Source organism: Rhincodon typus, chromosome 29 (assembly GCF_021869965.1).
Source record: "Rhincodon typus isolate 14 chromosome 29, sRhiTyp1.1, whole genome shotgun sequence".
Taxonomy (NCBI): Eukaryota; Metazoa; Chordata; class Chondrichthyes; order Orectolobiformes; family Rhincodontidae; genus Rhincodon; species Rhincodon typus.
In genome coordinates, this window is record NC_063360.1 from 22,601,634 (window position 1) to 22,673,722 (window position 72,089).

At 38.8% G+C, this 72,089-nt stretch overlaps 2 protein-coding genes across 4 annotated transcripts in view; both read left to right on the forward strand.

Moving 5' to 3' along the window:
- Positions 1-3,007: 3,007 nt before the first annotated feature.
- On the forward strand, positions 3,008-35,211 carry LOC109935170 (AN1-type zinc finger protein 5-like). 2 transcript variants are annotated; one of them, XM_020533842.2, is made up of 6 exons: positions 3,008-3,105; positions 16,174-16,352; positions 23,920-24,040; positions 25,047-25,147; positions 26,102-26,218; positions 28,420-35,211. In XM_020533842.2, exons 2-6 carry the CDS (start codon positions 16,202-16,204, stop codon positions 28,566-28,568), a joined length of 639 nt encoding a protein of 212 aa, XP_020389431.1. In that variant the 5' UTR covers positions 3,008-3,105; positions 16,174-16,201; the 3' UTR covers positions 28,569-35,211. The 2 variants fall into 2 exon arrangements, with proteins under 2 accessions (XP_020389431.1, XP_020389430.1); XM_020533841.2 differs by lacking the exon at positions 3,008-3,105 and adding an exon at positions 15,136-15,534.
- Positions 35,212-55,560: 20,349 nt separating this feature from the next.
- Positions 55,561-72,089, forward strand: part of LOC109935169 (alpha/beta hydrolase domain-containing protein 17B-like) — a 68,449-nt gene continuing 51,920 nt past the window's right edge. The window contains exon 1 of one of the 2 annotated variants that reach the window (XM_048614325.1): positions 55,561-56,134. In XM_048614325.1, coding sequence (XP_048470282.1) covers positions 55,863-56,134 — 272 coding nt within the window. In that variant the 5' untranslated portion in view covers positions 55,561-55,862. The remainder of the gene's footprint in view (positions 56,135-72,089) is intronic. The other variant, XM_020533840.2, reaches the window with a different exon arrangement.

Genomic DNA, 72,089 nt, shown 5'->3' on the forward strand with positions numbered 1-72,089 from the left:
GTTTTTTTCATTTTCTGAGTCATTAAGTGCCTTTGGACTGAATTGGCAGAGGAGCTGTCTGTCCAATGCATCTAAGGGCCTGCTTCATTACCAAAGAACACATCCCCATGAAGCAAGCATAGATATGAAAGCTAACTCATTTCTAGATGATATTACCAAGGGTAGAAAATTACTGACAGAAATGCAGAAGCATGTTGATAGAAGAATTTTGTTCTTTGGTTTACAATACATTGACATATACCATGCACTACAGATTATTGTTTACAAAGTATACTACACTTGCTAGAATGTAGCTGGTAGTTACATTTGAAGTGCTGGAATTGGGAATACAGGTCATGATTAATTTCAGACAGTAGTCACTGTTATGACTGGTTAGGGACTATTAATGCTTAAAGAGAAATCCAAGCATTTTGTTTTTTTTTCCAATAGAAGTAACCACAAGGTTGCATTATTTTTGAAAATAAAACACCAAGTCTCTTAAAAACAATAAAAATTAAACAAGGCAAATAGTTAACACTCTAGCTCATACTACACATGCCAGGTCCTCAGGTTTATCTCCTTTCTCCCCTAAGAATTCCCTTCTATCCTGTGATATCTTGAATTTTTTTTAACTTTTGTGGACCAAACACAAGTAGCCTAGAGTCCTCTGGAAACTATATTTAATTCTCCTCAGCTCCAGCTATTCTTAGAGGTAAATTTTCATTCACCTTCTCTTGGCTATGGATAGCTCAGTTGGCTCAGTTTCTTGTTCCAGTTGCTTTTCCAATGCTTCTTGACTATTTTGGCTCATTGCTTACTGTTGCCAAAAGACATTGTGAGGTTCACATTAGATTATTCCACTAGCATCAAACTAGACAAACGTCCACGGTCTGTTCTCTCTCAAAATTCAAGAAGAGTTTAAGCCTCACCCATATTTGGTGTATGATGAATTTTTTTTACATTGCTTACAATGGAGGTCCATCCGTAATTTACATAGGTTCTTTTCTCTCAGAGAGTTGTAAACTAACACATCGGGTCCAAACTATAAATAACTCTAAACAAACTAGAGACCGTCCCAAGCTTCAACTATCTCCATAACGACATAGCCTGCTCTGGGATGTCCTCAAGCCGAACTTTAGGCTATTTATTCCTCATTTTGAATTTATTCTTTGATCAGATGAAATAAATGGATTTCACAATCGTTCAGGGTTCACTAAATGTCTTTGGATTAATTTAGTTCTGCTTTTTAAAAGAAAAATATCTCTCTGAATAGCCATTATTTGCAAGGATTGCAGACATCATGTCTGAGTTCCTTAGCTCAGCAAGCACATTTCCGATTTTACAACTCTATCTGTTTCATTCTGACTTTTGGAATAAAGATGGACGACTATTTTTGGATTGCAATTTTTTAAGGTTTTCAGGCAAACTCTCGAGCCTCGAATTTTAATCATCTGACCCTAATAACTTCAATCGTCCCAGAACTAAATATTATGTTCACCATATTAATAAGAACCATGAATAACTTCACAACACAATGTACAGTTTTGTTGCAACAGTGCATTTTGTTTCTTCCAGCATGTTATCCTCTCGAAGTGGAGGTGGTAAAGATAGTAATTTTCAAACTATAATCTGCAAAGGAAGATGTTGGAAAAAGGGAATGGAAAATGCTAGAAATCCTCCGCAGAGTTTGACAACATTGAAGGAAAGTGAAAGAACAGTTCAACTTCTCAGGTCTTCTTTTTGTCACTCTTTATCAGAACCGGAAACAATTGTATCTGCTCCAAGACTTGTTAAATATTTCCAGCATTCTTTTGTTTTTATTGTAGTCTTGAATTCATGCCTTTTCATAACATCTTTCAACCTTTAGAATTCCCTGCCTAAGTGGGTTTGAACACTCCATCTTTGTTCTTATGACTAAAAGAAAATCCAATATACATTGTTGGAAGAGATCATTGGAAGGGCCAAAGCCTTGGAGAGAGTTGAAAGTCACTGGTGTTTGACTTGAAACCACAGCGTTCTGACTCAGAGGTGAAAATTCTATTGACTGAACCATAGCTGCCTCTGGAGAAGATGGCCTTGTGAAATGATAGAATATTCTTTTTCTTTATTCTTTCATGGCACTAATGCATTGAAAACAAGGCCAGGATTTGCTTTGCATCTATAATTGTCCTTGACCTGAATGACTTGCTGGATCATTGCAGAAAGCAGTTAAGTGTCATCTGCATTGCTATGGGTTTGGAGTCATGTGTAGATAAGGATGATTTCCTTCCCTAAAGGACTTAGTGAATCAAGGAGCAATAGATGAGGGGGGATTGGAGGAGGAGAGAGAGGGAAGTAAAGGAGCAGGGGGCGAGGAGTAGAAGGCAGCAGGTGAGGGATGAGGAGGAGTGGAAAGGAAGTTATGTTTGAGGAAGAAGAAATGGAGTAAAAGGGTGAAGGAGGTGATAAGGAATAGAAGGCAGTAGGTGAGGGAGGAAGAGTAGAGTGGTGGAGGAGGTGATGAGGAATGGAAAGCAGTAGGTGAGGGAGGATGAGGAGATGAGGCATGGAAGGCAGTAGGTGAGGGAGGAGGAGGATGAGAGGGAGTGGAGGGCCTGAGGGATAGAAGGCAGTAGGTGACGGAGGAGGAAGTGAGGGGGTAGAGGGTTGGAGGAGGAGATGAGGAATGGAAGACAGCAGGTGAGAGAGGAGGAGAGGGAGTAGAGAGTTGGAGGAGGGGAATGAGGAATGGAAGGCAGTAGGGGAGGGGGAAGGAGAGGGAGTGGAGGGGATGAGGAATGGAAGGCAGTAGGTGAGGGAGGAGGAGAGGATCAGGAATGGAAGGCAGTAAGTGAAGGAGGAGCTGGAGGAGAGAAAGTGGAGGGGATGAGGAATGGAAGGCAGTAAGTGAGGGAGGAGGGGATGAGGAATGGAAGGCAGTAAGTCAGAGAAGATGAGAAAGGGCTGTAAAATGACATCACCGATGCCACCGTCACAATGGGGCCGTGCGTGTGACGTCAGATACCCCGTGACGTCAGGCGTGCTTTGTGGGAAGTGGGGGAGGGGGGGATTGGAGGAGGCCGGACTCAGAGAACAATCAGTGTCAGCAACTGAGAGAGAGGACAGTTGTGTCCCTGGATCTCAGAGGTAGGTAAACCAGACTTTCTTACTCTACTTGAGGCCTCGTCAAGTAACAATTGAAGCTCAGAGAAGCCGCTGCCCTCCCTGAGGGATGGGGGTGAATATCGCCGGCTCATTCCGGCTGAAGCTGCCCGTCCCGTCGCCATGGCTGCTCCACACGTCATGTGAAAGAGTCCGGCTTATTTCTAATGTCTCGCTCGTCTGGCAGGCCGCCCATCCCCCCCCCATCCCTATCCCACACCACGCTGGAACCTAGGGGACCGAGTTGCCTGGCCGACCCGTCTGCCGTCCTGACTAGGCTTGGGCCTCGAAGCCTGGGGCTGGCAGTTGGCGGCGGGCCCCTGTCTGGAAGGGGCTGGGAGGCGAGACCAGCTCGGACTGGCTGCTTGCGGGGGCCGGATGTTCCGCCCGTCTCGGCTGCGCTGATTGGAGAGCGGCGCTAGGCGCGACGTCTGATTGGCTGAGCGCGCTATCAGTCAGGGTTCTGCTGGTGTCTGGAGCTGAGCGACATTTTCTGGACATACCCCTTAATGGTGTTTCCTCGTTCTTTGTTCCCCACCAGGGTTTAAAGTTGTATTGTCTTTGCTATTTTGTCTGCAGCGCTATAAGTATATCAACGAGGTCGCTCCCAATTATCCTCCTCCTTTTCAGCCTATGTTAGAAATATTGAGACTGTACTGCGCGAACAGTCACCAGAACAGATTATTGCTACCTGGTTTTCTTTGAAGCATTTGATTTAATTATTTGATTCAGAAGCCAGTAGAAGTTTTAATATGTTGAGTGAGAAAAGACAACTTTGTTTTTGCAAATGGGTTCGGAACGGTTTCACAAACATCCGACGATCCTAGATTGAAACTTCACCCTGGCCGTAATACTGGCCTTTTACTGAAGAACCTTTCTGACTTTTTGTGTTTGAAATAATCGCATGTTAAAATGAATGGCATGTGAATTAAGTTGCCTTTCTTTGATATTTAAATGACGGTTGAGTAGTGGTTTCATTAAATTTGTTTGTGCGTTAGACTTCAAAATCTAACACTTGGAGGATTTTGGAACCTGTAAGGATTTTATTTTATTCCCATATAGCACTTAAGGTTTCAGGCATCCTTTTCTGCCCCTCATGAAAAATAAACACAACTGTCAAATTTTTCAATTCCAAATGTCAATTCTAATGGTTACTTAACTGAATAATCCTGGGGTAGAGGTTAATCAAATCCATTAGTTATTTTGTGTCAAAAATACTTGTGTATTCTTTGGTGCACTTCACAAAGTATTTATTTGACTGACTGTAATTGATGTCTTGAACTTTGTCTTAATTCACCTAAAGAAAATAGATGTGGATAATTCTCTACTCTGGCTATTAGTGATATAATCATTACACTGAGAAGTTGATTAAATACTTGAATCCTTGCTGATCCAATAGTGCTGCTATCATCAGAATTATCTCAAATATTAGTAAGGGTCTAATTGAACTAAAGAGGGAAGAAGAGAGAATAGAGAGAAGATTTTTGTAATTGCTACTATTAAAGAGTTTTGTAAATCAGGAAAGGTTGGGTAGGCTAGGGTGGTTTCCTTTAAAACTAAGGAGACTGACTTGAGGTGCATATGATTATGAAGGGGCCTAAATAGAGTAAAAATAATCTATTCCCTCAACCAGTGCAAAGATTTAAAATAATTTGCAGGATTACAGGGGAGTTTGAAATTATTTCAGCCTGAATGTCTTTCACACCTTGACTAGGTGGTACAGCAGAATCCCTTTTTGCATTAAAAATACTCATGCAGTTTAAGTGCTGTAACCTTTAGTACATGTGATAGGAATGTGGGATTAAGTTGGATCTTTTTTATTTGTCACAGGATGGATCGAGTCATCTCCTGTGGTGTAAATTTTCTATGTTTTGATTTTAAAAGCAATGGTATCCTTTGATAGGAGAATCCATCAACATTTGAATGAACAAAATTTGATTGAACAACAACTTGTATTTATATAGTACCTCTTAATGACTCATGCAAAGTGCTTCATTGACCTTTTTATAGGATAAGGTGATGCCATCTATTAAGGAGTTGTTTAGGCAAATAACCAAAGGTTTGGTCCAGGAAGTAGGTTTTTAAGGAGCATCTTAAAGAAGTGAAATGGAGGGGATTAGACAGAAATATGTGGTTTTAGAACTTAGATAGCTACAATACAGCTACAATGAATGATGAAAATTGTTTGGTGGAGGATGGAGTGGGGGGGGTGGTGAAAGAGTGTGGAGTTAATCATGGGACCAGAATGAAAAAGTGCAGATATTTTAGAGGGTTGTGCAGCTGGGGGAGTTCAGAGCTGTGGCAAAACAAGATATGGATGAGGATTTTTAAATAAAAATACTGATTTATCCTGTAAATAGGACACTATACACTACAGCCTATAATATAAACATTTTACATGTCAGCCATTACTCTTTTACTGAAACCCCAGTGATGAAATCACATCATCTTTCCAGCGTTGCGAGGAATCCTAGCCTGTTTGGCAATAAGCAAATTGTGGTTTATTTTAAGTTGGAGCTGATTTGTAAAACCCCATTTAAATTTGAACTGAAAATTGTCTAGAACTGTTTATTTTGGCAAATTCACCAGTCTGTTTTACAGTAACCATTTTAAACATGGCAGGCAAGCAAAATACTTATCAGTCTCTTATAAAAATTAACAAGTTGTATTTTGTTTAAAATAGTAAAACTTTTGAACGGGTTGGAGAATTATTTTTAGTACAGGAATTGTACAATGGAAAGAACTTTTTGACATGGAAACCATAAAATGATAGGTTCCTGGTAGAGCCAGTTTAATAACATGCATACTGATTACAATATTAATACTGACAAAAATAAAGCAATTGCATCTTGTTCCACCTGATGCCAAAGGGGGATAGATTTGATAACATCCAAAGCTTGAATTGGCTTTTGATGATCATAGTTTGCAATTATTTAAAGTTTCTATTCGTACGTAGGAAATTGCTTTGCTAAATGCTGACTCTTGAACAAAATGTTACTTCTGAGCAAGTTTGAAGTACATTCAAATTCAAGCATGGGTTCTCCTTGCTGACTGCATCGAATTCAAATACAAATTCAGCATATAATCTTCTTTGCTGCCTGGCAGTTTCTGTGCTGAAGCTTGGTGGGAACAAGCTGTCATGTTTGTTTTTTTTTCCTCTTTCCCACCTCAATGGTGTGGAAGTGTACTGGTGGGCAATTCTTTGTGTCAGAAATATTGCTATGGCAGGCATACCTTTTTAAAGCTGTATTTAGCATTTCAGTAGAATTACTTGGATAGAGGCCAAGAAGCGAGGAATCCTTTTTTCTCTTAAGGCACTGCTGTACAGACCATGATCAAGTTAGAGGCCTTTATAGTCTGTGTTTATAATATTATTCACTACAGAGGCATCAAGGGAGATATTTTCAGTTTCATTAAAGCCCCCTACAAGTGGCTGTTGCAACGAACAGTATATGGTTATTGCTTGAGTTGACAAATGTGGGCATCCTAACTATCCAGGCACTAAAGATTCAGTACCAGTGTAATGTCTTCATTTGATATCACAAGTTATTAATGGCTAAGGTTTTGCCACTTACAAATAATTTAAGACTAAATAATTTAAGACTAAATTATTTTCCAGACTTTGTTGAATGCTTTTGATATACAAACATCGAATTGAAAATTTTACTTTGCACTTGCTTTTAAAATGTGTTTCTTTGAGAAACAATATTCAAGGATATTTTTCAGTCATTATTGGCTGACCCTCTATCCAAAATTTCTGCTGCAGGTTTTCATGTATTCTTTACTATTTTTCAGTTGTGTTGGTTGTGAAATGCAAATCTCAGATGGGGGAAATAAATGAGCTCAAGTTTAAGTACTTATTAATTGGTATCATTCCCTTAGTACAATACTCCTGCTGATGGGATAGTGAAATCTGTTCTCTTTCATGTCATCCACATGTAAAATTGTTTACGCATGATAGTTTTTTTTTCTCTTTTCAGAATCCCTACGGTGTGGAAACAGGCCATTCAGCCCAACAAGTTCACACCAACTCTCCAAAGAGCATCCCACCCAGTCTTACCCTGCCCCACCCACCCAGCCAATCGCTGCATTTCCCATGGCTAATCCACCTAGCCTGCACACCCCCGAACACTATGGGCAATTTAGCATGGTCAGTCCACCTAACCTGCACACCTTTGGATTGTGGGAGGAAACCCAAACAGTAACGGGGAGAATATGCAAACTTCACACAGACAGTTGCCTGAGGCTGGAGTTGAACCCGGCTCCCTGCTGCTGTGAAGCAGCAGTGCTAACCACTGAGCCATTAGTTGGTTACAAAATTTTCAGAAAGCTGGAAGATCACATTGGTCGGTAATTTGCAGGGTAGGAGTGGTGTTTTTAGTCTCAAGAGAGAAAAGTACAAGTAGGTGTATCGGTTAAAGCTAGAAGAAATATGTAATAGCATTTCTACTAGGGAAAGCTGCTTCTCTTTGTGGGCCCCACTATTTTATTCACCTTCCTGTTTTTGCTGAAGCTGTCACTGTCTAACAGTAAGATGGAACATATTCAACACCACTTTGTGTAATTAATAAGCCAAATAATGGTATGACCTGGGGTGCGTTGCTGAACAGCAAGACCTTGGACTACAGGTTCATAGTTCCTTGAAAGTGGAGTCGCAGGCAGGCAGGGTGGTGAAGGTTATGTTTGGTATGTTTGCGTCTATTGGTCAGTGCATTGAGTATAGGTGCTGGGAAGTCATATTGCTGCTGCACAGGACATTGGTTAGGCCACTATTGGAATGCTGCATGCAGTTCTGGCCTCCCTGCTCTCGGAAGGATGTTGTGGAACTTGTAAGGGTTTAGAAAAGATTTATAAGGATGTTGCCAGGGTTGGAGGGTTTGAGCTATAGGGAGAGGCTGAATAGGCGGGGGCTATTTTCACTGGATTCTCGGAGGCTGAGAGGTGAGCTGAAAGAGGTTTATAAAATCATGAGGGGCATGGATATGATAATTAGGCAAGGTCTTTTCCCTGGAATGGGGGAGTCCAAAACTAGAGGGCATAGGTTTAAGGTGAGAGGGGAAAGATTTAAAAGGACCTTGGGGCAACTTTTTCATGTAGAGAGTGGTGCGTGTGGAATAAAGTGCCAGAGGAAGTGGTAGAGGTTGGTACGATTACAACATTTAAAAGGCATCTGCATGAATCATAGAATCCCTACAGTGTGGAAACAGACCCTTCGGCCCAACAAGTCCACACTGACCCTCAGAGCACCCACCCAAACCCATCCCCCTATAACCATCCTAATGTACAAATCCCTGAACCCTATGGGCAATTTAGCATGACCAATCCATCTAGCCTGCACATCTTTGGACTGCGGGAGGAAACTGAAGCACCTGGAGGAAACCCACGCAGACATGGGGAGAATGTGCAAACTCCACACACAGTCGCCCGAGGGTGGAATTGAACCCGGGTCCCTGGCATTGTGGTAGCAGTGCTAACCATTGTGCCACCGTGCCATCCAACAATTAGGGGTCCCACCGAGATGGGTGAATGAATCGGAAGGGTTTAGAGGGACATGGCCGAATGCTGGCAGATGTGACTAGATTAATTTAGGATATCTGGTTGCCATGGATGAGTTGGACCAAAGGATCTGTTTCTGTGCTGTATATCTCTGACTCTACAAAAAGAGGGTAGTACTTGGTAAGCTTTTTGGGGGGTGGGGGCGCAGTGTTGGAAGGGCTGTCTTCAGCTTCAAGTTGGTTTGTATGTGCTTCACAGATCCCTTTCTTAAGACAGAACTTCTTTCGTTGAAGTTGGGTGTTTTCCAGTTTAATCTGTTCTGTTTATTTTACAGATTGACAGTAACAACTGCACTTAAGAAACTGAATATAACTTTTAAAGCAATTGTGCAGATTTGAATCCCAAGACAATAAACTTGCCTGTTTGGCAAACTTAAGAGGTGAATCTGCTGGATGCAAACTGCAGAAGAGTGACTATAATCAACACATTGCTGCAGTTTGTGCCCTACTCGTGAAAGATTTCCAGGGTCACCCTGTAAAATCTTGGGAATTTATTGGGAATGCTGTAAACTAAATAGGATGTTGGGAAAATGATATTTAAACCCATAAACAATAGCAATGTATCTCAACTAATATCCTATGATTTCTATAATCTCATCTGAATCTTCACTTTTAACTGTAAGAAATTATGTCAAATATGACAGTTCATAGTGAAACATTTTCAAGAGCAATCTTCATTTGCAAAAGTGTATCTGTTGGAATGAATAGACTGAAAGAAATTGTAACATGGAGAAGGATAGAACATGCCCTTCCAGTCAGTTAATCTGTATGTGGAGTACTTGTAGGAGTGTAAGCACATTTAATAAACTCACAACAATTATTCCTGTTGGTGCAACAGCCAAATAATAAAAGATGCTTTTAGTCATCTTTGAATTTTTCTTTATCTGCTGAAGAGCAGTTTTTGGATCAAGTCAAATTTAGTGCTCCAGCTGTGTATAGAATAAAACTGTTTATGTACTGTGAAGAGAGCATTACATTGGAAATTATCTTTCCACTTCGCACACCAACTGATTTCCTCTTTTTTAAATTGGCTTTGAGGGTGTAGTTGTATGTGGAGTGTGGGTGTTGCCCATCTATGCCAGTTAAGAACTCAAAGCTCCCAAAACTCATTTGTGTAGCACTTCGTCTCTCATTCTTCTGAACTCCAAAGGACATAGACCCCATCATTTTAATATTTCCTCACAGGACAAACCCTGCATCTCAGGAATTCGTTTGGACCTCTGACGACCTCCTATGCAAGTACGTCTTTCTTTAGATAGAGACCAAATTGCCCACAATACTCCAGTGTGGTCTCACCAAGCCACTGCATGAGTGTAATGAGACATCTTTACTCCTGTACTCAAATCCTCTGCAATGAAGGTTATCATCCTATTTATCTTCTTAATTACAAGATGTTAATTCATTGACCCATGAGCAAGGACACCCAGTCCCTTTGAAATTCAGCAATTCCAAAAATCTTGTAATTTTAGAAATATTGTAACACTTTTTCTGTCAGTGTGCACATATTATGCCTAATTTGTTTTTATTAATGTTGAGTAAAAAGTACAAATGTTGGGCTGTATTTTGTACTTTGATTAAATGTGCTATTAAATGAGTTAATTAAATTCCATATTTGAAAAGAATTGTCGAATCATCGGCCAGTCTAATGTGACATAGTTTCTAGCCTTCAGACTAATACTGTGTACTGTGTTCCATTTGACAAATTCCAAACTCTGCAAAATAAGCAAATATACTATTTTCCGATTTAGTTTGTTTTTCCAATGAAAGAAAAAGGTCATTTATTTTCATTCTGCAGATCAGGCATTCTTGGAAAGAGAAAGGCAGGGTTAACATTTCACATTCAAGAGTTATAAGACAGGTAGTTCAAACCCTGGCACATACTAAAAATGATCTTTAAAACCACTTTAATGTTTTATTTTGGGTAAACTTTCAGTTATTTGGTGGAAGTAGTCTTCATGTTTAACTTAAACAGAGATGTGCAGGTTATGAATGTAAAGTGGGAAGTGCAGTAATTAACTTATTAGTTACAATTGGCTCCAATGTAGGCAGGCAAATATACTTGTGTACTTTGAGATTATGTACTGGAAAGAGAAATGTACAGTTAGACATTCTCTCCCCTCCCCCTCCCCACCTGCCAAGATAATGCAGCAGGGGTTTTTAAAGTCTGTCTCTTGGCCCAACCAGTGATGGGAATTGTCCAGTGGACTGGTGTCTGTGTTCATGTGTTGCCATATTAGAAAAAACGCTAATTTTTTGTTTCTCGTACGAATTTGTCTAATCAGGGTTCAATTTCCCAATTCAGGAGTTGAGCACACAATAAAATGCAGCGTGCCTTCAGTACTGCACTAGTACAGTTCATGAAAAATATCTCTTGCCATTATTAAAAAATACACCTGTTACAATCACTAGTTATAATTCAATCCGTGTTAGCTTGTGAATTACTGTCATTTGGTATTTGAATTCTGCCATTTGCAAGCTAGCAGCGCTTGCCTACATTTCAAAAATAATTTGTCTGGTTGCCCAAAACATTTCAATCAATGCACAAAGTGCTATGTTAATACAGACTAATATTTTTGGGCTAATGTGGTATTTCGGCCTTCACGCTGAGTCCTGAAATTCTCGCAGGTTTGCAAGTTTTATAAAGATTGGCACGGACTAGTATATCTTTTGAACACAGTAAATTCTTTTCTTTCTTTCTTTCTTTCTTTCTCCCATTTTAAGCCCTTTTCCTGAAATCTAACCTTGAAAAGAAAACAATTGCCTGGTACTTGGTACTTCACAATCAGTTATGTGGGAGAGAGAAATGAACAACTGTGAATTGCATGAGAAATGCTAAAATGTTATTTTTCAGAACTCTAGATAGTGCCCAATTTATACCTTATAGTGACTCGTTTTAGGTTCCTTGACTGAGTATAATTGATATCCCAAAGACTGAAGTTGATTGCTTGTGCCATTTAAGGTCTATGGTGATTCTGTAAGTCACAGACTAAATCTGTCAAGTAAAGTCCTTTGAAAAGTTGCTGAGTTCTAAACTTAGAATATTAATTTAGACTGTACCTCTGCCTTTTGGTGCAAATTTGGCAGTAGTAACAATAAGCAAGTTAGTGTTTGTCAATACAGTGAACTATTTCTAGAGTCTGTACATGCAGTGAAATGTGGAATTACAGAAATTGCTGTCACTGATTCCATGCTTCTGTGTCTCGCTCCTTTTTTTCCCTCTCGTGCACACACCGATCCTGTAGGTGAATTGTGAAGTTAATAGTAAAATTTGTTGTGCTAGAAAATATCATCAGTTCTTTTGATTTTGACTCTACCTTTTTGAGGATGCTGACTTTAGTTAAGAGCTTCTTTGTCTTGGGTACAAGCATTGCTGGCAAATCCCAAGTTGCTGTCAAAAATGGTGGACTGTCTTGGACCACTGATAGCAAACATGAAAAGATGTTGCCTGAATGTTGTTGATTAGGGAGAGGAAACGTTTTCAGAGTCTTCGCAGAAGCTGAATGTGTAAGACAGTTAGTTGCCCCTGAAAGAGTGCAGTAGTTTAGGACTGTTAAGAAAAAGGTTACGTAAGTGTTTTGGTTTTAAATTTTCAAACTAAGAAATGTTTGGTTAAAAGGATTCTATGAAATTGAACGTCTGTCATATGCCAAATCAAGGAAGAGGCTATCAGATTCTCATGACCAAGAACTGAAGCCCAATTCTATGGAATAGAAAAGGGAATTCTGAGTACTGTAATGTGATGCTGTGGGCGTTATTTGGATTGTACTTTTTATTGTCTTATGACATTTTGAAATGTTTTGCGTATAAATAGTTAGATTTATTCTATTTTATCTTAAAATAATTCATTACACCAAACAAATTTATTCTTAAATCTGAATCTGTAGCATTGCATCTTTGTGTTTCACCTCGTTAAAACTAAAACAATAATGAAGCAGGTATCAGTTTGGAATCTGACTTGTCTGGTAATAACATCAGCTAGCATCATAACACTTGCTATGATGGGTGCATTGATTCCTGCCTGGTTTAGGTTGGAGGGCAATGCGTGAGGTGATGTACTCCATGTACCTACAGTGGTGAAAGCTCAGATTTGTGAGATGATATTGAGACTACGTGAGAAAGAAGAGGGGAATATCAGAAAGCGCACAGTCTAGCAGGTGAAGAGCAAACATTATGGATTTGTAGTATGTCCATTGTTTACTGTTAAGAGTATGGTAATTCTTTTTACCTGTTTGATTTTGCCACTGTTGTTAGATAAAGGTGTACAGGGATATGGGCTAAATGCTAGGAGATTGGAGTAAGATGAGTTTAGGATATCTGGTCGACGCAGACGAATTGGACCAAAAGGTCTGTTTCCGTGCTGTGTATCTCTACGACTCTATATGCAAGCCTGCCAGATTCTTTCCCAGCAATGGCTACACAAAGGCCTAGCAACACGTAACATGGACAGAGACCACAGGCAGCTGTGAGCAAGGCTGGCTTGCAGTCACTGCATCACAGAAATGCATGAAAGAGGCTGCTACTGGAAATTAAAATTCCAGTGTAGGCTTAAATTTTTTTAATGTTGTAACATTATTCAGTTTTGAAATGTTTAAATATGCAGTCGTTTTGATGAGAAATGTTTTAATGACTTTATTCGCAAATCTTTTAAGTTCTGGATTTTACTTGAGATTTGTCAAACTTTTAAAGGGTTTTCATGTTTTCAAACATCTCCTAAATGTTTAAATGATTCTTTCCAGTCTGGGCCTCTATGTATTTGAACTGAGAAAAGGTTCCTTACACCTGAAAGTAACAGATATAATGTTTTACTGTATAAATTAGTTGTGAATAGTTTAGGGTAATACTTACTACATGAAGTAGTGAACTCTTGGTATTGTCTGTTCGCCATCACCGTTCAACCTTTTGGTCTCCTGCATGCTGTAGTGCACATCTCAAGTTGTCGGATGGCTTTAACATCTAGTAGCAGCAAACATTTGAATGCTTTCTTTTACTGGCACTGAAATCTGGCACACAATGAATTCTTTCTATGGCTGTTACAGATCTAGTTTTGTGTTTAATTTCCAAATCTGATTGAAGGACTGTAGGAATAACGTTCAAACCACTATAACACATACACTATTGTTTAACGCTGGTTAAACCAACTGAGCAAACAGGCTGCTGCAGTGTTGGCTGGTCGCTGAGTTTGCAGTGCAGTTTCAGCACCTTCTTAGGTTGCCATGAAGGACTGTCCTTCACAACCTCTTCCCCTCCCCTGATGTGTGGTGATACTCCAGTTAGACCACCACCAGTTGTCTGTGTCTGTTATTTATTCTAAGATTTTAGTGTTAAAAAGCAGAATTTTTGTCTGCGACCTTGCTTAAAGCCAGCCATTTGAACATCTTTGCTCTGTTTTTTAGCCTTTGTTTCTGATGTTGTCAATCTAATTAAAAAGGACCAAAGACCAGTGATGTAGTCCAGCAAGCTGTTAGTTCAAAGCAAGTTTTTTTACCAAGAAAATTCATTCTCTATACTTCTGAATATTAATTTTAATTGAACAGTATTGGAGGATGTTTTCATATTATTTCAATTTACCTACCATAATGAAAACATTCTGAATTGAGAGATGAGTTTCTTGTATTTAAACAAAGTTTAGTCACAGGTGAAGGAGACAGATGTGACTGCCAGTGTGAGTATAAGTTCCCCACGAACAGTAAGTGGATAGATAATTACTCTATTTAACCGTGTTGGTTGAGGAATAAACATTGACCAAGAGGTGTAACCTGCACTAGGCTGCTTTGACGGAGTTTTCGGGTGAAGATTCTTAGAATAGAGAATATGGGATTTCTGTTGACTGGTTGCTCATTATCTCCTCTAAGAGGAAAGATAATGGAGATAATCACTATGGAATTGCTCTAGTTTCATTATTAGGGAAATGAAAGTCAGTTGTCAAAATAGGGAGTAATTTGGCCCTTTTGAGGAAGAAGGTTATTAGTGCATTGCTTTGGGGAGGAGTAAATTTTAAACTTTTTGTAAATGCTATATTTATGGAGAATATATTTGTGTTTCAAGGTTTTTGTTTCGATGATTCTGGGATCTGCTCAACATTAGGATGATGGGATTGGGCATAGTTTAAATGGAACAATATTACTTTGATTTTACTTAGAAGTATGAAATTTAGCAGGAGTAAAATAGCACCTGAGATGTTTTGGAAGAATTTTCCAATGTTAAAAACTAATGTTCTGTTGCAGTTGATACGTTTGGCACTGGATTGATGCAAGTCAGTGTGACTCATTTTGGCAGCAACGTAACCGAACACACACTGTCCAGAATGCTAGTGATTATGAATAGATTGCGTATAGCACCACTGTGATGCTGTTGTGATAAGTGCTAATGTTTTGAAAGCACTAACCAGCTGAATGTAAAACTAATGTTAATGCATATATAACATTTTTTTGGCGCTCCATTCTGAAACCTTTAAACTTTTTTTTAAACTGCAAAGCACCTGCTTTGTGTCAGAAGAGACCTTTTCAAAGAATTTCTTATGTTCCTTTGCCCATTTTAGTTTCTCCCTGGGGGTCCCTTCCTTCCTCCCTCCTTTCCCCTTTTGGGTTATCTTTCTGCTTGCCCATGTGTTTTCTTTGTGCTGGTACTGTTTAGCTGTGGAATGATCTCTCCTAACACCACAAATGGGAATCACCAATTGGCAAGTGTGAACAGAAACTTTACACCCTAGTTGCCTCAGCTAAGAGCAGCTGATTTGGTACAAATCAATGGTTAAACCTAGAATTTTGGTCATCTCTATTGCTGACTGCTGTACTGTAGTGGATTTCCCCCAGCGATCAAATGAATGACCGTGGAGCATTTTGGTTTTATCATTTTGGAGGTGAGCAATTTGAGTTGGATTTTGACTGAGGCTTGAATGTTAAATGGAACTCATTGGTGACTGAATTTTGGAACTTGTGCAGCAATTAAGATTTTGTGACTTGACTTGTTAAAGATCTTTTGCTGCAAGAGAGCAGGTTTTATTAACACAATATTTAGCCAGCAGTCTTTAAATAAAAAAAGATTAAGAAAACATTTTTAAGTCCAGTCATAATGAAAGATACTTGTCCTTGAGCTCACCTGAAAAGGATAGGGGAAATAGTGTCAAGTTGAAATTACATGGATGCTGTTTCTTTTACAAAAACGAGATGCATGTCCATAAATTTTGACATTGCAATGATTAAATTCAGCCCAATAATCCCGAATCAGCTTTCCTAATTATTCGAGTGGCACTTGCTGTTTGAGCAAAATGAGAAAGAGATTGTTGTTGTTTTTTTTTTCTTCTTTTAAAAAAACAACAAATTTGTAAACCTACTCATGTAGGTTTCAAAAACTTTCTTGAATAGAATTTCTGTACATTTCTAACGGATTGTTCCACCCCAAGGGAGGTCACCGTATTAGGAATCTGATGATGGATGGTAAAAAATGAAGTGGTGTAATTCTATACTTGTATTGTTTGACCTCTTCTGTCTAATTACAGGTTGTACGTTGGGTATATGTAAACCAGGATGGCTCAGGAGACAAATCAAACACAGGTGCCCATGCTGTGTACCACTGGCTGTGGTTTCTATGGCAACCCTCGAACCAATGGGATGTGTTCAGTTTGCTACAAGGAGTATCTACAGAGACAGCAGAACAGTGGAAGAATGAGCCCACCAGGTGAGTCAGGAAGGTTCAACAATGGAACACCATGAGAAACTTCCCCAAATGGGAGGGGGAAAGTTCTGTTTTTCCAAGTAATTTTCCTTTATGCATCTGTGGTGAGCCAAGGAGAAAAATTATATTGACATAATTTTCTGCCAAATAATGATATTTGTGAAGACTGCAGAAACTCTGGGCAAGAGCACTTGAGGTTGAGGAATTCAGAGATGTTTTCCAAGATCTGTCAGTATGCCATTAGCTCTGTGGAAACAGTATTTTTCTCTGCTGTATCATTGAAATGCATTAAATTGTTGAAATTTCAAGTTTGAAATTTTCCAAGTTGTAGTTATTTCTGTATAATTTAAAATTATTTTTATTCTACATTTCCTTTCTGTTTCCCAACTCTCGTTCCAATGCTTTCTCTCTTCTGTTTGTTTTTTTGGAGGCGATAAACGCACCATTGTTTATCCTCTTTTCATATTCCAGATGCCCTGATTACAATGTCAGCTTACTTTCAGCAACTCTCCACAGTTTTCTAAAAAAAAACTTCACCCTAAATAGGGTGAATCTAACGAAAGTGAGTGCTGGTTGTTCCCCTTACTCTTTTATGATTTAACCTAACAATGCTGACTTCTGGAGGGACGAATGAGCTCATTAATCTGTTATTTTGAAACTAATTTCAAGGCCTGAACCACATGGTGAATATTGAGTGTAATTGGCGTAATACATTGTTTAAAGCAGTACCTATAAGTAGGTTTGCTTTGGGGTATTAAAATTGGTTGTATACAGTTTGACCAAAAATATTTTGCTTTGTATGCTTGTAGGTACAATGATTTTTTTTTTTGTCGTGTTTGGGATGGAGTAAAGACATACATGAATTAAACCCAAGGTTTGCAAATATTGTTCCTGGCAGAAATTTTTTTGTTTGTACCCTTTTTTCAATTTGTTAACATTAAAGTGCCTGAATTAAGAGTAGAAATTTAGCACTCTATCTTTCTGGCTAGAACTCCCTCTGCTTGGTTCCCACTTGCCAGGTCTTGGATCAAAATTACTGGCTGTACTTATCAGCTAGCTGGACTCTGTTCCTGTCTTGTTCCCTGCCATCCAGGTACAGGTTGATTTTGCTATACTTTTGAAGCTGTGTTGGAATTCGGCTGTAGCTGTCTAGCTTTCTCTCTCTGGGGGACCAGGGTGAAAGTTAGCCTGATGAAGCACAGCTAACATAGTGCTCACAGCATTTAATCTGCCATCTTTCTTTTACATGAAATGCAAGAATAAAGGAAAAAGGGAAGCCCACATTGTTTGAGGTAGTATATTGACAGTGAAACGGCTAACAGGCAGGAAATAGCAAGTGGGGTTAACGAGTTCTTTTTCAGGTTGGTGACCTGTGACCAGTGGCGTTCCGTTGGGATCAGTGTTGGGACTTCAACAGTTTACAATGTATATTAATGACTTGGAGGAAGGAAATGACTACATGAGCTAAATTTGTGGATGACACAAAGGCAGAAAAGCAGGTTGCAACAAAGATATAAACAATTTTTAAAGTCATAGATGTACAGTACAGAAATTGTCCATGCCGATCATACCCGAATTTAATCTAGTCAATTTGCCAGCATTTGACCCATATCCCTCTTAAACCCTTGCTATTCATGTACCCGTCCAGATGCCTTTTAAATCTTGTAATTGTACCAGCTTCCACCACTACCTCTGGTAGCTCGTTCCATGTACACACCACCCTCTGATAAAAGTTGCCCTTGTGTCCCTTTTAAATCTTTCCTCCCTCAAACCTATGCCCTCTTGTTTTGGACTCCCCTACCCTGAGGAAAAGACCTTGTCTATTTACCCTATCCATGCCCCTCATGATTTTATAAAACTCTATAAGCATCAACCTCCAACACTCTAGAGTAAATAGCCCCAGCCTATTCAGCTTCTCACTATAGCTGAAACCCTCCAACCCTGGCAACAAACTTCTATAATCCTTTCTGAACCAAGTTTCACGACATCCTTCCTACAGCCAAGACACCAGAATTGAATGCAGCATTCCAGTAGTGACCTAACTAATGTTCTGTAGAGCTGCGTCGTGACCTCCCACCTCCCATACTCAATGAACTGACCAATGAAGGCAAGTGTGCCAAATGCTGCCTTCACTACCCTGTCTACCTGCAATTCCACTTTCAAGGAGCTATGAAGCTGCACCCCAAGCAAAGCTCCCCAAACTTTACGTTAAGTAAATAAGTTCTGCCCTGATTTGCTTAACAAAATGCAGCACCACATGTTTATCTAAATAAAACTCCATCTGTCACTCCTTGGCCAATTTGCTGATCTGATCAAGGTCACGTTTGTACTCTGAGGTAACTTTCTTTGTCCGCTACACCATTAATTTTGGTGTCATCTGCAAAATTACTAACTACACCTCGTATATTCACATCATTTATATAATTTATATAAATGACAAAAAGCAGTGGACCCAGGACCGAACTTTGCAGCGCACCGCTGGTCACAGGCCTCGTCTGAAAAGCAATCCTCCATCACCACCCTCTGTGTCCTACCTTTAAGCCAATTTTGTATCCAAATGGCTAGCTTTCCCTGTATTCCATGTGATTTAACCTTGCTAACCAGTCTACCATGCAGAACTTTTTCTTGAAGTCCATATAGATGAAATCCACTGCTCTGCCTTTGCCTTTGTCAATCGTCTTTGTCACTTCTTCAAACATCTTAATCACATTAGTAAGACATGATTTCCCACGCACAAAACTACGTTGACTGTCCCTCATCAGTCCTTGTCTTTCCAAATGCATGCAAATCCTGTCCCTCAGAATCCCTTCCAACAGCTCACCGGTGTATATTTCCCTGGCTTCTCCTTACCACCTTTTTAAATAATGGCACCACATTAGCTAACCTCCTTTCTTCCGGCACCTCATTCGTGACTATTGTTAATACAAATATTTCAGCAAGGGGCCCAGCAATCACTTCTCTAGCTTCCTGCAGAGTTATAGGGTACACCGGATCAGATTCCGGGGATTTATCCAGCTTTTGTTTTGTATTTTAAGATGCCCAGCACTATCTACTCTGTAATCTGGACATTTTTCAAGATGTCGCTATTTATTTCCCCAAGTTTTGTATCTTCCGTGTACCCCTCCATAGTAAACACTGAAGTGAAATACTCATTTAGTATCTCGCCCATCTTCTGTGGTTCCACATGTAGGCAACCTTGTTGATCTTAAAGGGGCCCTGTTCTCTCTCTCTCGTTACTCTTTTGACCTTTAATGTATTTATAGAATCTCTTTGGATTCTCCTTAACCTTACTTGCCAAAGCAATCTCATGTCCTGCTTTTACTCTCCTGTTTTCCCTCGAGTATACTCTTACTGCCCTTGTACTGTTCTAGGGATTCACTCGATCACAGCTGTCTATACCTGACACACTTTTTTTTTTTTTTCTTGACCAGACCCTCAATTTCCCTAGTCTTCCAGTATTCTCTACTTCTTCCAGCCTTGCCCTTCACATAACGGGAATGTACTGTCTCTGATCTCTCGTTAACTCATCTCATTTTTGAAGGACTCCCACTTTCCACCTGTCTCTTTACCTATGAATAGCAGTCCCCAATCAATTTTTGAAAGTTCTTACCGTCAAAATTGGCTTTCCTCCAATTTAGAACTTTAACTTTTAGATCAGGTTTATCCTTTCCACAACTATTTTACAACTAATAGAATTATGGTCACTAGCCCCAAAGTTCTTCCCTATTGACCCCTCAGTCACTTGCCCTACATTATTTCTTGAGAAGATCAAGTTTAGCTCCTTCTCTAGTAGGTAGATCAAATTCCTCTCTATCCAAGCCCTTAACACTGTGGCAGTCCCAGTCTATATTTGGAAAGGTAAAATCCCCTACCATTACAACCCTATTATTCTTACAGATAACTCGGAGATCTCCTTACAAATTTGCTTTCCAATTGCCTGGGGATCTACAGTAAACCCCAATATGGAGATCATCCTTTTCTTATTTTTTGGTTCCATCCAAATAACTTCACTGGATGTACTACCCGGAATACCCTCTATAGGTACAACTGTAATGTTATCCTTAACCAAAAATGCCACTCCCCTTCTCTCTTGCTTCCCCGTGCTCCCCCCATCCTCCCTATAGTATCTATACCCTGGAACATTAAGCAGCTAGTCCTATCCATCCCTGAGTCACAGTTCTGTATTCCTATGATATACCAGTCCTATGGTCCCAACCATGGTTGACTTTATCTATCTTACTTGCCCAGTCTCTTGCCATTGAAATAAATGCAGTTTTATTTATCAGTCCTACTTCACTCTCTGCCTTGCTCCTGTTTGACTCGCTCCTTTTCTCAACTGTACCAGCCTCAGCCTTTTCTCTTTTTTCACTATCTCTTATTACAGCAGAGCCAGTCTCTGTACCAGAAACCTGGCTGTCGGTGTTACATTCTCCCGAGACTCCATTACCTTCTGCATTTTCCAGAACAGCATAGTTGTTTGAAATGGGGATAGCCACAGAGACTCCTGCACTACCCACCTACTCCTCCTACCTTTCCTGGAAATAATCCATCTACCTGACTGTATCTGCGGTTTTCCAACCTCCCTGAAACTGCCGTCAATCACACCCCTGGCTGCTGTAAGTTCCTTATTGTTTGTAACTGCTACTATACCTGATCCATGTGATCTGATAGATTCACAACCAAATACACTTCCTGCAGACATAATCATTAGGACTGTTGAAATTCTGCCTAATCTCCCACATCTGACAGGAAGAGCACATCAATACTAAAGGCCATCACTGCACCTTAACAATCAACAGACCCATAAAAAGGCACAGTCTTACTGCTGTAGTATAAATTAGGACCTGTTTATATTTTTTAAAAACTTAACCAAGAGACAGAACTCAGTTAAACATATTTTTAAAAACCCTTCCCCTATTCACTATTGTAGATTTACAAAAAAAATTAAGATTTGTTTTATAAGACTTAGCTGGTCTCCCAGCTATGAATAGTTCTGACAATGAGGTCTCTACAAGGTAATTTGTAAAAGGTCAATGCTTGTTTTTTTCTGTTATTGATAGGTTAAGTAAGTGGGCAAAAAGTTGGCAAATGCAGTAAAATGTGGGACAATGTGAAGTTTCTCATTCTGGAAGGGAGAACAAAAGAACAGTATTTAAATAGAGAAAAACTGCAGAAAGATGTGACCCAAAGGGACTTGAGAGTACTTGCGTGCTAGTTTGCGTTTCATGAACGAGTGCAACAGGTAATAAGAAAGGCTAATGGAATATTGGCCCTTATGCTAAAGGGGTTGGAGTATAAGAGTAGGGAAGTCTTGCTGTACAAGGTGCTGGTGAGACCATATCTGGAGTATTGAGAGCAATTTTGGTTTTCTTATTTAAGGAAAAGATATTATTTCATAGGAGATAATTTAGAGAAGGTTCACAAGGATGATCTCTGGGCTGGAGGGAATGTCTTACAAGCAAAAGCTAAACAAGTTGGGACTCTACTTGCTGGAGCTTAGAAGAGTGAGGTGATCTCATTGAAATATGTGAAATTCTTGATTCTTGACAGCAGAAATACTAAGAGATTTTTTCTCCCTCTTGGGAGAATCTAGGACCAGAGGGCTTTGCCTCGGAATTAAAGGGCACCAATTTAAGAATGAGATGAATTTCTTCTGAGGGTAAGTATCTTTGGAAACTCCTTGTCATAGAGCGCTGCGGGAGTGGATTCCTTCTATATACTTAAGGCTGAGATTGATTCTTTATAGTAGAGGAATCAAGGGTATAGGGAAAGGGCAGGAAAGTAGATGTGGGAGTGTCTGATCAGCCATGATCTTATTGAATTGTGCAGGGCTGAATACCCTATTTCTATTCCTTAAGGTCTTAAATTGCCACCTGCAGGTGATTTATATACTTTGAGGGCACTGCAACATATGATACCTGTGGAACACAGTAAGAAAATTTTGAGACTTGTATGATAGCCTCAATGTATTCAAAATTGATAATGTTTTGGCAGTAAGGCTGGTCTGAGAAATGTGGTGGAACTAGTGTTTTCTGTAAACTCTCATATTTTTAAATACATGTTTCCTCCTAAAAATTGTTTTTAAGTAAAACTAAATGGTATTTTGAAAGGCTGTCATCTTCCACCAAAACACAAAACAAAAGACATGCTTACAAAGCTTGTTTTGTTGCACAAAACCTGTGTATTTATCTATTTATATAATTCATCGTTTTATTTATTGAACCTAAATAGTTGTGATGTCCAGATTAATAATAAAAAGATTCTTAGGATTGCATGATTGCAGCAAGCTTATTTCAGTTTATCGTATGAGCAAGAAACTAACTCTGTTTTTGATCGGCCTTGAGATGGTTAAAGAACTATGAAGTTGAGTCCATTTGCACACGTGGTAGAAAGGAGTTAACACTAGCTTTGTAGGCTGCACAACAAAAAGCCATAAAACAGCTTAGGCCCATAAACAGCATCCTGGATATTGCCCCCATCCACTTCTTGAATAACATAGTCCTATTGCAGATTAATATTAAGGTGCACAAGTAATAGACTGGTTAATCAGGAATTTATATCTATCTCTGCAACTTTGGTATATTTTGGCCATATCTTTCTTCCTCATGATTAACTAGATTTTGGTTCTATCTTTGCATTTCCTGATAAGTGGGTTTCAGTGTTGCACTTAAAGGCTGTGACATGCATGTACATTGAGGAACTCTACTTCATAAGACCATTCTCTGTTAATGCATTTTTTTCTTGTCATTTTTCTTTTATTTCTTTCTGAAAATGGTGACACTGGGTAAGATTGTGTTTGTGTTCTGACTGCTTATAAAGGGAAGAAAGATGTGCAAGTATCTTGGCAGTATCAAATCCTGTCTTTGCCCCGATATGCATGCATGTGGCATTTTCAGCAGAGATTGCAAGATATTGACCAGAAATCATCATGGCTACATTTTTTCTCCTCATTTTGTCCAGAGGAACCAATCCCAACTGTCGCATCGTTAATATTACCACTTTTAACTTGGCACCTGTTGTTAGTCAAATTGGGATCATTCTAGCTTGTGCAACTGCTATCTTGCTGGATGAATTCATTACATTGAAAGAAACTGTTTCAAACATTAAACATTAAGATGTAAGAGTTTTTGATAATTTTCACTTATACAGTTAGTATGTTGGCAGAGAAGAGAAAGCTACGTTAAACTGTAGTGTAGGTTTGCCAGGGTGTAATAATAGAAATTCAGAAATTGTTTTTGTATCCCTTCAGTATGTAGAATTGCTTATGCATAAGCAATTGTAAGATACATATGTAAATGTAATGCGTTTTTTTTGACCATTTCATCATGTTTCTTAAATTCTGGTTCAAGTTCTGTTCAAGTTGCACTTTTTAAAAAAAAAAAAAAAAAATTCAAATGAGAATTGACCAAAAAGAAAATTTTGTATAAACTGCAATGTAACAATTAGTACTTAAATCTCAAATCTCAATATTACGTCTTAAAAATAATTAAATGCTGTAGCAGAATTATTTCAGAAATTTTCTGTGCACCTGAGTTTTGAATGAGTTTGCATTAATTCTTTTGCCCAACAGCAGCTAGTGTGGTCAGTAGTAACAACAGTTCAAGTACAGAGTCCATCCCTGTCCAGTGCACAGAAGGAAACCCTGAAATGTCTACAGAAGCCTCTGTGAATACTACATCTGCCAAAACTAGGTATGTCTACCATTTATGAAGATAGAATTGGATTGTGTTGGAACAAGAATGTGACAGTTCTAGAAGTTTTATTTTCTAATCACTCCAGTTCTGTGTTCCCTGCCTGAAGATACTTAGTGGTACTGGAATATGATTTTGCAGTTATCTTACAGCACCTGATAGCTTAGATTTCCTGTCTCTCAGCATGAACTATAGCTGCTTATTTTAACTGGCTACAGAGTTCTAGGCTGTATCTCCATACTGGCTGTGAACCAACCATGGTTCTTCTGTTTGGCATGGGTCAGTTATGTGCTGGTTAAAGTTTCGTCTAATGCAGTTATTGAATGAATGGATCAGGTTTCAAGCTTTCCTTTGCATACTTTTCCTGGGTGTGCTTATATTTACATTCCGGCTCTTTCATTGTTCCTGGTGTATTTTATAAGAAAACTTATATTTTTTTTTTTAAAAATATATACTTGAAAATCTGAAGGATAAGTGGGAGTAATTTAATCTCATGTTTGAGGATTTTCATGAAATGCCTGTAATGTTGGATAGTATTAGGGAAGATGGTAACTTAGTAGTAATGTCACTAGACCGATAATCTACAGGCCCAGGCCAGTGCTCTGGAGCCGCTGTTTGAAATTTCACGCTGGCAACCAGGTTATTTTATGTTAATAAAATCGAATTGAAAGCTATCTTTAATAATGGCAATTGCAAAACTATAATTGTTAAAAACCCATCTGCTTCACCAATGATCTTCAGGAAATGAAATCTCATTCTTACCTCGTCTGGTGTCCTTCCAAGTAACTTAAAATCCACAGTTATGTGGTTGATACTTTATTGTCCTCTAAAATGACCTAGCAAGATGATACATTCAAGGACCATTGGGGCCTTGCTAGTGATGTCCATATTCTAGGAAGGAGTAAAAGAAAAGGTCATTACTTACGATCTGTAGGTATGTTAATATATAGTGTACGTACTCTTGATGACATATTTATAAAACAAAATGTTTATAATCCTCTCCTAGCACTCCAGTAACACAGCAGATGACTGCAATGAGCATCTCTCAAGATGAATCGAGCAACGAGACTGAGGGCACTCTAAAAGCTGAAGTTGTTACAGGATCAGGTTGGTTTTTGTCCTCCAAGATAGAATCACCTGGCAGCTCTCAGTATGAATGAGCAGGGAAAGAATAAATGACCAGTATTGAGAAGCATAGATAAGCATGGGTGGGTGTACTTAGATTGATTTTTTTCTTTAAAAGATCAGTATTTGTGCAAAAGATTCAGTAAGTTGGGAAATAATCATCTAATCTGGTTATGGTGTTCAAAATGACAGAATTTAATAGTACTCCGTACTTGAATTCAACTTTCTCACTTTGGTTCTATCACTTTTACTAGCCTTTCGAGAACAAAGAACCTACTAATGCAGTTTTTCAAATTCCCAGTTGAGTTGAGAGGGAGAATGTTCGATATTTTCAGTTACCTTTCTGTGAAAGGGCATGTCCTGAGATCACTCCTGAGTGGTCGAAGTCTCATTTCAGCTTCATGCCCCCTGATTTTCAACATCTCCACTAGAATTTCTCTCTATCAAGAACAAAAACAGAAGTTGCTGGAAGATTCTTTTTATCAACTCTTTGATCATCTGAAACGTCTAAATTGTATCATCTATTAATTTTCTGTATTCGAGACAAGAAAAGTGCAGTCTATGCAATGTCCTTGAAATTTAACCCTTTAGTGCTGGTGTTATTTTAGTAAGCAATAGTGTTATTTTTAAATATTTCAGCAGCTAAAGCTGATTTTATACTGTAGATCTTATTCTGGAAGTGTGCAGTTCATTCTGTGTGACCTTTTTCTGCAAATGCATTGCTGGTTTATGGAACTAATCTTTGCACACTGAGCTTCCTGAATCTAAACAACCAGTATGAAGTAAGTTGTTTTTTCTTTATATAACCAAACAGTGAAAATAAAAAATCCAGTTGTCAGAACTTGTATTTCATTTTTTTCTCCTGAATCTCTTGTAATTATTCTGCAAGCATTCATCACAGGAACAAACCTATTCTATTGGATATTGTATTTCCAGCTTCTGTGAATGTGGAACCAACAGAAAGTTCCACAGAAGGAGAAGAGAAGGTTTTAGAAAAGTCAAAACCCAAAAAGAATAGATGCTTCACCTGCAGGAAGAAGGTTGGATTAACTGGTAAGGATACTGTCATTTGAAGTTGAGTAGGAGTTAACAGAAGATAAATACTTTCTAAATGTAGGTGCAAAACAATTCCTTGTACTGAAAAAGGCCGAGACTTTGCACCAAGTTTTTTAATCTGTAGCTGTCTTTGTTTCCTGCGTAAGGTGCCTCAAGTAGGGATGCCATTTAGTTAACATGCAGGTGTATTTCTGCATTGCATTGGAGCATTTTCTGTACCAGTATTCAGAGAACAAAAAGATAATGCTGACAAATGGGACTAGATTAATTTAGGATATCTGGTTGGCATCGACGAATTGGACCAAAGGGTCTGTTTCCATGCTGTACAACCCTGACTCTGTGTCCATGCTGGTGTCAACATTAGAAATTTTCATACAAGATGCATCCTTGCAAAATGTTTCATCCTATGAAAATAAGTCATTATTTCTGTGTATATTCCTTCTTTTCAGGCTGTGTTTAAATAATTTAATTGAATCCACTCACACCCAGATTTTTTTCTCCCATTTTTGACTCCAGCCTTTTGAACCCATATCAAGTGGAGTTAAAATACCATTCCAGCACCTAGTGGCATTTGAATTTGAGTAATAAATCGTGGAATATGAAAGTAGTCTGTAGTTGTGACCAAGAAACTATTGTCAATTGTCATTAAAAACTTAGCTGGTTCGTTGTCCTTTCATGAAAGGAAATCTGCCACGCTTATCTAACTAGCCATGAATCTAGATCCACAACAAAGCAGAGCAAGCCACTTAATATACAGACGATTAGGTGTAGCTAGCAAATGCTAGCCTTGTTAGTGAAAATCCATATCCCATGAAAATAAATAAAACATTTTTGGTCTAGTAAATTTGTCTATAATAGACCTGCCTTTAAATAAATATTTCTTAAAATAGCCCCTGCTGAAATAATTTCTAGCCCAGGGTATAGCTTAATTTCAACCCAAGTCCTCCGTGTAATATAAAAAGAAATTTTATTGTTTGAGTACACTATAATACTGGAAACATTTTCCCCCCAGTTTTTAAGATATTTCTGGTATGAGTAGAGGAATAACATTGCCTTTTTTTTTTCTGGGTGACTGGTGTTTGCTTGTTTCTGCTACTGCAAAAGCATTTAATAATTGTTCAGTCCTAAAGTAAGAAACTGCATGTGTCTATCCATACTTCTCTTTGTGCATTGTCGCAAAATTTCCTCTGGAAAGAATTAAGACTGCTGTAAATCGGAATAACATGTACTTAAGGTTTTTTTTCAGCCTTGCAGCCAATATGCCTGACCTTAAAAGGCAATTGATAAAGTGTGATACTCAATCTTGTTCTACAAGTACAAAGGAGATGGTACTGAATTCATAAAATCAGTACTTGTTCTTTTTGGCTATTTCAAGGATCCTGGAGGATTGAGAGAATTCTAGGTTCAAATTGAGAAGTGTTTGTAAATAGCATTCAGGGCTGCCTATTTGAATAGAAATGGTATGCAGGGATATGAGGAAAAGGCAGGAGATTGCCGGTAGGTAATAGAACTGGATTGCAGGCACAATGGACCAAACAGCCTCCATTTGCACCATAACAATTGTGTAATTCTGCAGTGATTGTGTTCTGGTCCACTTGAAGCCTTTTTTTAAAAGCTGATCTTTTTTACTAAAAGCTTTTGTTTAGCCATGCCATTCTGAACTTTTCTTTTCATAGAGCAATTTGCTATGTTAAGGAAGACACCATTGCTATTCCATAAACAAGCATTTATTGACTTAGTCATACAGCATGGAAACAGACCCTTTGGTTCAACTCCTCCATGCTGACCATGTTCCTGAAATAAACCAGCCCAATCTAATGAATGTGGAATGTAAGTTTACTTATATTTTCAAAATAAGTGTTTCCTGTGCTTGCTAACAGGGTCTAGGAACACCCCGACTAGTACAAGTTAGATGAATATTCAAACTATTATTGTACAACTTTGAACTTCAATATCTACATGAGAAATTTCAAATCTTGAAGTTTTTCCTTCCATTTTGCTGACCAGTAAGCTCAGCTGCTACAACCAACTTTTCAGTTCAGACATCCAATAGTGTAGTCTTTAACTCGTTTCTCCAGTAAGCAGGTGTTTTTGTATCTCACCTCCCATTGTGTGCCAGATAATAGTACTAACTGCTAAACTGAAGACCAAGTTGCTGCTTTTTTCTAAAAGGGTTGTCCCTACATCTGTCCCAACAGGATTTGATTGTCGTTGTGGAAATCTTTTCTGTGGACTTCACCGCTACTCTGATAAACACAACTGTCCTTATGATTACAAGGCTGAAGCAGCAGAGAAGATCAGGAAAGAGAATCCCATTGTGGTTGCTGAAAAAATTCAGAAATTATGAACTGCTATATTGTAGCAAGACTTTCAGTGGGAAAATCCAACATGGTATCTTGAAGAGCCCGGCTTAAGACAAAACCTGTTTCTGTGCAAACAAATAGGCATGAGATTGGCAGATGGTCTAGTCAATGGCTTGCTGCTGATGGAAATTTGCTTTGTGGTACAATGAAGAAAACTGTATTATCAAGCATAGAAACTTAACCAGCAAAGGAACAAGGTGAACTGTACCATATGAGCATTCCTTTCTCAGCAGTGGCCTTTTGACTGTGCCTTCTGTCTTAGTAATCTACTGAGATCAAGTCTGCAGGGAACCAGGCCAGTGTACCCATTTATGTGCCTGTAGGTACCTATGCCCCTTTACAGAAACTTGAGTAATGACCTCATTGGCATACTCCTTTTTTTAATGAGCTGTGAACTTGTTCTGTGTGTTTGATCTAGGTGATATGTACCTCTTTTCCCCTCAGGTAATTATCGATATGTTGCACGCATCTGGAGTTGTGCAATACGCTTGAGAATGAATGATGGACTTAGAAGCTACCATGGTACACAAGAGAAGATATTGAAATCAATCCAATAAACTGATTTCATTTACCTCTGTTAATTTTAAAATCTAAAAATTGCAAATATCATACACTGTCCTGTGTATCATGGCTGCTTTTAGGTCAAATAAAGGTGCATTCACTTAGGTAAGTATAGAAATGCTATTCATAACACAATTTCTAAAAAGGTATTTTTTTATGGGTATTTAGGGCAAGCAGGAAGTTAGCCAAAGGGGTCATTACCCAGACAAGTCAGAGGGACAGTATCTCTTTTTGGTTAGTTTGCTGTGTCCTGGGTTTACTGTGATAGATTATATCAACACAACACAAACTACCTTTTTAATATAAACATGTGTGGAAATCTCCACACGATGGCTTTAAAATGACAGGAAAAAAACTACCCAGGCCTGAAAAGTTTGACCTTTTCAGTATTATCGAAATGGCCTTTAATGAATTTTGAATGAATAACATTAGTTCTATTGGAGCCAGATTTATTTTAAATTGAGCCAAAATCAGAGCAAGAAAAAGTGATTCTGCCTCTAATGAGATGTGACACTGGTTCGGGTGTGGTCCGGTTCACTGCACACTTCAAGCTGAGCTACGTGCAAATAAATTGCAGTGTTGCAGTCTTTTACCAGTTTTCTTTTCTTTTAGTAGCTATTTCTGCTTTGATAGTTATTCACTTTGTAACAATGTACAGTTTAAACTTGTAAATGGGTAAGGGATGTGGTGGAAGACATGTATTGATGACTGAGTGCTTTGGGTGCTAGTTGTGTGCTTTTTTCCCTCCATTATTTTCTGCCTTTCTCCTTTTTAATGAAAGTATGATATAAATGATAATATATTGTAGTTTGCTTGAATTGTGTTTTTAGTTATGTTAGTTTAGCTCTGGATTTCTGAAGTTTTGACCACATGTCGTGCACATGCTCCAGTTGTAGCCTTTCACTGTGTATTGCACCAAACCAAGAGACTGATCTGTTAGCATTGTATCAGCTGTCGCTTGCTCATCTGGATATATGAAATTATGGGGGAATTGAGTTGAAATGCTGACCCAACCTCCAACTTTGTGTGTCAAAATCTGATCTCTTGTAATCCCATTGAGAATGATTTGTCAAATTCATTGTTTGCTTAAAATGGAAGTACATTCTTGTGAAATGGCCATAATTGTTATAATCCAAGGTATCATGATGGTTAGCTGGATATCATAAAGGTCAAAGCAACCCAGAACTTTTATTGTGTGGCCAGAACCTCCAAGCAAAATGGATGGTCATATTGGTAAGTTATAAATATCTTTCTATCCAAATTCGGATTATGGGGCAATTAAATAGAATATACTTCTGTTTTAAGCTGCACAAAATCCATGTTATAGCAAATTGCAAAAGTTTTTGTGGTTTGGTCAGATTCCCTCCTTCACCAGTCTTACAACTAACTTCAATTTTATTGAATCAAATGCATAAAATGACTTTACATTTTGTTGGCCTTTGTGCTGGATTCTCAATGCATAAGGGAAGAATGCAAATCTAAATCTGCTGTATTCTAATACACACCAGCAATATTAAGTAGGTGAGACACTTAATTTTTGAAAACAAACTATAGCTCCTATGCAATTGAAATATGTACTCCAATCAAAATGACTTATTTTAAACTGCCAAATGCAACCAATAAAAAGCAGCTTCTTAACAAAGTTGGTTAATGTTAAATGTATTTACAGTATTATAGGAATGCATTAAATCAGATCAGTATTGCACCTCCCCTTTTCCCAGCTGCAACTTTTCAGTCTCATGGAATTGCTGTAAAATGTCACCTTGCATCCCAATTTTAGGTTCTGGTGATATATAAACTTGAGGGGATCACTTTGGACACCAGTTTCTTTGTCAACCTTTATTTGGTCCATTTTTGGTTTTGTCTCCAGCAATCCAAGATACTCCTACAAAACTTTGTGACCTAATTTTAGTTGTGCACATTTTTGGTGTGATGGGGTTAAGTGTTTTAAAAGCAACCCCAGTGCACCATTGTTGACACTTACTACTAGTGCACCTTGCAATAGAGTTATACTTGTTGGGAATTGCATACAAGTATGTTGTACCTCCAAATTTTAAAAATGCATCTTGCATTTGTAAAAGAATTATGAAGATGTAATATTTTGCAAAAGAATATTCATTTTTTTGGATGGTGGCAGTATCATACCAAGCCAACTCTACAGAGAATTAAAGAATACAAACCAGCCACCATGTTTTATTATGAAACGTTCGTTTTAAATCCGCGAATTTGCTTCAATGTAAGAGGTTGTCTGTCTTGAAGTAATCTTTTTACAAGCTTTTAAAAGCTGATTAAACAAATTTTCTTTGTACTGTATAATTTATAAATTCTGAGCCCACTTATTTTTGGGTGTTTCACGTGCATTGTGATTGTGAACAGAAGTAATAGACACTCACTTGTTAATCACATTTTTTGAGTATTTTGTTTTTCTTGTACTGCTTTCTCATTTCCAATACCTAATTGGACTTAGTGTTATCAAGCAACTTTGTTATATATGTCCTCTCTGAACTTCTGAAGATGTTGTCCATCCACAAAATGAATGTTGCATATGCAAACCAGATTAATTTTGAAAGGAATCTTAGCCAATCAAAGTACCAGTCAGTTAATTCACAATTCTTGTTTAATTGTGGCACCAATGATGAAAATGAGACTTCTAATTTAAGTCTGATCCTATTAACTTAAAGTTTTTGTTTTCTTTGAAAAATGTATTTTCCAGTAATATGAAGAAAGCATCTTAATAAAACTGCACAGAGGTTTTGTTCAGCACAGTTACAGTGTGAACTAACTAAGTTCAATTGAATCCAAGACTGTACATGGCACCTTTTACTGTGGCTCTTGAACATCCTGAAGTGCGTTACGTGCAATAAAATACATTTGAAGTGATTATCTTGCTTACTAGCAACTTTCCAGAAAGAAGATGCTCACAAACAGCAGATGGATGAATAACCGTTTTGTTTTGAGGCAGAGGTGATTTTAAGTGGAATATTGACCAGAAGATGGAAAGAGCTTCCTGGTTGTCTTCAAAATGTGGATAGGATTTTTAATGTCTGCTTGAACTGGAGACTAGCATTTGGAGTTGCAGTTCATGATCTCCTTTAAAGATATTTTCTCCAACAGTGCTGCATTCCCTTGCAGTGTCGGCCTAAATTGTGCTCCAGTCCTGGAATGGGTTTGGAATGAATGAGTTTTTCTGGGGTCACAAGTGTTGGCCAGCTCCATAAACTTCTCAGTTTGAAAAGGCCTATCTCCCTGACTTTGTTCTTGTTAAATTAGTGCTATTAGCAATTAAATATAATACGGCAATGTATAAAAGTTCAGCAAGCTGTCAGTATCAGGAATTGCTAAAATGTCATTATGAACGTCATTTTTGTTGGTCTGTATCTTTTTTAAAAAATATTAATATGTGCCCTTTTCTCCTCATTGAAAATTACTTAGTGTGGTATAATGTTTTATATGCTGGATGTTTTAATATCAGAATATGATATGGAATTCACTTGCAAATTATGAATTATAGTTTTCAGATATATAATCCTCGTTGTTTCTCTTCACCGATATTTCTATAACATGCTTTTTCAGTCTTTTGACCTAATGCAATCATACCATCACCTAAAAGACTCCAAAAGAATCCACATTCATTTGAGGGGGGGGGGGGAAAAAACTTCTCTCCACTGTTGGGGTTTTTTTTTTTAGCTCCGCTTTTGGAAAGCTTTTTTAACAAATTCCCCCCACCAACATGATTAACAATCTGCCACTGTTTTATTTCCCCCTTCTCCATCTCCAACTTGTCTTCTCTTCTCCCTCTCCTCTTTTCTCTTCTGGCCATACACCTGCTGCCACAGGACATTCAGTAATGTCACTCCTTCAGCTGTCTGGAAATGGCCATTAATTTGGAGCTGATGAAGCTTTCTGAATAATGGATTTTATGATGTTATAGTGGAATGATGTGTATTCAATTAAAAGAAGCTTTTTTTATAGCTGTCTTTCCATACACAGATTTCTACAATGCACTCTTAAGTAACATAATTATGCAGTTAGGTCAGCAAAGGAGCCAATTTTTTGACAATCTTCTTTTTTGAAATTGCAAAAGTTGCTGAACTTTTCATACACTTGCATTATTAATTTGCTTACTGGTGCTTATTAGATTAAGAATAGTTTTTGGTAAATGAGCTTGCCCCCGTGCATGTAATTGAATTCTGAGCAATGTATATTAAGCTATATTGTAAATGTTTTTTGGAGTTGCTTAGAAAAAGTGAAAACCTGCAGCTGTTAGTATTTTACATTTAAATGCAAAGTGAAATGGGCCACCTGTCTTTGCCTGACATGAAGATGGAATTTTATTCATTTAAAGATTCAATTGCTGAATTTGAGACTTGTATTAAATTTTATTTTCCAGTAACTAAAACTGTTATTAATGATAGATACTGGCAATATAGTGAGATCTTACCCTAGTTTACTAAACTGTTCCATACTGCCGATTCATGCAATGAGTTGAAACTGTGAAATACTTGGTTATCTAATTGTTGAGTTTGAAATTCAGAGAGGTGCTGTTTTGCCAAGCATCTGTGCAAGTACTTACTCAAAATGCAGTGCCCTTGCATTTAAATTTTTTTAAAGAATCTTGTCAAACACATTAACATGGTTACGTTTCAGATTCTCTTTTAAAATTCTAGTTATTTTGAGTAAGGGACATAACAAGCACATACCTGTCCATCAGACACCTGTTCAGAATGTGAAATTTACATATTGTAAATTGAAACTTGTGTTATGCATAGTTACCAAAATACTCTTGGGGTTAATTGAGGTTTTACGAATTGTTGAAACATTTTTTGGCTTTTCTGAAATCCCTGATTTATGTACATGCTGCATTAATTGTAGTGTGGTTAATTTTACCTATAAAAGTGCTATCCATATTGCTTAGTATATAACTTGAGGCATGTGTTAACATTGACAGTAGTTTTCATGTATATTTGAGGTGCAGCATTTTTTTAACACTCATCTGCACAGATTTTTATTTCAGTTCCTTGTATTTTTCAAGTTCGAACGTCGATGAGTCTGTATGATCTTTTGATGGGCTAGATTCTGAGTGGAACTTAATTGCAGCTGCTTCACGGTAGGAAAGAAAAAAATTAGTGAAAATGAATTGATGTGAGTACATGCCTAAGAATCTTCAAAGGCTGAAGTTCAAATTGTCTTAGTAGAATCTTTTCCATGTTTAGATTGACAGTGCTGGAAGAGATACCTACTGCTTTTCTATGTTGACAAATTCAAACTGATTAGTAGTGAAGTCCGGACATTTCGTGAGTTCACTTAGCTTGGCTTGGAGACAGCACTGAATTCAACTAGCGTTCCCCTTTGCTGTGATAAAATGTGGCAAATTTAGCAACTGAAATAGTTGTGGCATGTTCAGTGCTGTTAAGAACTTGCCTAATTCGATTTTCCTCTGTACTTCATATTTATTCAGAAGGGCTTGGGTGAAAAGCAAGTTGATTTTCTGTACTTGGCTACTTGATAGGAATATTAATGCTGTAGAGGCACACTGCATGTTGGCTAGTTAGATCCCCAGTCACAGAATCTGAGGCAAGTTGTTTTTTTTTGTGAAGAGTAGTTTTTGTTTTGTGATGAGTCACATGAATAAATGTTCAAAATGGAACCAAGCTTCCATGACCATTTTGAACGTGGAAATGGATCTGTATATTTATTGATGAAAATGTGGCACTCCTTCTGCAAAAGCTGGTTGGTGATGTCTGGCTGTGGCAAAATATCACTACATATTTTGTTTGCCAGCTGAAAACTAAGCAACATGGATAGTTTTAAATAAAAGAACTTATTTCATGAGTACCCTGTTTTTAAAGTACTATTTTCAACAAGCTTCTGGTTTTACTTGCTGCATGCACTGCATTTACTTTAGTTATTTTACAGTATATTGCATTTATTGTACATTAATTGTCACTAACTCTAGGATTTTGAATTTGTACAGAGCACACTTTTATTATATTCAAGTAATACATATGTTTCAGCTTGTGTTTGGAAATGTTGTAATGTGTAAATAAACTATTGTACAGTTATGAACACTATGTATAGTTCCTTTATTTCCCCATTTGTCTGCAAGAAAATTGCAACTAGTTAGTTTTCAGTTGTTAATGGCCATATAATTAAAGTAATAAAATGGTTCATAACATCTTGAACATCTAAAGGTTCAATCTATTCAATGCTATTATCAAATATTCCCAGAAAACCTTAGGTCTGATCTAAGGGAGGAGAGTGAATTGTCAAAGTTCGCTTTTTAATTATTTACATACAAAATGAATGACCTTTACCATTGGTGTAACTGAAACCAAAGGTTATTGGACAGGAGTGTGATCTTGGTAACACAAACTGCTTACTGACCTATAAGTAGAACGTGGTACATTTAAGTATTGCATTTCCCACTTGAGTTTTGGGAATTATTTTTGAGAATTAGTGATTTCAGTGTTCAAAGTTATTTGTACAAGGACTTGACACATTCGCCATAAACGTTTTGGCTCCACATTGATTTTAAGCAGACCTGATTTGATGACTACCATTTTTAGCAGCAAGCGTGAAGGTTCCTCTAATAGACTGTGGATGTTGGCAAAATACCTACATAAATCCAACTTGATTTCAACAGTGGCTTGGTCAATTAAGTATACTTCCAATAATACCTTGCACTCTGACTCAATGAAGTGCTTCATTGATGTAAAAAATTTTGTTATGCAGCTTTAGAATTCTATCTACTTCACAGCTGTTGATGAATATCCTTGCTCAGTTGTTGGTCATGCCTGCTAGAACATTGCATTCAGCTTTCAATTGGCTTGCTAAAAAGTACAGTACCACTTTTACCTCCAAGTTCCCAGATGGGTAACAGTCTTCAATGACTGCACAGTTTAGCAACAAACTTGAGTTTGTGTACAAGTAATGTCGGGACTTCAGTGATTCAATAAGAGTAAACCTTTTTATTTAAATTATTCTTCTATCATTATAAAACTTAAGAGCATTGCACATGCATGTTTATGAAGCAAAATTTGGCTTCAAACAATGTAAGATTTTGGCACTGATGAGCAAAAACTTAACCAAGAAGTAGGTTTAAAAGGAGGCTCAGGTTAGAAATTCTAGATATTGAAATGCTCAGCTACTATGATTTAAGGAAATTGTGCGTCCCCAGCAGGTCAGAATTGGATCATCAAAAAGTTGTTTTGAGGGCTGCAGGATGTTAGTGATGGGACTAAGAATGATAACACCAGGTTTTGAAGTTTGAAATCTAGTATTGTTGGACTGGACAAATATAAGACAGTAATCAGAATTTGGTGAGTCAGGGTACAGGTAACACTTCTTTTGAACAAACATCTGAGATGGTAGGCCAACCATGAAAGCATTGAAATAGTTGAGCCCTGAGGTGGATGATGCTTTCAGAAGCAGATAGGTTGAGGTGGGGAAGAATCTGGTACTCTTAAAAGTGGAAGTAGATAATGACGGAAGGAGTGAATGGAAAGTTCAAAGGCATGTCAAGGTTGATAACAGTAGGGAACTGAAATTGACGGTTTCATCCTTCGAAGTAAATATTAGGAAGAAATCCCTGCTTATCCAAAACTGGACATTGGATGAGCATCATAACGATTCGGCTGCAGTGGTAGGGTTGAAAGATGGCACTGAAGTAGAGACATTTCATCAGTGTACATTTGCAGTCTGTTTTCATTGATGCTATGGAGACAGCATGTAGACGAATTGGAGAGGGCAAGGATAAATTGGTAACTATAAGACCATTGTGGCAAACAGCACCAACTGAAAGTGACTTTGTAAGTGACTTGGATATTTTTGTAGAAGGAAGTGGAGTAGATTGGATGAGTTCATTGGGAGATGAGGAAAACAAGGAAGTTACAAAAGTGCTTTGCTTGTGATAGAGACTGTTATAGTAAAGGTTGGCAGTCAGTCAGGAGGAGTACATTCTCCAGGTTTAAACAAAATACTGGACAAGGTCCGGCTAGTAGAACAGAGCTATGACTTTGCATTTCTTAGTTTGTTTCTTTTTCCAACAGTTCCCATTTGATATCACAAAGATTTTGATTTAAAATAAAGTCCTTTTGAATGTTTGGTTATGAATTGATTTTCACTGATATTGTTTTTGCCCAAAATCGTGTTTGTCATCTGATGCAAATATGATGGGCCAAATAGCTACCTTCTGTACCACTTTTTGTTTCTTATTTATTTGTTGCTCTTTCCCCAGTTTACCTCTTTTAGACTTTTCACTTCTCACTCCCTGCTTGCAGATTTGGATTCTGAACCTATGAGAGCTGTGGATTTTGTTTCCTTTTTTTTACTACCCTGTCCATCCACAGCCTCATTCCTTTTCAATTCCTTAGTGTAAGGATGTTATCAGGAAAGGGATGGGAGTATTAACAAAATCAGACTTGCTGAACCTAATAGCAAGCGTGCTTTGAGATGTATTTTAACTGATACAATTGCTTCAGTAACAATTTGATGTTACTGGATAAGTGGATAAATTAACTGGGAACATAAAATTAGTCTTGAATGCATATATAAAGTCATGGCTGATGTACTAGACTTCCCTGTTCCTGACCTGACTCCACTTCACTTCTCTATCGTAAGGGCGGTTTTATGTGATTTGAGGCACCTCCCAATTTGCCTGTTATTTTCACATGGCACGTTTCACTAAACAGCCTGAATGCTTAGAATGTTTGATTATCTTGCTTGCTGTAGCTGGATAAAAGGAGTTTAATTGCATAATTGTGTTTTAGTGTACAAGACATTGCTTTTTAAGCACAAATGCCGTAACATCCTTTTTATATTGTCCAAATTTGTCTTTTTTTTAAATCACGTTTGCTAAAGCTATTAATTTGGAAACCAAATTGACAAGGACCTTGGGTATTCTAATGTGAAAATTTGATTTTATGTAAATATATAGGTCTGAAAGGATTGGTACTTGAATGTGCTCTGATCCTGGATTAGATCACTAAATCTATGTTGAGATCTGGCTAGGGGTAGTCAACCTTTTTAAAAAGTTGACAAGGTGAGATTCAAGACACTTAAGAGAATAAAGCCACAAGATTCCATGGCTTTCAAAATCTAATTAAAATTCTACAAGGGATTCCAATTCAATATTGAAGACCTAGCTTTCAAGCTCCCTCAAAAGCTGTTTCTTCATTGACCATCTGAATAATTGCTCATATTTAGGTAGTTTACTCTCCCAATTTGGACTTTGCTCTCCAAGTGTTCTGGAAACTGCACTCCAACACTTACTCTTAGGCAAAACTTCAACTTTTCACAGGCGATTAGCTTCATCTAGCCTGTACTGCTGTGTTTTCTGAACTCTAACTTTGTTCAGCTGCACGAAACACCTCTTAACACCTGTTGATTCCAGAGTTGACAGGGTTGGATTATGAGGAGAGACTGAGTAGACTGGGCTTATACTCATTGGAATTCAGAAGAATGAGGGGAGATCTTATAGAAACATATAAGATTATGAAGGGAATAGGTAAGGTGGAGGCAGGGAGGTTGTTTCCGCTAGCAGGTGAAACTAGGACTAGAGGGCATCGCCTCAAAACAAAGAGAAGCAGATGTAGGACTGAGGTCAGGAGGAACTTCTTCACCCAAAGAGTTGTGAATCTGTGGCATTCCCTGCCCAGTGAAGCGGTTGAAGCTACCTCGCTGAATGGTTTTAAGGCAAGGCTAGATAAATTTTTGAACAGTAAAGGAATTAAGGGTTATGGTGAGTGGGTGGGTAAGTGGAGCTGAGTCTCAAAGATCAGCCATGATCTTATTAAATGGCGGGGCAAGCTCGAGGGGCCAGATGGCCTACTCCTGCTCCTAGTTCTTATGTTCTTATGCTTCATGCACCCTTGCGCTCAGCTGCACTAGTAATGAATTGAGGGTTGGTTGGCTGAGTCCACTGCCTATTTTGAACTGCATTGTGTTGCCAACAACCTGTGTTCGATTCCTACACGAGTTGACCTTACCATTCGGGAGTAGTACTAGAGACTGGCATCATTGTTCAAATTTGGTATCACCGGGGAGAGAAGATAATTAAAGTTTTGATATTGCAAAATAGCACAACTACACATTTGAATTTGCATAAGAATTTTAAAGTTCTAAATATAAAATGAATTTGCTGACAACACCATTTGCTCGAGTCTTGCAGAAGATATACATTGTATTGGGAATTAATATTCTATTATGTGCAAAGAATAGAAATTGCAGATGCTGTTGTCAATTTCTTTCTTAGTTTCTTTTCTGAATAAAAATGAATAGCTTAAATCTAAAATTCTGCCTGATTTAAAACGTTATTGCTAAAGTAGCATTTGAAGATTTAGACTACAGATTTTGTGGCTGTGGGGATGGGCAGCTCTCATTCTAAATCACACTGATGGTTTTCAAAGCATTTTGAGAAGCAAAGAAACTTAAATCATGTTACAATATGCAAGTTGAATGATGAGGAAAATCATACTGATGAAATGTACCAAATTCTGTTTAGTACATATAATTTAGATCTTACTTGGTGGCCCCTTTCAGCTGAGTACTGAATTAAATCTTGATGGTATTCAAAGGTGGCAACCATGTAATATTTTTGAATGCTTCCATCATGCTGTAAACTTTATAGTGAAACTAGAGTCATCAGACAAGAGGAAAAATATTCCTGGTGCAAGGATGGAATCGACAAAACAGCATTTCGGATGTCACAATTCTGTGATAAACCAATAAATTGCAGTTTTTTTTTTTTTGTAAAACAAAATTAGCAAAGAAAGCTAGTCATTTTTTTTTCTTTTCTTCTCTGACCTTGAGATAATTGACCTTCATTGTCAAGAAGGCAAGCCAAGTAGCTGTCAAATGTTGAATAAATAGCAAAACGGTTTGGGTAAGAGCTGGGAAGTGAAGAATGAAAACACACAGTTACCATAAAGTGTGAGAAAATCTACTGGAAAATTGAACCCTTGCCTATAAGACAAAACCCCCATTACCACCAAACCCCAGAAATAGTTTGCCCTGTTTAGTGAGTGCCCTATACTTCAGATGTTCAGCTAGCCTATGTCTTGTATGGAGCCATATGTGTCTAATCAGCCCATAATTGCCTCCATTCTGCTCAAGTTCTTCCTGAGATTTTCTGATTTCAGTTAGGGGCACAAACTCAATTAGGAGTCATTAACCAAAAGTATTCAACAAATGTCAAAATGAGGAGGGTTTTGTATCTGTGTGTCCACTTAGCAACATAAGATGACCACTTTTCCAGTCTGGCTTTGCCTTTGTAAAGAGGTAATTTTACACAGACCACAGTTGACAGTAAATGTATGGAAGGTGGTTAATTTTATTTTTAAATGTTTTGTTATAAGGTATCAGTGGTTGAAGGAGTGCAGGAATTGCTTAAAACCTGTTTGAGGTGTTCTCTGTTACAACGCCAGAGTATACACTTTACAGGTTCACCAAACATTGCTAGATTGATGGGAATGCCAAAGATCTGACATTGACCCTACACACCCTGAGGTTGTTGACTTGCTCGCTGAGCTGGCTTGTTTTCGTTCAGACATTTCGTCACCATGCTAGGTGACATCATCAGTGGAGCCTCTGATGAAGTGATGTTATTCTACTTTGCTCGGAATTTATACTGTCTGGTCCATTATGGTGAGTACTGTCACTTCCGGTTTTGATCTGTATGGGTTTATATATGGCGTCCAATTCAATGTTTGTTGATTTGCCTCTAGGAACCATGCCTCTAGGAATTCCCATGCGTGTCTATATTTGGCTTGGGCTACTATGGTTACTTTTTCCCAGTTAAACTGATGGCCTTCATTGTCTGAATGTACAGATATTAAGGAGAGTTCATCGTGCCGTTTTGCTGCTAGCTGATCGTGTATTCTGATGGCTAGTTTCTTTCCTGTCGGTCCAATGTAATGTTTGTGGGAGTTGTTGCATGGTATTTTGTGAACTACGTTTGTTCTGCATGTTGTGGGAATGGGGTCTTTTTAATCTTTTGTCGTAAAGTGGCTGTGGGTTTGTGGGCCACCATGATTCGTAGTGGTCTTAGGAGTCTTGTCAGTTCTGATATGTTCCTGATATAGGGCAGTGTGGTCAATGTGTTAGGTCGTACTGTGTCCTCCTGTTGTCTTTTTTTTTAGGCATCTGTGGGTGAAGTTGTGGAGATATCCATTTAAAGCGAGGATCTTGTATCAGTGTTCTTCTTCCCGGCGTAGTTCTGGAATATTGCAGTGCGTCCTGGCCCATTTAAATAGTGTCCTAATGCAGCTTTGTTTGTGGGCGTTGGGGTGGTTGCTGTGGAAGTTGAGGATTTGATCTGTATGGGTTGCTTTTCTGTATACTGAGGTTTGGAACTCCGTTTGTCAATCGTTCTATTTTAACATCCAGAAACGGAAGTTGATTGTTGGTTACTACTTCCCTTGTGAACTTAATTCCTGTGAATATGCTGTTGATGAGGTGGTGGGTCTCTTCTAATTTGTTGCCTTTAATGTGTTGTTTATGTACCGGATCCACAGCTTGGGCACAATGAACTCTCCTTAACGTTGGTGCATTCAGACAATGAAGGCCGTCAGTTTAACCGGGACAAAGTAAGTATAGTAGCCCAAGCCAAATGTAAACACGCACGGGAATTCCTAGAGGCAATCAACAAATGTATAGAATTGGATCCCATACAGATCAAAACCAGAAATGACAGTACTCACCATAATGGACCGGACAGTATAAATTCTGAGCAGAGTAGAATAACATAGCTTCATCAGAGGCTCCACTGATGTCACCTAGCATAGTGATGAAACATCTGAACGAAAACAAGCCAGCTTGGTGAGCAAGTCAACCACCTCATCCACAACCCGAGCTACAGATCTTTGCTAAAACTTTAAAGGTACACACCCTAATCAGGTCTTCAGTGATTAGTTCAGGAATAAATGTGTGTTGATGATTATTGAAAAAGTGATAAACATCTGTGTTGGCAAAACCCACAGCTAATGCTGTCAAACAATGACAAAATCATTTGTTGACTTTGTGTTGAAGTTAAAAATTAGAGGAGAATATGGCAATATAAAAGTAGAACTGAATGCTGTTGTACACATTTTTAATATGCAGCATAATGCATTTACATCATTGAATATTATAGAATTTCAACTAATGTGAGGTCTTGTTTGCAACATTGTTGGATCTGTACTGTGAACACTGCACTCTGATATTGCACAACCCAGCAGTATTTTTGAGGTTCACATTTTTAAATGTATTTTTAAAATCACCAAATCACATCTGAATATGTTGTCAATTTTATTTTAGTCTTAGTCATGATTGAAGGAGAAAATTTGATCTACAAGGTGTAAAGAATAGGTGGAAAATTGCATCTTGCAACATGATCCACATAAACATGACAAAATATTTAATTCAGCTGGATGATTAGAGAATATTTAAATTTAAATTCAAGCTGTGAACACTTGCTTTTGCTAAACTTTTTAACTCTTTAGCTTAAATCCAGTGTTTCATAATGTATGACCCAATGGGATCCATATTGTGCCATCATCTGTGGATTTCTTAGTTATTGATTTCCATGTGCTATATTGCTAGATCTTAGGCACCGTTAAGATAGAAATGAGACATCGGAATGTATGGTGCTCCAGTACAAGCGGTCTCCATCTTTCTCTCTGGATATACAATGAGTAGTCTGTTAGTAGGTGACTGGCTGACTAGCAGGCTGCTTATGTTGGTAATAGGAATCTGAAGCATATAACCCAGATAGCACATATAGTTCTGGGATGTCATGTCAGCGTATGTAGTTAATGAGCCCCCAGAAATCTGACCCAATATGAACCAGACTCTCCATGGCATATTTTATGTGGACTAACATGGAGAAAACAACAAGCACATCACCATGCACATAAAGCATCGGCTGACGATTCTAAAACAAAAACTTTGAGCAGGCTTTGGATTTAAATCCATGTCCTATTGTGAATGGTAAATTGCCTAACAAGCTACACTGTAGGAATACAAGAACCAATACCGGACAATAATACTGATCAAAGGCATTAACGTGGCTCTAACTCATTCACATAAACACTTTTAAGCTCATGTTGGGGGCTTACCTGACAATCTCTATACCCAGTAGATTTGTCTGAATTTAGTTCTGCTAAAGAGTGAAGATTATATTAGCATTTACTTGACCTGATGGCGTGACATTTTGTTCTGATCCTTGTGGTGATCAATACCAAAGGACTACACTTACTTGCACAACCCTGACTTTTTTTTTTAAAAAAAGATGATTTCAACTATTTATAAAAGATGGTCCCATAATCAAACTAGGATCAGTATAAACTAAATGGGAATCAACAGACAGATTACAATCAATAAAATGTTACATATTGAATAGCAGTTCCAACAAAGTTAGATCTTGCTTTATTGGACAATCCTATCGGCATATATGGCAGTAATTTCAAGGCACAAAGTCCTTTAGAGTTCACAACTTCCTTAGGTTATTTCAGATTTCACCAATTAATGTGATAGGATTCAAACTCATCTTCCCCAGAACACTTGCCTGGAGTTCTAATCTACTAGTCTAATGACATGATCACCTAAGCCAGCACCTCCATGTCAACCAAAGTGTAATCAATCACTACCTTGTTCTTGTGCTGTATCTTTCCTTCTAAAGATCGCACTTTTCAGTCCTAACCAGTGCAACCTGAAAAGTTTTGACTTTGTCTCTGTTTTTAGGAATGATTAAGTTCTGTATTGTCAATTGATTACTTGGAGATTATAATTTAACAATTGATATTGGTGACTGCAATCTCTATTGTAAATAGAGATTAATTTTTGATTAAATGCAAGCACCAACAATAACCTAGCAAATCACAAAATATGCTACTGAGCACACAAGGAGACATTAAGATAGAATGGTCAACAGCTCAGTCAAGAGGGAAGTTAGAAGTGCCTTAAAGGAGGGAAGAGAAGCAGGGAGGTTCAGAGAGGGAATTCCAGAGCTGTGGGCCTTGGCAGCTGAAGAAATAGTGACCAGCGCTGTAACAATTAAAACATGGCTAGAATGGGAGAAGTGCACATAAACAGGTACGGATAGGTTGTGGTATTGTCACTAGTAATCCAAAACTGCTAGGCCAATGTCGGTCTCTTTTGGTGCAGCAGTAATGCCCTTACCTCCGAGTCAGGTTGCCCAGATTCAAGTGCCACCTGCTCCAGAGATGTGATAGAAAACATCTGAACAAGTTGGTTAGAAAATAGAGTTGCAAGTCTGGAGTAGATTGCAGAGATTGAAGGAGCAAAGGCCATCGAGGGATTTGAAAACTGACAATAATTTTAAAGTTGCTAACCTTGTGGTAATATAGATTAGTGAGCTGCATGGATGGTCAGTTTACAGGACTTGGTGCAAGTCAGGGCAAGGGTAGTAGAACTTTGGACAACTTCAGGTTTACAGAGAGGATGTGGGAGGCCAACCAGGAGTAGGTTGAAATAATCAGTCTAAAGTATAAAAGCCTTGATCAGGGTCTGAGCATCAGATTAGCTGACACAAGATTGAGTAGGGCAATGGTACAGTGGTGGAAATGGTCATCCTTTTGTGATGGTGCAAACGTGGTCCAAAGGTCACTTAGGGTCACACATGACACAGCTTGTGAACAGGCTGTTTCAAGATTGGACAGGACAAAGGAAGGATTTGGTGACTATGTAAAGAAAACCACCAAATTTATCCAGCAATTAATTTTAAATTTAAAGCAGAATTAATCAGTATGGGAAATTTTGACAGGAGCAAGACCTCAGTATTGCAGATATTTAAAGAGGCGTGAATGGCTTTGTACATATTAGGTTGTTTACTGTGAAACTGTATAGTTTTGAAAATGAATTATGATCTATCAAGAATTGTGCCTTTCATATAATAATGAACAATAGCAGCTCTTTTCTAGATCTACAGGCAGCAGTGAGAATTTTTTTAAAACTAATGCTTTGTGGATCAGTCGACACTGGCCAGAACAGCTATGTTTTGACTGCACATTGAATTGAAGTCTGAAAAACTCTTCGTTTCAACCTTTTTATTTAAGATGAAGACACCTCGTCTTCCTAAGAAATCATACTGAACTGAGTCTTGACATTATTTGTTTGAGTATCTATTTTTATCTTTAAGTGGATTTGAAAATTGTCTAAGTTTTTGAAAGTAGACTTATGTTATAACTTTTTACTGTAAATTCTGTGACATAGTACTCAATGCAATAATGTAATTATGAATTTATTCTAATAGATATTCCTAAAGTATTTAAATGTTATGGTCTTGTATTTAATGCAAGAACCCAAAATCAAATAGAATCCTAACTTAATGCTAGGACTTTATGTGCTGATATTGATTCACCTATATACATATTATAGAATCCCTACAATGTGGAAACAGGTCCTTTGGCCCAACAAGTCCACAACGATCCTCTGAGCACTCAGACAAGTTTCTTCAGGGAAAGGTCAAGCAAAGTGGTGATGAGGTAGAGAGTTGGATGCCATCATTGGAAACTGATACTACATGTTTGGATGATATCATTATGGCTACATATAAACTGCATTGGCCATCTATTTGCCCATTGCACTAACCTGTTCATGTCTTTCTGAAGTTTGTTTATAGTCCACCACGGTTTGTCAAGTCTCCATTGGTGTTGTCAGCAAAATCCAATATTGTGTTTTTATTTATTACAGTCTAAAGGTCCTCTATACATCACAAATAGAATTGGATCCGATGAATTTAAATATTGTGTTTTCTGTTTTGTGACCTTTTCTAAATCTAGCCTGCTGTATCTTTCCTTGATAGCGGTGGGGTTTGAACATGCGGGTAATTTGTGCAATTGCAACATATTTCTAAGTGATCGAGAACACACCATGTGTAAGAACATAGCCACAAATTTGCAGTCTTACTCCGAGACCCCCACAATGCCTTGTACATTCGATAAATTTATTGGGGAAGCTTGGTAAGAGTTTTTAATTAGGCTGTTTTCTAACCTGAAGCTGACAGTGGGGTGCAAAATGTATTGTTCCTCAAAACTTAAAGCTCTCATTTTGATCGTCAAAATACTAGAAATGTATGGTATAACAAATTAAAGATTGCCTCATTTGAGGTTTTTTTAGTTACTTGCTGATCTGAGGCTTTGTAACAAAATTAGCTTTTCATGAATGTGATATCCTGAATCTTTACTTTCAAAAATTACCGCTAGAAGATTCTGAATTTATCTATGGATTGCTTTCTGCACCGTTATCTAACTTTTCCACTGTGTGCCAATAATGATCTGTGAAGGCTAAAAGCTGAAAATGTAGCTAACTGCTAACTTGTGACAAATGAAGGAAACTGTAACTTGCTATCCAATTGTAATGTGTAAGCGTGAAATTGCTACCATATATAGTGTTGATTCAAAATGCTGCCAAAACGAGATTACACGAGCTGCATTACAGTAAGTTACAACTAATATTATGGTGCACAAGTAGACCATTTAGTCCAACTGCTTGGTGTCTACATTTATGCTCCTTACAAGCCTCCACCCACCCCTATCATCTGTATATACTTCTACACCTTTCCTTTAATGAAGTAATTAGCTTTGTCTTAAAAGAACTAATATTATTTGCCTCAATGAGTTTAATGGTAGTGGGTTTGACGTTCTAACTACTCTGTGTAATGAAATGTCTTTGAATTCTCCATTGGATTTATTTGTACATCCCACATTTATGCTCCCTAGTTTTGAACTCCCCACCAGTGGAAACATTTTCTCTACACCCACTTTGTTCTTGCACTTTTATATTGTATTGAAGATACTGGAATATTGTTGGCCTACAAGCTGGTAAGGGGTTCAGGATTGGTGGGGTAATTGGGAGTTGAGGCTGAGAAAGGGACACCGCTTGAACGATGGTGCACACAACAAGCAAAATTTTTAGATAGTACTGGCTGCCATGATAGGCAAAATTTAATCCCCTATTCTGTGTCAATTTGGCAGATACTTAATTAGGACAGAGGGTGACGGGTGACCGTTTCTACCTCTGCCACAATTAAGGCTTGTGGATGGCTTTCTCGTATGACTGCCATAAGCTGCCGGTGTTAGGAGGATTTGGGTTCTTCATGCAACCTTTCTGCTACTGACCTGATGTCTTGTGCTGGAAAGTATTTGTGCATGTGCATTAGGGTTAGCATCATATAGTGAAACATGTCAAAGAGAAAACTCATACCGTTGTGTGTCCTGACTTTTTGAAAGAGGGATCCCATTAGATCCACTCATCTGCTCTTTATCTAAAAGGCCTTCAAGTATTTATCTATTTCTCTATTGTAGGTTGCTATTGAATCTCCTTCCACCACCCAATAAGACAGTATGTTTCTGATTCTAATAACTTAGTGTAAATAAAAATACTCTTCCATGCTGGAGTTCTTTTTCTTAATTACCTTAAAATTTAACATACCTTAATTTTAAATCTGAGATTGCTTAACAAAAATGTATCTACGATATCAAGAGATATGGGCCAGAGGTAGGTATATGGAGTTAGGCCACAGATAAACCATGTTCCCATTAAATGGTGGTACAGGCTCAAGGGGCTAAAAGGCCTACTCCTGGTCATATAAATCTGACCTCTAGTTACCAACCTTCTGACAGTTAAAGCACTTTCTCCCTAGTTACTCTGGAAAACCCCTCATAATTTTGAACCTACAGTAAATCTCCTCTTAATTTGTTTTGCTCTAAGATGAACAATCCCAGCTTCTCTAGTCTCTTGACGGTGGCTGAGGATTATAATGTTCATTGTCATATATGGCTGATAACACACCGTTCTACCATAATTCTTTTCTCTTGACTTCTCTTTTATTGCTAAATTACCATACTGTTTATCCACTACTACTTCTGGACAAGGATAGGGTATTCTCCAACGCGGGGAAAGAATTAAATAGAAATGGCAATGATTTTAGTCATGAAAGTCCACAGCTCTGATCCTGTCCATTCTTTGTTCTGGTAATAGGATTGGGGAAAACCAAGTCAATGAGAACACAGTAAAACATTCAGAGACTTTGTTGTACACTTAGCTCACAGTAACAGAGCCATTTATCAGTATGTATTATTGTGACCAACATTTCAATGCATTGTATTTGCATTGATAAAAAATTGAACTTGAACATCTGTACTGCTGTTTATAAAGTAATAAAATTCCATGGACCATTTTCTTAATGTGTTTATTTTGCTATTTCTATGGAATGTTCAGATGAAGGATCATGCACCTAGTAAGGAAATCAGCGTTATATGGACTGGACAGTGTATGGACTGAAATGGCCAATAACATTTTTGTACTACATAGGTAAGCAAAAAAGACTGAGGGCACAGCAGTAAACGTTGTTCACTTGGCTTTAGTAAGGCCTTTGACAAGTTTCTGCATGGTAGACTAATTAGTAAAATTGGATCACATGGGATTCAGGGTCAGCTTGCCAATTGGATACAAAACTAGCTTTATGGCAGCAGACAGAAGGTAGTGGTGAAGAGGTTTTTCAGACTGGAGGCTAGGGACCGTCGGTGTTCCACAGGGATCAGCACTGGGCCCACTGTTTGTCATTTATGTGAATAATTTGGATGAGAATATAGGAGACATGGTTAGTAAGTTTGCAGATGACACCAGAATTGGTGTTAGTGAACAGTGAACAAGGATATCTAAGGTTACAAAGAGATCTTGATCAATTGGGTCAAAGAGCTGAGGAATGGCAGATGGAGTTTAACTTAGATAAATGTGAGATATTGCATTTTGGTAATACAAACAAGGATAGGACATTAAGGGTAGGGACCTTGGTAGTGCTTTAGAACAGACACCTCGGGGTTCAGGTACATTAATTCTTTGAAATTTGTGTCACCAGGTAGAGTAGTTAAGGCATTTAGCATGCTTGCCTTCATTGTTCAGGCTTTGAATATAGGAGTTGGGATATAATGTTGAGATTGTACAGGATGTTGGTGAGGCCTCTTCTGAGGTACTGTGTGTGGTTCTGGTCACCCTCTTATTGGAAGGATATTATTAAACTGGAGATTTACCAGGATGTTGCCAGGAATGGAGGGTTTGAGATACAAAAATAGACTGGAAAGACTGACTTTTTCACTGGAGTGTAAAAAGTTGAGGGGTGACCTTTTTGAGATTTATAAAATCATGAGGGGCATAGATAAGGTGAATGACACAGGTCTTTCTCTAGGGTGGCGGAGTTCAAAACTAAGGGGCATATCTTTAACGTGGAGGAAAACTTAAAAAGAACGAGGGCGAACATTTTTTACAGTGGTTTATGTGGAATGAAAGTGGTGAATGCAGATACAGTTACAATGTCTAAAAGACATTTGGATAAGTTCATGAATAGGAAAAGTTGGAGGGATATGGGCCAAGTGCAGACAGGTCGGACTAGTTTAGTTTGGGAACATGGTTGTATTGAAGGGCCTGTTTCCATGCTATGTGACTCTATAACTCCCATCTGTAAAGTTACTTCTAATTTCCAATCTTAATGTGTTGGTATTTTATTTCCTTGCCAGCAAACCATTAGTGTATATTTAATAGCCTTTTGTTGTAGTTTGTTTAGGATGAATGAGTGACAGGTGATCAATATGTGCCAGTTACTAATGGACGTAAAAGGGCCAAAACATATAGAAAGTCCAAAGAACACACAGTGCCATAACTCGACATGACTTTCTGGCTCTCCTTTCAAGAATCTGTCTTTCTGTTGGATGTAATAGAGGGCTGTTTGAGAGGGTTGCGTGAATTTAAAAAATACTGAATCACTCAAGTTGCCATTTAAAAAAGCATAAAATACAATTAGACCAAAAGCAGTGACTTTTATTTTTACAATCATGAATAATGGTGGAGAGGTTATGTCATCTTGGTTCAGTGAACATTCTTGCCTCTGACTTCAAAAGTGTCCCACTATATGCCTGAACCTAAGGGTATGCAGCACTGTTGCAGTTGCTATCTATCGGAGGATGATGCAAACCAGTGCAAAGTCTCCACACTATGTTGTCTCTGACTCCAACATCTGCAGTTCTTGCTATCTCTCAGTGCAAAGTCTCACTGCTTAAATGGGATAAAAGATCCATTCCACTATTCTAAGAAGAGCAAAAAGATCTGCTGGTGTCATAGCCATGATGTGGAGGTGCAGATGTTGGACTGGGTTGTACAAGGTCGGAAACCACACAATACCAGGTTCTAGTCCAACAGTTTTATTTGAAAACGCCAGCTTTTGGAGCGAAGCCCCTTTGTCAGCTGAAGTGAGAAAGAAGCAACAGAACACAATTTATAAATAATAGATCAAAGGGTGACATAGCTGATGAGGATGTATTAAACAAACTTAACTTGCTGTTAAATCTTTAATCAGTTAGAGGGTTTTAATTGATATGTATATGTAAATCCCCAAATTTATTTCAAGTTTGCCTGGAGAGAACCAAAGATTTTATCAGTGTAAGGAACAGGTGCCATTTTAGGTCAGACAATACATGTTAGGTGTATAGAATCTGTGTTTTGGTTTGGGCTTGGACTGGTTTTATTTCTAAAGTAGGAAACTATAAAATTCCACTGACTATAAATTGCGTGCTTTTTGAACAAAATAGATTGTACCTGCAATTACAAATTCACCCCATAGATTTGTGAGGGAGAGTGTGTGTGTGTGTGTGGAGTGCGTATTTGTGAGGGAGAGTAAGTGTGCACGCGTGTGTGCTTGAGAGACTGTGTACATATGAAAGAGGATCCATGTGTAATGTGGTGGGGTTCACGTGTAGTGCGACATGAACCCAAGATCCTGGTTGAGGCCGTCCTCATGGGTACCAAACTTGGCTATCAGCCTTTGCTTGGCTACTCTGCATTGTTGTGTATCCCGAAGTATCCCCAACTTCCACACAAATACATGCACACTCGCTCTCTCCCTCACACATACAAAACTCTCTCTCTACCTCACACACTCTCTCACACTCTCTTCACCCCCCACCCTCTCTTTCTCTCTATCTCATTCTCTGTCTCTTTCCCCACCCCACCCTGCCCCTCCCCTCCCCTCCCCCTCTCCCTCAGACACACAAATCTATGGGTGAATTTGTATTTGCAGATACAAAGTTCTAATTTCAAAACACATTGGTGATTGAATGAGTTTTGAATTGCCACTTGGATTATCAACAATGTAACTGCTGATTATGCTGTCAAATAACTAAAGTCTATACCTATTTCATGGTCTTTGCACACTTTACATTTACATTTAAACCTGATCTGAATGTATTTTGAATTTGGTTCTTTGAAGTCTTTTGTCAAATGTAGACTTGCCAATTTTTTTTTTTTAGGAATAAAAATCCTTGAAAGCTCATTGTTTGACTAGTGTTTTTCTGTGATTTTTGCCAAAGAAGTGATACACTCTAATGTTTGTTGGAGATCATTGCCCTAATTCAAATTTGGGGCTTGAGTGTTGAATATGGAGTGGGATGGGAGGGCGTAAGTCAGCCCATTGGCACGTTTGTATCCTGTACAACGTGAGTTCTGAGAGACTTCATCTTGCAAGTATTATTTCAATGTCAACAGTGAAGTTCTCACTCACATGACATTAATTATTAAGTGGCCAATGGGTGAGAATGGAGTTTGGGACAGAGGTGGTTGCAGGGAACACAAGGAAATGTTCCTTAATCAAAGTTAAGGTTTGAGCAAAAGACATGACTGTGGGATTGGTGGCTGCTTGGGTTAGAGAGGTACAGAGCCCAGAGAAGCAACTTCAAACCAAATTGATTAAACACAACAATTGCTTTTTATGGTATAATTAAAATCCATTCAAACATATTAGAATTGCACATATTTATAATTGGTTCTTTCAATTTTCAATTATGGCCTAAAAGCAGTGCAATTTACACTTCGTCTGTTGTGGCTGGACATTTGTAAATGTAGCCAATTGGAAAGTAGAGCTGAAAACAGAAAAAGTTATGAATAGAGACAATAAACATTACTGTAAAGATAGTAACAAACTGGGCAGTACTGCTGCAGGAGGGCTTCTGAGGCTAGACTGCATTAACACACTGATTTCACAACCAATTGCTTTGATCTTCTGGGACACGTTATGGCTGAAATGCACTCTACCCGACTTGTCCTAAAGCTTATCTGGGTATCCAACTTCGGATGCATTGCTCATGGGCCAAATGTTGCCAAAGTACAGGCCTGTTCTTGCTCTATATTCACAAGTGGAGAGAGAAATTCCGTGTCAATGGCTATCGGCTCTAGGGCTTACTGACTTCTAGCTTGCCCCTGAGGATCTAACAAATTTGGGAAAAAAATAATGTTTATTAAGGCTTCTTTGCTCTTGCTGCCAATCAGAAATTGTTAGGGGAAATTCATAGAATCCTGGAATCCCTACAGTGCAGAAAGAGGCCATTTGGCCCTTCGTATCTGCACTGACTCTCCCATGAGGATCCCTGGTGGATTTCAGTTTAATTGGTGTTTAAATGGGATGCAAAAACAAAGATCTGGAGATGTTTGTGCATAAAATGTTGAATGGTAGACTAAAATTAACATAAAGCAATTAACCTATGATAGCCTGAGAACTATTAGGCACTCTGTCAGAGTTCAACTAGAATGGCATCCAGGATTTAAACACTCCGTCCTGACTCCGAGTGAAGAGTCGACTAAACTACAGATAAGACTTCAATTGATCTTTTAATCTTACCCTTGCTTCAGTCTTGATAATTTAACACTTGCAATCTCTAAATTTTAGCTCATGTCTCAAGTCAAATATTTTCTTTACATCAACCATAACAGAATTGTCTAGAGTCTTCAATGCAATAAGCTTTACAAATGTAATAAAACAAAATTCAACATTGCACCATACAAGATTAGGCGAGATGACCAAAGGTACCTGTCTGGTTCACAGATGTCCTCTAGGAAAGGAAATCCGCTATTCTTACTGGGTCTGGCCTAAATGTGAGTTGACTCCTATTTGCCCTTTGAAAAGGCCATAGCAAGCCACTCAGTTCAAGGGCAATTGATAGGGTTCAGAAAAGATTAACAAGGATGTTGCCAGGGTTAAAATTGTTTCAGAGATAGTAGGAACTGCAGATGCTGGAGAATCTGAGATAACAAGGTGTAGAGCTGGATGAACACAGCTGGCCAAGCAGCATCAGAGGAACAGGAAGGCTGACGTTTCAGGCCTAGACCCTTCTTTCTGAGCTATAGGGAGAGGCTGAATAGGCTGGGGCTATTTTCCCTGGCAAATGGGACCAGATTCATTTAGAATATCTGGTTGGCATAGGCGAGTTGGACCAAACGGTTTGTTTCCATGCTGTACAGGTCTATGATTCTATAATTAAGGAGGGGCCATAAATGCTGGTTCAGCCAGTAACACCTATGTCCCATGAACAACCTTTTTTAAAAAGTGCCAGATGTTTACAGGCCAGCTTAAGGGTGAAAAGAGAGGTAGTGAGACAAAGTTAAAGAAAATTCCAGCATCTAGCACTTTTCAACATTTTACATATCTGGATTACACTTCTTCTCAGCCTTACTCCACTGGAAACAATTTTCGTTTCTTAACTCCGCTCCTGACAACTGAAAGTCTCTCATTCTACAATTATCCCATTTACTTTTCTTTGAACAGAATCCAGCATATCAATTATGAGGATAATGGCTAACAGTAAATAAATGACAAGGCAATCATGCCATTTAAATTAATGTTCCCAAAATATCATTCTAAGTCCATTATTAAATTGATAGTTCATTTATTTTAGGATATTTTAAAGTACTGTAGTGAACCTTAATTAAAAGTTTATTTTTATTTCTTGATGTCTAGATATTCTAATATTAAATTATAGCATGCATTGCCTTCTTCAAACAAAATGTTATCAATATTACAAGACTAAACTAGAATGTATGTTGAATTCTAGAATTTGTAGTATAGATGATAGTAAATAATAGATTAATGGATTATTTACTTTCTGGTATATGCATGATACCTTTGCTGCTGGCTTCAACTTGTTTTAGTATGATACTTAAAGCAAAAGTACTCTTTTAATATGGTGGGTATCTTTAAATTTGCTGTTATACATTTATCTACATTTCTTTTGATAATACAGAAATGCCTATAAGATCACTATCAGTCAGCAAGATTTTCCTGATAAAACACAGTTAACAGCCACTTTTAAAGAATCAAAACGTGTGAAGGTGGTCTGATTATTTTGCATGACTAAGGAGGAAAATAGATTCAGGTGCCTTGAGCAGAATATGCAGATCCCTTCATTTTTTGCTTATGTACCTGATTTTACATTGAAGGATTGGACTTTGAAAGGAGTAAATTAAATCTGCTGGTTAAGTAAGTGCAGTTTACCCTGTTCACCAGGTCCTAGAATGTGTTTCAACTCATCCTGATGTTGTCACACAGCATTTTCAACAACATGCTCTGCAAAAGATTTTAGAAATGTAATCTGCAAGGACAATGCCATTTAACGCTTTCCCACAGCAAATAATCACCCCGTATAGTGCATGTACATACGAGTAAAGCAGCAAATGTAAACAGAAAATGTTAGAAATACTCAGGCAGCATCTGTGAAAGGTGATTTTATTGAAAGAACTGGGAAAAATTCAGAGATGCAAACCATTTTTACAACCAAGTGTGGTGCTGAAGGAGTGCTGCACTACCACAAGTACTGACTTTTAAATTGTAGCCTATGTCCCTTCTCTAGTAGACATGGAAAAGACAATCTTAAAGATAATAAAGAACAGGATGCTCTCACACATGTCCCCCGCTCGTACTCTGGCCCTGATATTTATCAGCATGATAGTTATCGAAGATCATCATCGACATAACAAAGACTGATAATCTGGGTTGTCATCACATTGCAGTTAGTGTGGTATTTGCTGTATGCAATTTGCCTGGTGCATTTCTGAAGTGACAGTAACCATTTAGCTGTGCAAGGTACTTGGACAGCTGTAAAGTGCATGTGTGTGGGCGGCAAAGGGGAAGTTTTGAGATTCTCAAAGGAGATATGAAGGCGAGTCACTTGTGGCACATTGGTAGTGTCCTTCCTCTGAGCCGTGAGGCCTGTGTTCAAGTCCACCTGCTACGTAGATGTATCGACTAAAAAATGTCTACCAAATGCTTTTTGAGGCAAGCGGGTAGAACAAACCATAAGAGTCGAAAAGAGGCACTGGACTCGAAATGTTAACATTTTTCTCTCTACAGATGCTGCCAGACCTGCTGAGATTCTCCAGCAATTTCTGTTTTTGTGTCAGATCTTCAGCAATGACAGTTCTTCGTTTTATGAAAAGTAGATTCGGCCGGTTGTGAGATTGAGGAGGGGATGGGGGGGAGGGTGGGTAGGTAGGTGAAGAAAAAGAGGGAAGTTGAGCAAGAAGCTGCGCCTCACCTGTCCAGGTAAGTAACCTTCGACCCAGGCTTGGGAGGGGGCGGGGCCTGATTACACGTCACTTCCTCCCCTGGGTGGTCGCGTCACATCCGGCGACGGCGATCCGCTTTTGGTCGTCGCCAGAAATGGAGGAAAAGGATGGGAGTTGACAGAGGAGCTATTGAGAAACGAAGGCCCCGCTAACTCACTTCCCCCCCCCCCACTTCTCCCCTTCTCCCTCCCGCCGGCTGGGTATTGGGGAGTGGGGACGTCCTGCTTCGGAACTGGGATACAGCGCGGGGCTGATTGGGTTGAGAGGAAAGTGGGGGGTTGGGGGAAGGCAGTTGGTTTGAACCGGAGCCCGTCCGGCTGGCCCCGGCCGTCAGGATGAACGGTCTTTCGCTCAGCGAACTCTGCTGCCTCTTCTGCTGCCCGCCTTGCCCCAGCCGCATCGCTGCCAAGCTAGCCTTCCTGCCCCCTGAGGCCACCTACGCGGCGGTGGCTGATGAGTCCGGGAGCCGCTGGAGCCTCCGCTTCACCGAGCGGGCCGAGTGGCAGTACGGCCAGCGGGAGCTTGATTGCACCGACATCTTCCTCATCCGCACTAGCCGAGGGAATAGAATCGCCTGCATGTTCATACGATGCTCTCCGAGCGCCAGGTAACTGTTTGACAACCCCACCTCCCCACTTTTTTAAAAAAAACACGATCTGGTGCAGAAACCAGGACGCCCCCAGCCATCCATCCTAACGCCTCCACAGCACTCCCATCGGGTACCATTCCCCCGATATTGAGGATTGCCCACTTGTTTGGAGAGCTGTGATCAGTGTAGCAGATATCCACTGTATAGGCTCAATATACAGAGTGACTGTGAAAATGCAGTTCTGACTGTACGGTATGCTGGTGAAGTGATGCATAATGCACTACAAATCTGCACGTTCAGAAAAGCATTAATCTGGTATTAGATCTAGTGCAACAAAGAGCTGATAAATGTGACTGAAAAGGAGTACTATAAGAGCAGGTTACTGTAGTTAAACTGCAGGTTTTCACAAATCAACCAGCAGCGATTGCCTTTTGCTTATGCAATTTCTAACAAAGTTGTGTGGTTTAAGTGATTTAAAAGACCTTTGGGAAGTTTAATATTATTTGCACCAAAAGTACTTGGCAAGTAGTGTTCTTCTCTTCTCTTTTCCTTTTGTCTTTGCTGAAGTTGTTGATACCTTGTATAGTGTGGTTCTGTGGCCGTGAGTACGTCACCCAAATGGATGCTATTCAAAATAGTGGAAACCACTTTCCCACTCTCACTAGGGTTTTGTGACCAATTGTAATTTCTTGGTCATTGTCTTAGATGAGGTTATCTACCCCGTTACAGCCCAACGATCAAACCTGAAGTACTTCTGGTCTGTAGCTGAGTTATTCATTGTGTAAATTCCTCATGTCTCCATATGAACTCTGTGAATGTTACTACTGAAAAATTGACAATGTAAAACTTGTTCATTTTCAATCTGTCTATATTTTCTTCCATCCTCACTTCTGACAGTTGGGCCATGAGGTTCCATTAGATTGGCCCACACTAATGGGCAAAGTACTACAGTGGTATGCCTTCTTCAGGATAGCTTACCAAGAAACTCACTCACTTTTACTGCCTGCTATCACGTGCATTAGAAGAATTTACACGCTGATAACAAACCTGTTTTTCCTATGTTAGAAACATATGTTCCATGGCTAACAAGTCCTGGCAAGAAAGTTAAATCCAGAGCTTTTGGTTCAGAGGTAGGAACATCACTGCACCGCAAGACTCCCTTTCAACTTTTGGGAGTTCAGTTAAATCCATTCAAAGCAATGGCATTGAGAGGTTGTCTATATGTTGAAAATTGTTGTATGCCAATGTTGGATGATGTAATTTGTAAGAAACATTATTGCACATTTTTGTGCTTTGGTTAGAAAGTAATAAACTGCAAATTTTAGAAATTTTGCTTTCTGGGGTCTGCTGAGCAGCACATTGCTGTTGCACTTTCAGTTGGTATAAATTTCTTGATTAGGTTATATTCAATCTGTTAGATACAGTCAGCTGCAGGGGATGTCTTTTGAGCTATCAGGGTTGATTTTAAATAAATTCTAATGTATTAGAGTGGTAAACTCCTAAGGGAAGCCCCCCATCTCATGAGCAAGAAAGCGTCCTCCACTTAGCCATTCCAATGAAGCAGTAATTGCATGTTAATTGAATCAAGCCTAAACAATTCCAAGTAATTAGTCTTCTAAGAGTCATTTATATTTTTCTAAGAAATCAAATAATTACTGACATTTTAAATATAGCAAAGTGCCTGTTTTGCATTCATTTTGGTTGATTGTGAAATGCTGAATCGCAAAGTGTCGTTGACCTTGTTTCTTGGTTGTCACCAAATAACGTGTTGTCTAGTAGCTTTGGTAGGCGGCTTAGTGGTTAGCAGTACTGCCTCACAGCGCCAGGGGCCCAGGTTCAATTCCAGCCTCGGGCGACTGTCTGTGGAGTTTGCACATTCTCCCCGTGTCTGTGTAGGTTTCCTCCGGGTGCTCCATTTCCTCCCACAGTCCAAAGATGTGCAGGCTAGGTGGATTGGCCATGCTGAATTGTCCGTAATGTGCAGGGATGTTTAGGTTAGGTGGGTTAGACATGGGAAATGCAGGGGTAGGGGAATGGGTCTGGGTGGGATGCTCTTTGGAGGGGCGGTATAGACTTCTTGGGCTGAATGGTCTGTTTCCACACTGTAGGGCTTCTATGAATACTAACCAATGCTCTTCAAGTGTTTATTTCATCCTTTTATGTATAAATGCCCCATGGTGTTTTTACAGGAGACTTACCAAACAGAATTGAATATGTTTCCATAATGTTATGACAGTTAACTAAAACTATGAGCAAAACGGAAGATTTGAGAAACCTCTTGAAGAAAAGGGAGAAGTTAAGAGTTTCAATGTCAGAGTTCCAGATTTAGAGGTCCAGAAATCTGAAAGCATTGACCACTGTTAGTGAAGTGATTTAAAAACAAGGATGTTCACGAGGCCAGAATTGGAGAGCACTGTCAACTTGGGAGTTTTGTTGCTAGAGGAGTTTTATAAGGAGGAATGAAACTTTTGGAGAGATTTGAAAGCCGGTTTAAGTATTTTATATGAGGTGCAACTGTACTGGGGAAGAGTGTCGGTAATGACTACAGGGGCGACAGGTGAACAGGACTTTATGGCACAAGGCAGCAGAGTTTGAGGGAAAAATGTAAGAAATCAGCCAGGAGTGCATTGAAATTGTCAAGTCTAGAGGTAGCAGGTACGGATAAGGTTTCAATATCAGAGCTTTCCAATATTTAATCGGATGGAATTTTTCCTAATTGACTGCTTGTCTGACAAGCAGTCAAGCAGTTTAGAGACACAGTTGAGAGAAGTATTGGTGAGGTAAAGCTGCTTGTTGTCAGTGGACATAAAGAAGCTGACATCTTCACAAATGACTTTGCCAAGAGGCACCATATCAATGTGAAATAGGATACCAAGGATGGATTCTTGTTGGCACCAGAAGTAAAGTTGGAGCAGGTAGAGAAGCTATTGCAGGCAACTGTGCCTACAACTGATTAGATAAGAATGGAAGCAGGTGAGTGCAGTTTGTTCCAGCTGGATGACAATGCAGAGATGTTGAAGGATGATTCTGTCTTCTGCTTGAGCTTAACACAATTGGAATAATTTACCTTTGTCATAGTCACAGATTCATTTGTGGTTTTGGAGAGTATGGTTTCAGTATTGAGGAGGAGTCTGAATTGTATTTGAATCGATTTAAACATGAAGTTCTGAGAAAGATGGGCATGATTTGGGAACGAGATGGCCAATAGTTTCCAAGAACTGAAGGGTCAAAATAGATTTTGTTTTCTGTAGATGTGGAGGTGACACATTTGAAGATAATGGTGTTGGGGGGGGGAAAGCATAAAGGGAATACAGAAACTCTGCCCATATTGATTAACCTAGCCTGGAAGAGAAGTGGGTATTTAGCAGTACAGTGTGAATAAGGCTGAAGGCGCAGGAGGTTGTTTCCATGGATAAGGCAAGCTCTGGGAGGACAAGGGAGTTTGGAGAGGATGTAGAGAAAAATCCAAATTCAGGATTTGGATGAGGAGAGCCTTCAGAACAAGAAGTAAAGGAAACCATAGAAGCAGCTGACCAGGTGAGAGAGGTCCACGAGTCCCTCGCACCTGATGTTAGAGGAGATGACAGCAGAGACGGTTTATGAAGATGGCTTGAGGTTGAGAAAAGAAGGTTGGAGTTATCTTTGCATTCTAGAATGATCCTGAAATAATGAGCAGTTTTGGCAGTTGGAAGAAGAACCTGATTATGATTTATATAGGCCAGCCAGATCTGGAGGTGAAAACTTAAACTGGTTGTCCACTATTCAGTGCCTGGATTTCCTCTTCAAACCTTCTGTTCACACCCCCATGGGGGATTGCAGAGAGTGGAGGTCACTGTCACATGGGGGAATGGGCTGGGTGACAGTAAGAAATGGTTTTTATGGTAACTAGGGTTTCAGTAGTGATGTGGGTTGAACAGATTTGTCTTCCGTTCGCCATGACATTTCTTCAGCCATCCAAAGGCTACTCTTGGAAATTTGAAGTATAATTGATGATTTCGATGCAAGTTTTTTTTAATAATAGGAAGGAAGAATTAGGTAGAGCAGGATGTGCATGAAAGAAATTCAATTAATTGAAGTGATGGAGATTGCTAGGCCATAGAAGAGGCAAAGTCAAGGGTATTTTTTTCCTTTATCCATTCATGGGATGTGGGTGTCACTGGCCAGCTCAGCACTTATTGCCCATTCCTTGAGTCACGCAATGCTGTGTGCTTGTCACGTAGGCTAGGCCAGTCCAGGCAGTTATGGCAGATTTCCTTTCCTGAAGGTGAATCAGATGGATCTTTTTATGACAATCACAGTGGTTATATGGTTGCCATTAGATCATGGTGGGATTTGAACCCATAACCCCAGAGCATTGGCCTAGAGTTCTGTATTGCTACTCCAGTGATAATGCCATGATGTTACTGCCTCCCTGGTTGTGGAGTGGGTGTGGGGGTCATGGCGTATCTCTGAATGTGAGGGCATAATGAATTGAAGTCACCAAGAATGTAAAGTAGCTGAGTCTGGTGAGGCTGAAGGAGGTGAGTAGTGAAATTTCTTGTTCAGAACATTTTGTGATGCTTGGATAGGCAATAGAGAAGGAGCATTTTAAATGGAGGGTGAGAAGTGTAGAACAAAGTGTGCTGCTGAAAGGGGACAGAACAAGGTGTGATTTGGTGATGAGCCACATCGTGACTGCATTGTTTGAATAGGACTAATGCTGGCGGTTCGGGGAAAAGATGTTATCACTCAACCAGGTTTCTATCGCAGGCAGAATTGGCTAATGAATGCAAAGGTCTTGTTCTCCACTGAATGGGCAGTCTGGAGGGAGATGTGAAGTGGGGTTGTGATAGGGTATCCAGAGGAATAGAGGAATCCAGTGATATCACTGGAAGAAGATTGGCAAGATAGCTGGGTGTGAAGGTTAGTACGTTGGGGTAATTCGGGTTGCTACTCATAAAGAGATGGTGACTGGTACCGTGATGAACCCTATGGGGATACCACGAGAGCACAGAGAAGCTGTGGGCTGTAGAAAGGTCGGGGAGTGCAGCAGATTTGCAAGAACAGTGTTTCAGGGAGATGGAGAAATGAAAGGCCTAATGAGAGAGTGGGAGTGGAAAAAAGTGAAATGAGTTTTTTTTAAAAAAAGTGGAAGTAGAAGTGATGGACTTGGACTTAGAATGGTGACCAGAATGGATACAGGAAAAATTGTAATAATGCTCTTAGCTATATGCATGTTGATTTAGCTCTGACTACAAAATCAGGAATGTATTGGGTTGCTGTCTTCAACACTATCTGCCATTTTATTTTTTCAAAAAGTGAAATGGGCTGATTGCATTTAATTTATTTTTGAAAGGGAGCTTTTGAGTTTAACTAGTATTTGCAAGGCTAGCCCTTCAGAATACATGAGAGATCACCATCAATCAGATATTAGCACAATCTAATAGACTAGTTATCACCTCTATTTTGATTAATACTGTGTCTGTAAGTAGATAAGTATCATTTTAATTAATTGCAGTGGCTTCATTAATAGGAATAGCAATGCTTAAGAATTTTGTCTAAGTGAGCGCATGCAATCAGATTCAGAGGAGATGAGAGCCATGATAGCAATTGAAATACAAGTCTTTCGCGAATTGACAGAGGTGTTTAGCAAAATTCTGAATATATTACACTATTATTCAAACATCCTGCTATTTCTTAGGAAAATTTATTCAGTGAGAATTGACAGTTGGGTTGTATACTTATTATATTTGCAGCACTGACATCCATTCCTTGATCAGGAAATATTGATGGGGGTTAGTAGATGAGGTGGTCTTTTATTGGGCACGTAAGAGGTACAGGTGCTCAAGTTTCAACTGTGAAATGTGAAATTGCAAAATTGACTGGTTTATTGTGCAAAAAATAGATTAATACAAGGGAGTATAATTATTTTATTGGTCAAGTGAAAAACACTGCTTATTGTAGTCTTGTTTCCTGTTAGCTTATTGACATTACATTTATAATGAAGATTTGCTGGTGCATATTCATGCCTGAGGAATTATTTATGGCGGATTATTTATGGAGATTTTTTTATTGCGTATGGTATACAGCATATGCAACACTTACTTTTCACAATCAAAAATAACCTGTGTAATCCCAAGTGGGGCTCCCAAACTGCAATTCTTTAGAAAATATTGATCTCCCCACGATATAGGAATGTTATTTTAATATTCATGTTCTCATCAGTCACTTGTTTAATCTAAAGTTTTTTTCGATTTAAGATTTTTCTAAAAATGTGTCTGAGTAGTTCAGGGAAGAAATGCAGAATGTGATATGCTGTGGAATTTGTGATACCAAAATGTTTTAATGTGTTTCTTATCAGTGCATTTATGTGGCCTTTTAAGCCATTATATCTGTGCTTTGAATTTAAAAGTACAACATTGTTGCAACAACGCAACCAGTTTTATTTTGGTAGCAGCTGTTGAGGCAACAATGTTAGCTAGGATGCTCCTTTGGCAAATTATTAATGTTGAAGGACTAGAAGAAACAAGTGTACAGCAACATTGTATTATGTGCTGTCTTACCAGAGAATATAACATCAGAAATAAGAGGAAGAGATGGTGTTTTGGCCCCTCAAGCCTATTCTACCATTCAACCAGATTCCGTCATACTTGATCAGCCGAGGCCTCAGCTCCCCTTTTGAGCCGACTCATCATAGCCCTCAGAAATTGACTTCTGAAAAATACCAGAATGTCATGGTTGAGGTTCCAGCACACCCACTCATGTTTGGCTCTCAGAAGATTAACAGATGCTTTATACACTGTATTAACTACACCTTGTCACTGGTGTTTGGATGGCCTGTGTCCAATTTGAGATCATGTTGGTGCTCTGCTTCTAATGGCAACTCTGAAATCTGGCTTCTACTTTTTTAACATGATGCTTAGAATCATAACTCATGGAAGTTAACCAAGAACAAGACTCTGCAAAGGAACTATACAAACAGATGTGTGAAAGTCTCCCTAAACATGCTAGAGATGCTTCACAGCCAGTATAAACAGCATTTTGACCAATCTGTCCAATTTACCAGACAAAATAGTTTGTTACAAAGCTGCACAGTTAAGAACATTGCATTAATTGTATTTAAATTAGTTGAGATATGTCAGTAATATTTACTTATCCAGTAAATCTCTGCACGATATAATTCTTAAAAAGCAGAAGTTTGCTTATTTCAGTTTTGGAGTCATTCCGTTTGATTCACCATCCTCAAACAAAACATTGTTGAGCTGGGGGTTCCACTTTTACTGATTGTCTTTTGATGCGTCCGCCAAGTGATTGTTTGCATATGAACTTCTGTGGTATGCTGACTGTTCCCAGCTGTTTCCCAATGCTAGTGTACATTTATAGCAGGTATTACTGAATTGTGAACATCAGATAATTTGAAATTCAAAGTTTTTGCATGAAGTTCCAAATTAGGATGCTATAATTAAGTAGTATGTTTTAAATAGGCATGAAATGGCCTCTATTTCTTTGGTTTTGACTTCTTAATACAGCTAATCCATATTCTTTATCTGCCAACAGAAGGGGATGTTGAGAAGTCTGATCACCACTAATTTTCAGTAGTTTCCTATATATTGTGGCAGATTATTAAGTGTATTTAAATGTAGTATTAAATCTGTAATCATGGAAGAATTTGAAATTACTTTGCAGAGATTCAAGTTGAAGAAAATGATTCTGTTCGTATAGCAGTGCATTCTCTTACCTTGCTATGAGACCACAGGCAATGATGGAAGTGTCACACTTAGTAGTATCAGAGTTCCTTGCTCATACACTGTCCAAAGTTGGATCAGTGCAATTTCATAATGCATAATAAACATATCAACATTAATTCTGTGCAAAAAGATTTTGTTTATTTTAGTCAATGTACTCGTTACCAGTAGCCCAAAAAAAGTTTGAACAAACTGTTTTGATATGACTCATTTCTTTTGTTCTAGTGAGCTGCAAAATTTTTACATTGTAAAAAAAATTACGCGCTCTGTTTCCATTCCTAATGGTTTCTGAGCATCACTGGAGTTTAGCACTGCCTGATTTGTGCAAAAGTATGTGTTGTTTTAAAATAGCTTTGCAGCAGAGTAGAAAATTGGTAAGATGATCTAAGTCTCCATAGTTAAGGAGGCATACACTTGGATTAGAGATAGAAAACCTTTTCTCAACTAAGTTGATTTCTGTGATGAGCTCCCTGCCAGCAAGTTGGGCCTTACACACGTTGGTGTTTAGAATAAGAGGTGCTCTTAATTAAGCATGTATGGTCCTGTTTAATCCTGTCAGCATCTATTTGATCAAAGTATCTATTTGTGGGAGTCTAGAACTAGGGATACTGTTTAAAAATAGAGCCTCCGATTTAAGACAAATGAGAATTTTGAGTTGTTAATATTTGAAATTCTGTGTCTGTCTTGTGAAAGCTTAACTGCTTGAATGCCTGCCTCTGAGTCTTCAATGTCTGCATTGTATTAGAAGGCATCCCTGTCCTTGACATCATCTATTTGGGATATTTGTCTGTCGGTACTATCTTTTTTAACTAGAGTTAAGCTTTTCTGATTTTATTTTGCAAGATTGTTTCAGATGTTTCCTTACATGAATTCCAGTATCTTATTACATTAAGACAGAGTAACTGAAATATGGAATTCAAGCCTGTTCACGAATGTGCCATCGATTTAAAAGTAACTGCTGTATATTAGGGGCAATTTGTATGGTGCAGAGTTATTTTGATGAGTTTTCGTCATGTATCGTGTTGCTGAAATTACAAAGAGGGAACTGCTGATACTGTGGATTTAGGAGCGGATTGAGACTTTATGAATTTTGTAGTTGGGTATGATCGGGGGCTCCCAGATTATTGTGTTCCTGTGTTGTCGTTCCTCTGTGGCATTGTTTACTAGTTAGGGTGTGAGCGTGGAACATTTTCCATCGCCATCTTCTGCAGTGAAAAGAGAGGAAATGTAGTTGGAATTACTGAAATTCTTGCATCCTCCTTGGGGTACTGTTCTGAAGGCCATAATGAAGAGACATTGCCCTCATTATAAATCTTTGACAGATTTAACCTGACAGATATTGTTTGTCATGTGCTTTTAATCTTTTCATGTCCTTTTTGAGTTCTGAGCTCTTTAATTCTTTTTCCCTTTGGTGCTTGACAAATGTAGTAATTACTGGTTTCTACCCGAGCAAATTCCTGTAAATAAATGTTGTTTTTAGGAACTATGAATCGCTGAATACATGCAGTATGTCTTAGCAGCAAGCAGTTATATTTTTAGAGATACTAAGACATCTTTCAGTTCTCAGCAGTATGCAGCAGGGTGATAGGCAGGTGGTTGCTTGAACGGTCAGTTTCAATTTCTATGCTTCTAGTAAGATAGTGATAATGTGAAACCCCTGATATTAATCAGAGTGACTTAGCCTTTCAAGTTTACTGTGTACCTGCTGTCTCCTGTTTTGTGATTAGAACAGTATGGATCTGTTTGACTGAGTTTTGCCAGTATGCGTTCTCCTCTGTCCTAACTCCTGTCAGTGCTTAGTCAAAGATTTAATTGGTGCTCGGTCCTGGAGATCATCTCCACATCAGGAAGCTGTAGCTATGGTAACTACATGGACAGTTTCAGGTTGCTGTGAGACTAAGTACACCCCCTCATTTACCCCTCCCCCCCCAACTTGATGACTCAGCCCTTTAATTAACAAAACCACCCTCATAACTTGTACCTACGCAGTACCCAGTGCTTTCGTTCTTGGAGCAATACAAATGAATGCACAAGGAAAATGCAGTTCCATGATTAATAGGAGTGCAAGCATCAAATTATACTGTCCTGCCACTTAAACGAGTGAGTCATCACTTGGTGATGAGTGTGTGTAATGGAATTGCTAGAATGTCACAACAACCTGCAAAGCCCATAATGCTTCGGTAGTGACATGATGTAGATCTCTAAACTTGTCTTGGTCATTTTCTAACTCACTGTGGACTACATTGAAACAATTTTTTTTGTTTGTGCTCTTCTGAGATATTGACTTTGTTGAGTGGAATTCCATGGGTATGCGAAGCTCTCCAATAACTTATTTGGTAACTATTCTGACAAAGCTGTACATCGCACATCAGTAAGTTGGTCAAGTAGGGAGTATCTTGCAGCTCATCCCAATCCTGTTCCTGCTTGATGTCCCCATACATTCTTCCTCCAGCCAGGATAACACTTAGTCTTGTGTGCAAAAGTGGGTAACCCTACTGTTTTTTTTCTCCTCCTAGCAGGTGACATTGTGTATGGACAGCACACCCGCTGTCCCAACTGAAACCCCCGAACTCATCTCAGATCATGATCCAACCTAGGACTAGCAGCTATGTCTTAGTGACACAGTGTATGGTGTTTTCACCTACTCGGTTACTATTCATAAAACTGGATGCAGCATGTACACAGTAAGAGTGAAGGGTTAAGATGATCCTCTGGTTATTCTCAGGAAAGGGCTTCACCTTTTTGTCACTATTTCCTGGAAGTAAACAATTAAAACTGGTCATTTTAAACAGGCACTTCCTCTGGACGCTGAGCATTGCAGGGGGATCATCTTCTGTAGTAGAATGTCGAGTGAAGTTTGTTTTGCAACTTGTTTCTGTCTTCTATTACCCACCTCCACAGTTACAGTAGGTATACAGTGCCCGCCTTTGTGAATACTGAATCTACCAGCAAATTGGTCTATAGACAGCCCCAGTGGTGCCGTAATGTGATTTTTGCAGATTCACTTAAAATTTGATTTTACAATTTCTGAACAGTATCTCTTTATTGATTATTGTTAACAGATTTCTGGTAGATTGTAAAATATTTGTTACTAAGAATGTCACATTGAGACTGCAGGACTTTCTACTGGAAAGGAGTGAAGGGCCAGAGGTCATGGTTCACATTGGTAACAATAACTTGAGTTGGGAGGATGATATAGTCCTGCAGTCGGAATTTGGAGCAAAACAGAAAATTAGGCAGCACAACCTCAATATAATAATCTCCAAATTTCGCCTAGGGCCATGCATTCGTCCGTACAGAAGTCAAAGAATAAGCTAGATGAATGCATGTGTGGGGTAATGCAGGAGGGAGGGCTTTAGATTCCTCAGACACTGGAACTGTCTCTGCGAAAAATGGCAACTGTAGAAGCCAGATATGCACCTGAATGGAGCTAGGACTAAGCTCCTTGCTAGGTTTTGCTGATGCTATTGGGAGGACTTTAAAGTAATTTGGCAGGGATTGGGAATTGAGAGGGGTGTCTCAGATGTGTAGCAATAGAATAGAGAATCAAAGTCAGGTAAATTGGAAGAAGAAAAACTGTACTGAAGTCTTAGAGATAGTGTGCATGTATATGAGTACAGTAAACAAGATTTGAGTTTCAAGTGAAGATTGTATGTGAAAATAAGTTGTGGCAATAACAGAGACATAGCTCAAAGCAGGGCAGGACTGTGTATTAAATGTTCCTGGGTACTAAATTTTTCAGAAAGGGAGTGGTAGTAGTATTGGTTAGGGAAAGTGTTGCAATGCTGGAACAAAAACAAAGTTGCTGGAAAAGCTCAGCAGGTCTGGCAGCATCTGTGAAGCAAATAAAACAAAGTCACCCTTCCTCAGAAGGGTCCGGTTTTGAGAAAAAGTTGCTGGACCCGAAATGTTAACTTTGTTTATTCTCTTCACAGATGCCACCAGACCCACTGAGCTTTTCCAGCAACTTTCTTTTTGTTCCTGATTTACAGCATCCGCAGTTCTTTTGGTTTTTATATTGCAATGCTGGAGAAAGAGGACATTCCAGAGTATTCAGGGACAGAATCAAAGAGGATTCCATTATCTTATTGATGTAGTTCAGTACAGACTACGACGTAGTGGGAATTATGTAGAGGAACAAACCTGCATGAAAATTACATTGTTGAGTAAAAATCAAATACTGGGGATGCTGGAAATCGGAAACAACCTTGTAAAATGCTTGTGAATCTCAGTAGGTCTGGCAGCGTCTGTGGAGAGTTAGTGTTCTGAGCCAGGTATGACTTCTTCAGAACTGAATAGAGTAGTTTTGCGTTCTTTATGCTAACATTGGCCCAGTCTACATTTGGGTTAGGATGGAGAGGGGAAAACGTTCCTAGATTACATGGAGAAAAATTTTCTGCAGCAGTTTCTGTCCAGTTCAACAAGAAAGGATGCATAGTTGGACTGGTTCTTGGAAATAAAGTGGACCAAGTAGATCAAATGTCAGTGTGGCGACTGTGGTCATTGTATCGTAAAGTTTAGGACACTGGTAGAAAAGATCAATAGCAATCCAGGGGAGGAATTAGTAACTGGCAAAGAGCTGACTCCAATGGGACAAGAACCTAGCTGGACACTGGAACAAAAGCTTGGCAGCAAAAACTAACTGACCACTGGGCCATCTTCAAAGAGGGGATAGTTTGTGTACAGTAAGAAAAAGTGAGGGTACACAATCCAAAAATATTTTAAGAATAATCCCAGTAATTACAAACCAGTTGTTTGACTGTAGTGGTGGGGAAGCATCAAGGAACATTTGGGACAGAATTTGTAGGCAAATGAAAAAAGTTGGGTTGGTAAGGGAGAGCCAGAATGGATTTCTACAGGGGGAAAATTATATGCTGTCAAAATGTGACAGGGTTGATGTGGGTGATAATATTGATGTAATGTACATGGTTTTCAAACAGGCATTCAGTACAGCGGCACTCAACACACTTGAGAAAAGTTACACCTGTTGGAATAAAAAGGACAGTAGCAACATGGATACAAAAGTGGCTGGATAGTAGGAAACAGACTAGTAGTCAACAGGTACTTTTTGAGCTGGAGGAAGGTTTGTAGAGGAGTTTCCCAAGGACTGTTGAGAGAGAAGAACAGATGCACCCAGTTTCTCCAGAACTTTGCAGATGCTGGCCTCTGGAATTCCTTGGCATGTCTCTGTTTGGCTTGTGCTGTTATGGATGTGTTGTCCCAGTTGAATTCGTGTCCTCCTTTGTCCCGTGTGTATTGAGACCAGTGAGAGTTGGTCGTGTCTCTTGGTAGCTAGTTGGAGTTCGTGTATCCTTATTGTCAGTTTTCTTCCAATTTTGCCTATGTAATGTTTCTCACAGTCCTTGCATGGTATTTTGTATATTACATTAATTTTATTCGTTGTGGGTATGGGATCCTTTACATTTGTCAGCTGTCGCAGGGTAGTTGTTGGTTTGTGGGCTATCCTGATGCCTAGGGTTCTGAGTGGTCTAGTGGTCATCTCTGATATGTCTCTGATGTATGGTAGGGTAACTATTGTGACTGGCTGTATTGTGTTGTTTTGTTGTGGTCTGTTATGGAGGTAACAGCAGATTGCGCTTTTCGGGTATCCATTCCTTTTTAAAACTTCATATAAGTTTTCTTGTTCTGCTTTGTGCAGTTCCAGGTTGCAATGGCTCGGCGAGCAAGTTGACTGTGTACATGTTACAAGGTTGAACATCCCACATTGTCTGGGAATTTTTCATATATGCATTGTGCATGTATAGGGCTGCATATTTTGATATAGCTGAAGTTAGCAGTCAAATCCTGGAATTCCCTTCTCAGCACCACGGGAATCCCAACATGCAAGGACTGTAACTGTTCAAGAAGGCAACTCCCTACCACTTTGTCATGGGAAATTAGGGATAGGGAATAAATGCTGGCCTAACCATTAACACACACCCCATGAATTAAAAGAACAGCAACATGTGAATTTTATTTTTATATTAAAATCTTTTTAAAAAATGATCTTTAATGAGTTTTGGCATGCCTATGTTGGGAAGTTAATAGCTTTCTGTTTTTGGGTCCACTGAATTGTAAAATGAAGTTTTAAGATTGTAAATTCAGTTGTTGCAAATTTGCTTTGTGCCTGTGGAACATTTTTAAAACCACGAGTTATTACTTTTGGGTTAGGTCTGTTGGTGGAAATGATTTAATGGTAGAATTATTAACCACATATAATGTGTTTACTAATAAACCAAACATTTGCAGCTCATTAATGATCGATGTAAGACTAACTGACTTTTACTTTGCTGTAGTAAAAGGTTCTCTGCGCTTGTGAAATCTGTTCAAACCAAATGGATACTCATCTAGCTGCCTTTCAAACAGCTCACAACTTGATTACTGCATGCCTATACAATCTATTTGAAACTCAAAAACATTGTACAGGGGTTCTGCTATAATGCGTGTTCTGGCAACACAAATTGACAATAAAGCGATTGTCAAATAGGGGAACGCTAGTTCTAAAATGCGAACTTGTGTTGGCTATAATGCAATTCCATCGAGTAGGCATCTTGCTGTCAGGAGCCCTTTCCTAATGATACCTACAGTGTACTTGTGTCATGCTGCGATTCTGAGTCCCAGAGAAATTCTCCCTGTCAGCCTTCATTAAAACTGAAAAGTAAGAAGCCAGCAGGTCTAGTATCAAGAAAAGTAGGGTGTAGGGGAGAGTGAAAAACAGGAGATCTAACTCGAAAGGAAACACTAAGGCACAGGACCTGGGTGCAGCAGGAGGCTCCAGCAGCCTATTTAAGTAATTAGTCAGATCTAATGTTTCAACTTGATTTTCCCACCTTTGCTCCAGATCCCTCGATACCATTTAAGTGTGGTGATAAGATCGCTGAAGGAGTCTGAGTTGCTATGGCAACATACACATGTATATGTCGCAGTCTGAAACTGTGGATAGTGGAGTAGAGTCTGCAATGTTCTTTTAGTCATACGGCTGACCAGGAATCTCTCCCAATCTTACAGTCCACTACTGGCAGTGTCGAAAGAATTTGCCGATTGAGTATTAATCTTTTTAGTCACATTTTAAAGGCATCTTCCCTGGCCATTGAATTCTGAGGCAGGACTTGAACCTAGGTCTTTTTTTACAAAGGCTAACACCTTTCACAACCTTACAGCTTGACAGCCACTTTTGAAGTGCATCATTGTAGAAAATACAGCAGCTAATTTTCACACAACACTCTCCCAAAAGCAACAATGTGATAATGAGCAGGCGATCTGTCATTGAGTTGCTGACTAAGGGATAAGTAATGAGCAGGACACCTGGGTAACTGTCCTGGACCTTTAGGAAATAGTGAGGACAGTTGTTAGTCTGAGAAGGAGCTGCAAAGCGGTTGTCACAGTCAGACAAACCTGTCTGAACAGCTGCTGACAGTAGTGCTATCCTTTGTTTATGCTCTTTTGATGGTCTGTACCTAACCCCACTTTTCCCATAGGCCCGGTTATTTATATAGCATGATTTTCTATAACACGATGTTGCGCTGGAAAGCAACTATAAAGTTATAGCAGAACCCCCGTATAGGTGGACACAGTCACATTTTGACTTTCTAAAGCCTATTCACCATCCACAAGAGACATAAGTAGTGTGATGGAATACTCTCCACTTACTTGAATGAGTGCAGCGCCAACATCACTTGAAGTTTATCACTATACCGAACAAAGCAGCCTATTTGGTTGGTTCTGCATTCATCGCCTTCAACATTCACTGCAAACTCAGTGGTAGTACTATATTACCTACAAGATGCATTACGTCAACTTATCAAGGCTTGTTGGCAAAACCTTCCAAACCTGGGACCAAAACTACCTAGAAGGAGAAGGACATCTAATGCATGGGAACGCACGAACACCTGCAAGTTTTTCCAAGTCACAACTCCTCACTCTGAACTGTATTGCCTTTCCTTTCGTGTCAAACTGGGCCAAAAATATGGAACACACTCCAACAATATTTTGGATGTTTCTGTATCAAATGAATTGCAGTGGTTCAAGAAAAGTTTTATGTATGTAATAAATGCTCTGTGTTGCCCACATCCCATGAATTAATAAAATAACTTGACTATCCTTGATAGGTTTGTCCTCATGCTTTCAATGTCAAGCTATTCAAACCGAACTCTCCTCTTTGCTTTCTCCAACAATTTAAGCAATGGCAAGAAAGAAACACAAATTGCAGGTTTGTGACTTTAAAATTTTTATCCGTATTTATAAAAATG

Coding starts and splice junctions, on each gene's coding strand:
- LOC109935170 (XM_020533842.2), top strand. CDS start 16,202: ATGGCTCAGGAGACAAATCAAACACAGGTGCCCATGCTGTGTACCACT. Junction 24,041..25,046: donor ACTACATCTGCCAAAACTAG/GTATGTCTACCA, acceptor ATCCTCTCCTAG/CACTCCAGTAACACAGCAGA. Junction 25,148..26,101: donor TGAAGTTGTTACAGGATCAG/GTTGGTTTTTGT, acceptor TTGTATTTCCAG/CTTCTGTGAATGTGGAACCA.